Source organism: Geotrypetes seraphini, chromosome 10, assembly GCF_902459505.1.
Source record: "Geotrypetes seraphini chromosome 10, aGeoSer1.1, whole genome shotgun sequence".
In the NCBI taxonomy this organism is placed as follows: domain Eukaryota; kingdom Metazoa; phylum Chordata; class Amphibia; order Gymnophiona; family Dermophiidae; genus Geotrypetes; species Geotrypetes seraphini.
This window is the reverse complement of record NC_047093.1, coordinates 137,293,365-137,365,453: the sequence shown is the minus strand read 5'-3', so window position 1 is coordinate 137,365,453 and position 72,089 is coordinate 137,293,365. Positions and strand designations below refer to the sequence as shown.

The following is a 72,089-nucleotide window of genomic DNA, read 5'->3' as shown; positions in this document are numbered from 1 at the left end:
CAGGCATAAGGGCTATTGGTGTGGTGTATAGTTGAATCCGGTAGGTTTTTGGTGGTGTTTTGAGGGTTCATCATCCAATGTAAGGAGGTTATGGCGAGATGTGTATTGGCACCTTTTATGTGAAGTTCACTGCAGCGCCCCCTAGGGTGCCCCACTACTCTACTGGGATGTCTATGTGGCCAGTCTACTAAAAATACTGGCCCCTCCTGCATTCCAGTGGCTTCTTTTATGAAGTTTTCTTTTGGATTATTTTTCCTAAGATGGTTCAGACAGATTGACGTATTGGCCTATTTTTGAAACAGAAAGATAGTTTTCCTGGTTTAAAAATGATCATGTTCAGTACTGGATTTTTGGATGTGTACCACAAATAGTCTAAAATCAGATTTACAAGTCATATTGGAAATGCCCCTCCCTGTTATAGTCTTGTTCTGCTATTTGAATGATTTTTTACTTTTGGCATTAATTTTAGCTGATGTCTAGGCTTTTCTTGCTGTAGGCTGCCATGGATAAATTCTCCAAAAAGACAAAATTAATAAAAAAAAATATACTGAATACTAGTATAACCAGGTTTATACTGTACATAAATAGTATTTAAGTGTCTTAATTTTTTTACATTTTGGTGGAAGCCACTATGCTTAGTTTCCTTGATATCAGTGTACCTCTGTCCTTGGTCTAGAGGCTGAAGGTTCTCTAATGATATTTTCAATGTAAAGAGAAAGAGGGAAGTTCCTGAGCCATCATCATTGTGGGGGGCCAGTTGACTGGTAATAGGGAGCGTTCATTGATTTTTTTTTTCATTTTGGACAAGAAATGCCATCAACCTGTGGAATAATCAATCACACTTCCTGGGGATTTGATTCCCTGCATAATTTCACAGAAATGACTGGATAAACAACCACGGCTTCTGGCAAAACTATACAACAGTGAAAAAACAAAGCCAGGAAATGAGTATATAAACCAACAAGTGGGTAACTCTGTGGGGGAAAAGACTTCAGAAACCCAAATCGTAGACAAAATATGAAGTCTAATGGTTATTTTGGTTCATTAGTCCTGAAAATCACTTCAATGGCTGAGACAGATTAGCCATGTAATCACATAGACTTCAGAAGAGCATATGGGAAGGTTTTGTTGGAAATTTGGAATCTATGTACACTTATACCAGCCCTGATGAAGCCCATCTTGTATGATGAATAGGGTCCCATTGGCTACACTTTAAGCTAAATGCATTTTCGATATGAACATTCAAATCAATTGAGGTTTAGAGACCAGTACCTGGAAGATTGAGCTTCGCTCAGGGAAGTATTATTAATTATGTCTTCAAATCATGCTTTTATAAGTGTAACTGCCCTCCTGTATGTTTGTGAAGCACCCAGGTTGTGTCTTGAAGTCATGCTTTGATCAGCCAAACTTCCCTCCTGTGTGTTTCTGAACTGTGTGTTTTGTGTGAAGAGCTCAACCTCATGGTTTTATCGTCTAAACTTCCCTCCTGTATTTTCCCTCATGTTGTGTGATGAAATCTTTCTCAGTGTCCCAATATGGTGCTCTAATAGTCTTGTGCATTCCAAGCCTCATTCTGGTGTTCCAATAGCCTTTCTCAGTATACAACAAGCCTAATTCTGGTGCTGTTCCAAATGTTTTTTCAAACACCATAAAGACCCCCCAATGAATTTTCCCAAACTTGACACTTAGCTAAATCACCTTCTGGTATCCTAAAATGTAACCTCTTCACATTTCATCAAAATCCTTAGAGCCATTTTCGATATAAAAATTCCAAGTGGAGGGGCATAATCGAAAGGAACGTCTAAGTCCGTTTTCGTCTAAGTCGCAAGTCATCCAAAGTAAAAAACAGCTTAGGACACATTTTTGAAAAATACATCCCATTTTTTTTTCGTTTCGAAAATTGTCTAAATATACGTCCTGCAGATCTGATCGTCCAAGTCGCTAAATCGTCCATCTTTATACCACATTTTCATCCAATTTTTTGTCCAAGTCAAAAATGCCTAGAACAAGCCCTGTTGGATGTGGGAGGGGTCTGCAAAGTGATGGACTGAACACCCAGACATGGAACCTAAATAGTGGGGTACCTTACAGAGAACTGCTGTGAACTTCACAAAAAGGTGCATTGTCTTCATCTCACCACAGCCCCACCAAACCACCTCCAGCATCCCCTAGACCCACTTATCTACCACCCCAATAGCCCTTATGGCTGCAGGAGCCACTTACATGCCAGTAAAAAAGGGTTTTGGGGGTATATAGGGGAGTGTATTTGCTTCAATATCAATGCAGTGATTACAGGGTCTTATGGGCATGGGTCCTCCTCTCCATGGGTCCCTAACCCGCCCCCAAGATGGCTTAAGACGCCTCTGTGCAGTACAACTAGGCTTTCCTATGCCAGGCTGCCAGGTGATGATGTTCTGGAGGCACAATTTTCAAGTTGTGATTAATATTTTTATGGGGGTGGGGAGGGTCGGTGATCACTGGGATAGTGTGTGTGGGTCTGTATTATGTGTTTGCAGTGCTTATTTGGTCACTTTAGGTGGGTTTTTGTGACTTAGCCCATGTTTTAAATGGTCTAAGTCACAACGTCCAAGTTCTGTCGATCCTGTGCTGTATAACTTTCGGTTATATATGCAGTACGACTAAGTCTAAGTCTGCCCACGTCCCGCCCAAATCCCGCCCTTGACACTCCTCCTGACACACCCCGTTTAGCTATGGTCATTCAGCGGCACTATGAAGGCCTAGGTCGTTTAGAAATACGTCCAAAACCCGGTTTTATTATCGGCACTTGGACGTTTTTGACTGATGATGGTCCAAGTGCCGACTTAGGCCGATTTTTGGACATTTTTCTTTTTCGATTATGAGCCCCTTATTGTTCTTTTCATAGTATAGGATTTTGATTTAAAAAATTGTTTTTGACGTTTCAAAGATTTGAACCAACTTAAAAGATAAAAATTTTCACAAAATGCAGAAAAAAAATAATATAATACCAAAATGGGTTTTCAGGACTAATGAATGACAGCTAAACCAATATACAATCAAACCCTGGATAGCGAGTAACGTGGTTTACGAGTGTTTTGCAAGATGAGCAAAACGTTTTCTTAAATTTTAACTCGATAAACAAGCGTCTTGCAGTACGAGCACATATACGTGCGTCACGTCAAATACTCACAATATATGCGTGTTCAAGCGCGTATAACATATACACATCTCGCGCTGAGCGTGGCTGAACGTAATTAAAGCATCACACCCAATTCACCCGCAGTGTAGTGACTGTTCGAAACAAGTGAGATCTTGCAATACATAATTGTATTTTCTATTAAAGCTTTTGGGATGTGGAACGAATCGTCTGACAACATAAGAACATAAGAAGTTGCCCCCGCTGAGTCAGACCAGAGGTCCATCTTGCTCAGCGATCCGCTCCCGCGGCGGCCCATCAGGCCTAGTGCCTGAACAGTGGTCCATGATTAATTTTGTAACTTACCTCTAATCCCATCCCTATAATCTACCTTTACTCTTATCTGTACCCCTCAATCCCTTTTTCTTCCAAGTACCTATCCAAAGCTTCTTTGAACCCCTGTAGCGTGCTCCTGTTTATCACATCCTCTGGTAGCGCGTTCCATGTATCCACCACCCTCTGTGTGAAAAAGAACTTCCTGGCGTTTGTTCTAAACCTCTCCCCTTTCAATTTCTCTGAGTGCCCCCTTGTGCTTGTGGTTCCCCATAATTTGAAAAATATGTCCCTGTCTACTCTTTCTATGCCCTTCATGATCTTGAAGGTTTCTATCATGTCTCCTCTAAGTCTCCGCTTCTCCAGGGAGAAAAGCCCCAGCTTTTTCAGTCTGTCAGTATATGAGAGGTCCCCCATACCCTTTATTAGCTTAGTTGCTCTTCTCTGGACTCTCTCAAATACCGCCATGTCCTTCTTGAGGTACGGCGACCAGAATTGAACACAGTACTCCAGGTGCGGGCGCACCATAGCACGATACAGTGGCAGGATGACTTCCTTTGTCCTGGTCGTGATACCCTTCTTAATGATACCCAACATTCTGTTTGCTTTTCTTGAGGCCGTGGCACACTGCGCCAACGCCTTCAATGTTGTGTCTACCATCACTCCCAGATCTCTTTCAAGGTCGCTCACCCCTAGCGCTGATCCCCCCCATTTTGTAAGTGAACATCGTTTTTTTTTTCCCTATATGCATGACCTTGCATTTCCCTATGTTGAAACTCATTTGCCACTTTTTGGCCCATTTTTCCTATGGGGAAATTTGCTTTGATATACAAGCGCTTTGGATTGCAAGCATACTTCTGGAACGAACTATGCTTGCAAACCAAGGTGCCACTGTGACCACTCCACTTCAGACTTTGTCCTTTCCCCTACCGAGTTGTCCACTTGTTGGTTTATATACTCTTTTGCTGGCTTTTTTTTTTTCACCACAATGAATAACCCATATCTATGTTCACCCCATGATGTCACCTACCAGTTTGGTTGGAGACTTCTCCCTCTGCACATGGAATACATTCATAGCAGCAGACGGGCTTTCCTTCCCTGGGTAACTTCCTGTAACCAGGATGGCATCTTGGGCTGCATCTGGGCTGTGGTGGTGTCTGAGGATTAAGAAAACATGTAACGTCATTTGACACTAGATGCTTGTTTCTAAAATGTAATGCTCCTTTTTCTGATTACTATTTTCTTTGAGTGCCTCAACACTTAATTTTCAAGTTATCAGAAACCTGGCCAAGGTAGGCCAAGCTTAAACTTAGAATTTTATTTCTTGAGGGCTGGTTGGAGCCAGGCTAGGTTTTATACAACGCTGCAGGTAGGCTTTACACACATTTGACTTGGGCGTGTTAGAAACTGGTATGTATAAGTGGTATAGTGAGGGTGTGTGGCACACAGGGAAGCGTCACCCCGACCCCTGCCCTCTTCTCCACCTCCACCTCCCATTCCTTCCCCTCCCCCCCTGCTGTGCATGTGCCCCTCTTCCCTTCTCCTGTACTTCTTTAGCTTTCCTGGCATGAGCAGCATCACCAACTTGTTGCCTGCGTCAGCTCTCCCTCTGACATCACTTCCTGGGCACAGAATGCAGAAGTGACATCCGAAGGGGAGCCGACGCTGGCCTGAGCAGCAGGTTTGAGTTGCTGCTCACGCTGGCAAAGAGCAGGAGGCACCAGGGTATAAGTGAAGGTGTGAGTGCAATGGGAGAAGCGAGGGAAAGCGTGGAGGCCGAGAGGAGGAGTGATGCCGGTGCCCCCACCAAGATTTTAAGAGGGATTTACTTCTAAATGACTGAACCTGTGAAGTATTGAGCTTCAGCATATTTTGTGTTAATAAAGAGTCTTGCTCTGGATGGATCTGTGAAGGACCAGGATCAACCCTCATTCACACTATTACAATGTGATATACGTATACAAAGATATTTTTAAAAAGAGATTCAGTTACATAGGAATGAGCTACCTGGCCATGGTTTGATCAAACTGCCTGAAAATATTTCCTCATGCAACAGCTTTTAGAGTAGGAGTTTCTGGGACATGTTTATACTGTGGCAGAATAGATAGTAAACTTGAACTTTCAATTATTGTTTTTGGTAATATCATGTTTATTAAGGTTGAGTGCACTCAGATACACAATGCCATACAATACAAGCAATTCAAAATAATGACCACTATTCAGCAGAACAGAGAAGTTGGTCACATAACATGACTAGAGTACATCGCAAAAATAGGCAAGAGGCAAGATTGGGCAAAAGGCCAAGATCGCGTAACCAACCTTCTCTATCATTTTTATTGAAATAACACTTAAAATAGATGCCCAAACAATTTGAACTTCAATCGAACTCACATGCGTCTCAACACAAAACCCCAGACAAACCAGCACTCACTCCAGCTCACAACACACCCACACTTCTAGGGCTCAGAAGGAAGGCTCAGACAACAACAGGCAGCAAGAAAGATGTTGGCTCCAACAGCGGGAGGATACACTCCCCCAAGCACTCAATCGCAAACACAAGTAAATGCAGGACATTGCTAGACACATTACAAGTACATTGACAACCGGCAAGCTGTCACCCCTAAACATTCAAACATGAGTGGTCAAGAAGCTCTCCCTTAAACCACAATAAGTATTACACAAATCTTGAGAATGGGCCAAATAGGAGTCCAGTTCATAATGGGCTTGAGTTTTCATCTGGGTGATCCACAGAGAATAGGACGGGGCCTCCTTTGAGGCCCAGTATTGCAGTATAAGCTTTATCCCTAGAAGGATAGCATGCAGGACAAATTTCTGAGATGCCCTGTTGAGCCAAGTCCTGTACATCCCCCAGCAATAAAGCAGGGGCATTCCATGTCAGAGAGCACTGGAGTAACCCTTCCAAGCAGCGCTGCAAGGGGGCCCAAAGAGACAAAACAGGACACTCAAAAAATGAATGCAGAAAGGTTCTCCTCAGAGTCTTGCATTTAAGACACAGACCATGTTTATTCTTGGCAGAATAAATAGTAAACTTGAACTTTCAGTTCTATCCTACCCTACCATGTTTTTGGCCACTAGGCCAAAATACACAAAGCATACACAATTTACTTGCGAACATGTTGCTGATGGGGCCAAATCTGTAGCAGCCAATGAGTGACAACCATCCTTTTGACCTTTAATTTAAAAAAATTCATGATACCTATGTGGGATTAGAACCTCTCATCATGCCCTAATATCACTTAAATCTGACCTGGATGAATGAACTCTCCCACACAATCGCCTTCTCATCAATGATGAAATCCTGCCCTGGAGGAGTGAAAGGGTTATAACTTCCAACAATTTCATATTTCCATGTCTTATCAGGAAAAATGATCAAGTTCAGAATATCATATCCAATGGCAAGGTCTCCATTCTCATCCATGTACATCTCTTCCCCCAATCCATTCTTAAAGTGGAGATTCCTCAGATAATGATGGAGCTAAAGAGTGAGGTGTAAATTTTCATTAGTGCCAGGTTACAAAACAATTTATTTTCTTTACAATCATAAATAATAATAATAATAACTTTATTCTTCTATACCGCCACAATCAAATGATTTCTCGGTGGTTTACATTGAAGAGATCAAAGTACAAAATACAGATAGCAAAAGGATAATCAGAGTAGAATTATTGCAATTATTATAGAATTATTGCAATTAATGTAACTTCTATTTAGGAAATGAATCTATCAAATAGTACAGTTTAATTTCTTTCCAAAAAGCGCCGTAGGTCAACCTGGCTCCACTAATATAATTACCTAACCAGGACTGCTGTTTACTTGCTTGAAACATAAAAGTCCTTTCCAAAAATGACCTATATCTACAACCGGTAATCTTTGGCTAGGCAAATAAATTACAATTTCTGGTTCTCCTCGTGGGGTTGTATAGCACAAAATGAGACAAAAGATAGGCAGGGGCCAGTCCCCAAATCAACTTAAAAGAAATATAAGAGAATTTAAATATTACTCGTGCCTCCACCGGAAACCAATGCAGCAATCTATAGTAGGGACCAACATGATCTCTTTTCTTCAGCCCGAATATTAGACGGACAGCTGTGTTCTGTACTATTCTCAATTTTCTCATTGGTTTTTTTAGGTATACCCAAATAAACGATATTGCAATAATCCAATATAGATAGAACCAATGCCTGAACCAATAGTCTGGATAGGGGATCAAAATATTTTTTGATAGTTTTTAGTTTCCATAGTGCAAAAAAGCACTAATTCACCACGAAGTTTGCGTGTCCAACCATGGATAGATATGTGTCTAATGTAACTCCTAATATTTTTATAGATTTAGAAATTGGGTAATCATGACCATTTAAGTGAAGTGATGTTCTAGTTATTTTATCCTTTGGGCTTGCTAAGAAAACTTTTGTCTTTTCTGTATTTAATTTCAATTTAAAATTAATTGTCCATTGTTCTATTTCAGTCATAATATAAGAAATGTGTTCAAAAATTTCATTTGTTATGCTGTTTAAGGGAATTAAAATCGAAATATCATCTACATATATATAGAAATTTAAATTCAACTTTTGCAGTAAATGTCCTAAGGACGAGATGTAAATATTAAATAAGGTGGGTGATAACAGGGAACCCTGAGGTACCCCCGATGAGTTATTCAAAGAACCAGAGAATTTCCCCTCGCAAACCACTCAGTATGATCTTTTTGTGAGAAAACCCTGAAACCAGTTCCAGACTCTTCCCGAAAGCCCTATTGCATCTAGGCAGTGCAACATTATTTCATGATCGACCAGATCAAAAGCGCTGCTGAAATCTAGTTGTAAAATCGAAGAAAACCACCAGAAGACTAAAACTGATTCAAAAGGACGTGCTGAGGATCGAGTCGGTTCAGCGAACGGCCACCAGGATGGTCTTGGGGCTCAAGGATCTCAAGTATGAAGAAAGATTAAAAAAATTGCGGCTGTACTCACTTGAGGAAAGAAGAGAACGGGGAGATATGATTGAAACATATAAGTACATCACGGGACGCATCGAGTCAGAAGATGATATCTTCTGGCTCATGGGACCCTCGACCACCAGAGGGCATCCGCTGAAAATCAGGGGAGGGAAGTTTCATGGCGACTCCAGGAAGTACTTCTTCACCGAAAGAGTAGTGGATCATTGGAACAGACTCCCATTCCAGGTGATAAAGGCCAGCAGCGTGACGGATTTTAAAAGAAAATGGGATACTCACGTGGGATCTTTAAGGGAGTAAATTCAGGGGCGGGGATACTTGGAATGGGCAGACTTGGTGGACTATAGCCCTTTTCTGCTGCTTTTTTCTATGTTTCTATGTTTCTAAAACACAGCCGTCCGCCTCATTTTCGGCCTGAACAAATGGGAACACATCACTTCTTTCTACCGCCAACTACATTGGCTACCTTTCGAATCCAGAGTCCTTTTCAAGTTCGCCTGCATCTGCTACAAAACAGTATTTGGTCTATCACCAAAATACCTCTCCCCCCACTTCACTATGTACTGCACCAATAAGAAATCCTGCAGAATCCAGCTGTTCGCCTTCCCTTCCGTAAAATTATGCCAGCTCAAAAGATTCCTCGACAAAACCTTCACCTTCCAGGCGGCTAAGTTGAACCCTTGGCTAGCCCAAATGATGCTCGAGGCCCCGACCTACCTCGACTTCAGAAAACTTCTCAAAACATATCTATTCCGCGAACAGGACCCTTGACCCTCATCCCCCCGCAATAAACCAACACCCTCCCCACCCCACCCTTTCTCTCCCCCTCCCCGCCTTTGGTTCTCTTCTCCCTCCCCCCTTTCCTTCCAATCCAACTCTGATAAATTCCTGCTAAAACTCAAATATTTCCTTCCTCGTTGCTTGTAATTCCGACAAAATGTTGTAAATCCGTGTTTAGATCGGATCCTAATTTAATTGATGTGAACTACCTAGAACTCTTTGGGTATGGCGGTATATAAGAACATAATAATAATAATAAAATCAGAGCACTAGTACCTTTACTAAAAAGATGTAAAGGTGATTAAGAATTGAAGCCAAAACTGTCTCAGTACTAAAACCTTTTCTAAATCCTGATTGATATTCATTAAGGATATTAAATTTATCTAGATCAAGGGTGTCCAACCTTTTGGCTTCCCTGGGCCGAAAATTTTTTTTCTGGAGCCGCACAAACACGTAAACGCTGCAGCAAGACAGAGGAGGGAGCCAGCAAGACGGTAAACACCCGGGGGCAGCAGAGGAAAACACTGCATCGCCCTTGACCGGGGCTGCACAAAATACTTCACGGGGTTCGCATGTGGCCCTTGGGCCGCAGGTTGGACACCCCTGATCTAGATAGTTCACTAATTTCAAGTTAACCAATCCTTCAAAGAGCTTGGTAAATAAGGGGATACTCGCTATGGGCCTGTAGTTGGATTTCAGGGCAATTGAAGTTTTTTGGTCTTTAGGGATCAGTGTAATCAAAATGTGTCCCATTTCCTTATAAAATAACCCTCTGGTAAGAGTAGTAGTTACCCAATTAAATAAATCCCTTTTAAAATCAAGTGTTGCATCTTTCATAATCTCAGAAGGACATTCATCCAGCAAACAGTTTGATTTAGTATATTTGTTAAACAAAATTAAAAATTGATGCCAATTTGGAAATTCAAAATGGTCGCCGAGCATGTCCACACTGGGCTCCTTTTCATGAAGTTCCGATTGGAATTCAAATTCAGCTGTAGACAGAGGTATAGTTGCTCTCAAGTCTAGGATTTTGTTATTGAAGAATTTGGCAAGTGTTTCCGCCGATGGAGTACATTCATGATCCTTTTTCAGGACCCGAGTTGTGTCTGTTAACTTGCTTACCAGCTTAAACAATTCTCTGCTATTTATTTTAGATGTGTCTATTTTCTGTGCGCAATGTTTTGAACGTTTTTCTTTAATCAGAGTTTTATAATTTTTCATTTTATGTTTCCAATTTATTTTATCTTCCTCTTTATTTGATTTATACCAAATTCTTTCCAATTTTCTCAATTCCTGCTTAAAAGTTAGTAATTTGAGTCAAAACACTCGTTTAACACCCTCTCTTTAGAACATAAGAAGTTGCCTCCACCGGGTCAGACCAGAGGTCCATCGCGCCCAGCGGTCCGCACCCGCGGCGGCCCATCAGGTCCATGACCTGTCAAGTGGTTCCTGACTCATCCTAAAAAGCCTATCACTACTTCTATCCGTATCCCTCAATCCCCTTATCCTTCAGGAATTTATCCAAACCTTCTTTGAATCCCTGTAGTGTCTTCTGCCCTATCACTACCTCCGGTAGTGCATTCCATGTGTCCACCACTCTCTGGGTGAAGAAGAACTTCCTGGCATTGATTCTAAACCTGTCCTCTTTCAGTTTCTCCGAATGCCCCCTTGTACTTGTTGTTCCCCACAGTCTGAAGAATCTGTCCCTGTCTACCTTATCTATGCCTTTCAGGATCTTGAAAGTTTGTATCATGTCTCCTCTAAGTCTCCTCTTTTCCAGGGAGAACAGCCCAGCTGTTCTAGCCTGTCGGCATACGAAAGGTTTTCCATACCTCTTATCATTTTCGTCGCTCTTCTCTGGACCCCCTCAAGCATTGCCATGTCCTTCTTGAGGTACGGCCACCAATACTGGACACAGTACTCCAGATGCGGGCACACCATTGTACGATAAGATTTAAGTGGTGCTATTTGATCTGGCACTTCCTTACTAAACTTTCCCCATCTTGTAGGGAAATACTGATCTTCCTCAATTTTAGGACATGATGGAAATTAAAAAGTTGTTACTGTGAGTTTTGGCTTCTGTGGCAAGTTTTTCTTCGTATTATCTTTTAGCCTTCTTTAAGAATGCTTTGTATCTAATTTACTAATGCTTGCTTTGCTTCTTTTTTTTCTTCATTTGGATCCTTTTTCTATTGAAATTCTATTTTATAAATATTTGTATTTTTTTTTACTGTATTATTGTATTTCGCTGATTGTCCAGCTCTTTTTAGTGTAAACCGCCTAGAACTTTTGGTTATGGCGGTATAAAAGAATAAAGTTATTATTATTATTATTATGAACCCAAAATTCAATTGGATTTATAATTCCTCTACCAGTAATTATTTTTGTCTTTGTGTTTTTACTTCTGTATTTTGGAAGAGATTGTTTTTTTTGCCAACGTAAATCAAAGTTACAAATGTAATGGTCTGACCAGATACATTTCTCCCATGCCTCTATACAGTATTGAATCTTTGGATCAAGTATTTCTTTTGTGAGAAAGTAACTAAGGGGTCCTTTTATCAAGCCGCGCTAGCGGGGTTAGCGCATCGGCCATTTCATCACGCGCTAACCCCCACTGCCGGCTAAAAACTAACACCTGCTCAATGCTCAATGCTCAAGGCAGGTGGTTTAACGCACGGTATTACACGCGTTAAACCCCTACCGCAGCTTGATAAAAGTCAAATTATGTCCCTTATCATGTGTTTCCTCTGTATCTGGTATTAAAAATCCAAGAGTTCTGGTTTTCCCACTTGTTCCAAATGTTTATATCACCCAATAAAAGATTATATTATCCCCTCAAGGCGTTAGTAGTGAGAAACTGAAAAAATTCTTCTTTAGCATTTATCCATCTTTTAGGAGGGATATAACATAATGTCACGAGCAATGACTTCCAATTGGATATTAAAATCCTTGCAAGTTTTAAAATCTATCATATTAAAATCAAAAGATTTTTTAAAAATGATCGCTAAGCCACCCCCTTTTTTTCTAGCTCCTGGACAGTGGAAGGATTTTATATCCCTGTGGTAAAAATTATTTCATAATAACATCCGTGTCCGAGACCATCCATGTTTCTGTCAGAAATAGGAAGTCAGGATTCATTTGTACTATCCAATCATTTAGAACCTGAGCCTTGTTTCTCACAGAACGAGTGTTCAGATAATATCCCTTAAAATTACCAAAACTGGTTGGAGTAGGAGTTTCAATAAGTTCTAACTTTTTTAAAGTTCTGCTCTTAATCTTATTTCTATGAAATTTGGTAGGTTTGCGAGTAATATTTACTAGAAGAATTTGAAAGGGGCCTAGTTCCGAGCTATCATGTCAAAATTAGTTTGTTCATCGTAGTTGGCCTATGCCAAGAAAGGTGACCAGGTATTGGTTCAAGGCGCCTTTCATCACTGCAAATGACCTCATTACCAATTGGAATTTGTTAAAAGCTACCATTTTGACTAAGTTATGAATAAACAGTTCGGATGGTGTTTAGATACTAATCTAGTGCATTCAAGCCGCTAACTATTCTACAAATTTGCCAACAAATGACTATGCTTTAAATATGATTGATTATACTTATCAAGAGTCCTCAGTCTTTTCGCTCAGTCGGGGCGCACGCTAAGGCATGCGCCTTTGCCGTGTGCCTTAGCTGGCATTCCGAATGGCAGCGCGCTGTTCCCGCTGCTGAAATTTAAAGTTCTCCCAGCTGGTGAGGAGGGGCAGAGCAGACTCGCACGCCTAGCAGGAGCGAGGCTCTGAACAGAGCCGGTGGGTTTCAGGTCGCGGTGCGGGTGGTGTTCCCGCTGCTGAAATTTAAAGTTCTCCCATCTGGTGGCGAGGGGTGGAGCACGCTTGCATGCCCGGCAGGAGCGAGGATCTGAACAGAGCCGGTGGGTTTCAGGTTGCAGTGCAGGTGGTGTTCCCACTGCTGAAATTTAAAGTTAAAGTTTAAAGTTCTCCCAGCTGGTGAGGAGGGGCAGAGCACGCCCGCATGCCCGGCAGGAGCGAGGCTCTGAACATTTCTGTAGGTCCAATAAGGCCTTTTTCCACCCCATCTAGAGGAATGGAAAGATGGTTAACTTTCTAGAATCCAAAGGGTTGCAGGGTCCAAGGCAATATGGCTTTACCAATGAAAAATCCTGCCAAATGAATCTGATTGATTTCTTTAACAGGGTGACCAAAGAACGAGATAAAGGCCATACGCCAGATGTAATCTACTTTGGATTTCAACAAAGCTGAAATTACCTGAGAGGGCTAAGTTTGGACAAAAAGTGGTGAACTGGATTCAAAACTAGTTGACTGAAAGTAGATAGAGGTTATTAGCAAATAGAATTTATTCAGATGAAGGGAAGGAGAGTAGTGGAGTGCCTCAGAGATCAGCATTGGGGCTGATTCTGTTTAATGTATTTGTGAGAGACATTGCTGAACAGTTAGTAGGAAACATATGTCTTTTTGTGGATGAAGATAGTCAGCAGAGTGGATACCCCAGAAGGAGTAGAAACCATGAGAAGAGACCTCTGAAAATTAACAGTCTGCCCATCCATACCATCTACTATCCCCTTTCTGTGAAGAAGTATTTCCTCAAGCTATTCCAGAGTCTGTCCCCATTCACCTTCATCTTATGCTCTCTCATTCTAGTTGGCATGGAGGTATTGAAGTTTCTATCCTATCTCCTGCCTCACACTAGAGAGTTGCGCGGGGACAGAAATCCTACCCATCCCCGCCAAAATCCCACCTGTCCCCACCCATCCCCGTGAGGAATCCCTCCGTCCCCACCCATCCCTGTGAGGAATCCCTCCGTCCCCACCCATCCCTGTGAGGAATCCCTCCGTCCCCGTCCGTCCCCGCGAGGAATCCCCTCCGTCCCCGCCCATCCCTATAAACTTCACAAATAGTTATTTCATTTAATTATGCTACTGAATTAAAGGCTCTGGTAGACACCCATTTACAAAAAAGCAAAGACACTATTAATTTGGAAATATTAATTGGGAAAAATACATACTTTGTAAACAGGTTTCTACCAGAGCCTCTAATGTAAATTAAAAATATAAATACTCAGCAGATGAGTCCCCTGACACAACTTTTTTTTTTTTATTTGGGCACAGATGATGTGCATGTATAATTAATACATGCGAAACATCTATGCCTATTTTTAAAAAAACAAACTCTTCCTGCCCAAATAGATGAGCGGTAGGAGGCTGCTTGGGGCTTCCCCTACTGCGTAGCTGTTTGAGGTTTCCCCTGTCGGCTCTGCAGTTACTTTTTCCAACGCCTAATTGGATAGGATTATGACAGCCCTTTACAAAACTCATTTGCAAGCAAAATTGTTTCAACATTGATAGCCGTTTTCAAATCAACCAATTTACAAGCACTACAGCGACCCACAGAATTTTAAGGGCGGTTTTAGAGCATCTGGCCCTCAAAGTTCTCGAGAATCATTTAATGGGGAGCTGTGAGTTAAGCCCTTGCATTATATTAGTTGAATGCTCCCTAACATCTAGCAGCTCTTTTGATCATCTCCTCAGGCTGCTGTCCAAGTAGAAAAGTTTTAGGATCCAAGCTTACATCAATTTCTTTCCAGTATCAATAAATTGTAGGACATGCCCACCATATATGATAAACATTCTCCAACACACCCTTGCTAAATGCCAGTAGATTCTCCAAGGAACGTCTTATGAAGGCTAGTATAGCAGATTTTGCAGAAGGCAATGCTTTTATGGCCAGTAAAAGTTCTTAAAGTTGAATCGGTTGAGACAAGAATTCCAAGTATTGTGGGTCAACGTGAGGTAGATCTTTCAAAAAAAACAACTATTTATAACCATAGCAGAAACAGTACACTCGTCTTCTTTTCCTAACTGCCTTGCAGAAGCACACGTACTCGACCGGAAGTCTTCCCCCGTGGCAAGAGCTGATGTCGGATGGAAGGCTTTGCGTCAGTCATGTTCAGTGTGCAGGGCTCGCAAAGCCCTCCCTCCGATGTCAGCGCAGACATCAGGGAAGACTTCCAGTCGGCTACGTGCGCTGCTGCAGGGCAGGTAGGAAAAGAAGACGAGCCTCGCGGCTCGAGTTGCATCCAACCTCGCGGGATCCCCTGCGACCCGAGGGGGGCATCCCTACGGGATTCCCATAACCCAAAAGGGGAACCCATGGGATCTCCGCGGGTCCTGCGGGATTCCCGTCGTCCTCGTTCCCGTACAGCTCTCTAAGTTTGTGCTTTATGATGAAGATCACTGACTATTTTAGTAGCTACGCTTTGAACTAACTCCATCTTGTCAATATCTTTTTGAAATCATGGTCTCTGGAACTGGATATAGTACTCTAAATGAGTTCTCACCATAGACTTATACTAAGGCATTATCATCGCCTTTATCTGCTGGCCATTCCTCTCTATACCCAAACATCTTTCTGGTTTTTGCTGTCACATATCTTATCTGTTTGAGAGTAAATTACAGGTATTTGAAGTGCTGTCCCACTACAATACAAGAGGGTTATATAGCACAGCTCTCTACAAAGAATCAATGAGGTTTACAATAAGAGTTAGATCAATTTATAAGTTTAAGCCCAGTCTTGTAGTTGTTAGGGTGAAGAGGAGAAGTATAGGAGAATGTCTATAGAGAGAAGAGATATGTTTTAAGTTTTTTCCAGAAATCTAGGTAAGAGGTGGGTTGTATTAAGCATGTTGGCAGTTTGTTCCAGATAAGAGAGGTCTTTGGAATTCGAAGGTGGCCTCAAACATCTTCATCCATTGAACTTGTTGTAGTGATGGGAAGGATAATTCAAAGCATCGTGATACTCGTGAATTGAAGAAGTGAGGGACTTTAATGTCAGATGTTAGTTCATCTGAGTTTTCTCCATAGATCTCTTTATGAACCATGCCGGCTATCTTGAATTGAATTCGGTTTTTCACCGGTAGCCAGTGCAATTGTTCTAGTAGCAGACATACCCTCTCATACCAATTTTTTTCTGAAGATTAGTCTGTAGAAGTTGTAGTCTTTATGTTCTTTTTCTGTTATGCCACAATGTAATGAGTTACAATAGTCTAGGTATGGTATTAGAACAGATTGGGCTACTGTCCTGATTTAGGCCTGGTCTTATTGTCCTTAGTTGTCTCATCCTAAAGGAGAATTTTTTTTTCACTAGTGTAACTCCCATTACTTTGGAGGAATTTTCTATCTTTAATCTCTCCTCCATGGACAGTTTAGTTCTGTGGTAAGGTAGAGGGTTATAGTCTCCAAACCATAATATTCTTGTCTTTGATTTGTCTTCATTCGTTGGCTCTAGTTTTTCAGTCATTTCCATCCAAGTTCCTCGGTGGGGATATTACCACATTTTTCAGTGTATTTTGTTTCTTTTATTTTCTCTATCATTGTATTTTTGGAAAAAGTTCAGGAGATGATGATCTTTCCAGATAACTGGCTCCCATTCTATGTGATCAATCAGCTTGTAATTTGGTCTAATTAGATAGCCTTGATAGGCAGCATATAAATACCTAAATAAGTAATTGTTGAGTATGAGATGAAATCTAGGAACCTGTGGGGATGTGGTGAATTCTAGTTGTTCCATCAAGCTTTGGAAGGTGCGTAATTTTGGATCATCTTGTACATCCAGATGTAGGTTTAAGTCACCTGTGACTATTAAATGAGGGTTAAATGACATAGTGAGAGATCAGGTAAGTGATTTTACCCTCTACTACATTCCAGTTACCTGGTGGTCTATATATTAATAGCAATTTTATGTCTTTCCCGCCTTCTTGGTTTATTTAACGATCATATATTTCAGCCCCTGGTCATTACAGCTGTCTAGATTTTGTAGAGAGAAGAATGATTTGTACATTATGAGGAGTCTCCCCTCCTCTTCTGTTTTTCCTGGGTGAATGGATTAGTTTGTACCTGGGTGGACAAAGATCAGTTAGTACTGGTGAGTCATTGTCCTGTATCCACGTCTCTACTATACATATTATTTCCACTTGGCTATTTGTTATTAGGTCCTTCATTATTAAGGCCTTGCTGCAGACTAAGTTACATTCATGTTCATATACTCTACTGGTACATAGTCTTCTTTTGCTAATGGTTCTATAGTATATACAATTTGCATTAGGTTCTTACAGTCTCTGCTCTTCTATTGGTAGGATATTTTTGAATTTCATCTTCCTATTTCCTTCTATCACACCTGAGATCGCTGGTATATTATCCACTGTTCACTTTCTGCAGGTTTGAAGCACAATGCGTACTGCTGGAGCCTAACCGCTATTTTCTTATAGACTGAATGTTTCATTATTTGCAATTTCACAGTTCATGATCATTTACAGGTACCATACTATTTGAATAATGGTAATGGACTTTAGTACAAGCCTGGTGTCCATATCCATGCATGCATATATTTGTATTGTAGGTTTTTATTACCCCATTCCTCAAAACACATTCAGCCACTCGGATTTACAGGATATCCACAATAAATATGAATGAGAGAGATTTGTATACAATGGAGGTACTGTATGCAAATTTATCTCTTACATATTTATTGGGTATCCTGAAAACCTGACCGGCTAGGTGTGTTCTAAGGATTGTGTTGCAAATCACTGATGTATTGTGTTAATTCAAGGTAGATTTCTAGACTTATCTGCCTAATGTTGCCTAATGGTTGGGATAACCCTGAGGTCAAATGTACCAAAGAGCATATTCTCTTATCTGCAGGGAGAGCAGGCGCCCCCATATACACACAAAACAAATGTAATTGTAAGAGTCTGAATGGTTTTTGAGGGTTAAACCTGTGCATATCCAGTCAGATACACTTTAAAGGTACAACTCCTTATTGATTCACAAACCTGAGCTTGTTACTTCACAGGCTCAAGGAAGGCAATGTAGTCTCTTATTTCAAGTTACCAGTCTAGTTCCATTTCATAAATCTATAAATATCATGTGGGTTACAGAGCCCAATATACTCTTTATGGTTAATGATTGCCAGCTCCAAACACCGGTTGCAACAGTTTATTTAGCTTACCTTAGCCAAGTAGATAGCAATTGTCTTGCCTTGACAGTTTTCCTCCTAACTTCACTTCTTCCCAGGGCTTCTTCTCAGCCTACAGCTAAGGAAGGTTTCTCCCTCTGGAGAACTTTCATCTCATGACTCTTTCAGGGAAGTCTTTTGCTCTGGGATCTCCCTGACTGACTCTACCCTAGTACATATGAACTTCTCCTTGCCTCAGTCTGGCCCCCCATACCTCAGCAGAGTTTCCCCACCTGCCCTAAATTGGCTTACTCTTGATCTAGCACCCCCTACTGTTCAGTTGCATAATTATAGTTCCAGTGATGGATTGCCCCTCACTCTCTCACAGTAATATTTTAAAATATGATCTGCAGTTGTGGAGTTCTACAGTATTGTTATAAGGGGTGATGTTCAGAAGATCATGAATGTTGAGTTTAATTATCAACACCTTGGGAGGCAAGGGGTGTGTAGGATGCCCAATGTCATGCACTAGCCCTGCTCTGAATAACTGTGTGGTCATACAGTCTCTACAACACCCCTCTCTTTCTCCAGTGAAAGCTTCCCCTTCACACTGTGCCAAAGAATACCACTCTTTTTTTGAATAAAGAATTTGTCTAATAAATACTAAAGTTACCTTCCAAGGCAAATAATTCAAAAACTCCAAATTTTCTCTAGTCCGTATGGTGTCATTTCCTGAGCCAGACATGATCATGTTATGCAGTGTGTGTGCCACAGCATACACCGCATTGTATACACTATAGCTGCTTGCAAAGTGGGTGGTGTGACAGTGAGAGCTGAATACATCTTTTTCCTCAGGGGTGAAAACCTTTGTAAAGTTGCATTGTCTTTTGATATTCTTTGGGCATTGGTCATCACACAGGGCCAACCACCAAATCATACTATAGTTGTAATCTGTAAGCCAGATAGGCTTCATCTCCCGGATAAATTTGATAAAGTTTGGCATATCCTTCCGTTCTGTTGTGAAGATCAAGGAGTTGTTCTTCATAGAAAAGCGAAAAAAAAATTTCTTTATTTACCTCTATCTTATCTGTGGCAATGAAAACTTTGCTCGGTATCCTCAGAGCATTCCATCTGAATTTCTCATGTAATTTAAAGGCAAAGTTTTCATTAAAGTACAGTATGATCACAGCAGATGATTCTTTAGTTAATGCCAGTATTTTTCTTTCTTGCTCTAATGGGATTATACCGTCTTGAGGGAAGGTTTCATGGAATGCAATGCAGCCACCGCTCCGTTCAATCCCTTCTCTCAGGATCTGAACAGCACTCATACTGCGGTCATCATCGGATGAAATGATAGCGACCCAGTTCCAGCCAAAATGCTTCAGTAGCTTGCCTATCCCATCACAGAGGTGCAATTCATTGGGGACAGTCCGGTAGGAATAAGGAAACCTCTTGGTGTCACTCATATAAAGACTCTGTGAGGTATAGCTGATCTGTTGTGAAAATATAATGAGGTAAATATAAATCTTAAAAAACTATAAGATGTTCAATTTTTATTTATTTATTTAACACATCTATATATCACCTAAAATCTAGGCGATTTCCAATATCAAGGACATTCATAGAATTACATAAAATCATCAACTGCTTTCAGCTCTGCCTGTTCTATATTTCCTCCTGATGAAGCTAATGGAGAAACACATTTGTGTTGCAGAAGATCATGAATGGAGCTTTACATGATTTGATTTTGGGAGTGTTTTGAATATTTTTCATGTTGCACTATGAGGGATTTAGCCACTGGCAAGCCCTGACCTACAAACTCAGGTTTATTAAACTGAGTCAAAGACAAGTGGCCTTTCGTATTCTATCATTTTAAGAACTTAGTAGGAGGCAGGCAGGGTGTGCTATGATGTGTTTTGCACCAACATTACCAGTGGTGTGGTGTTAATTCACATGAGCACAATTCACTCATGTTTTAGAGAATTATTTGAATATTTATTTATGGTTATTAAGATCTTTTTTGTCAATAGTGTGGGAGAAGAGTTTAAATCACACAGGCCATAGACTTTGATAATGTATAGTATGCAGGTAGATGTGCAAATGGGTGGAGTCTGGATGGAGTGTGGGTGGGTTTGCACACTTATACACATAACATTATACATTACAAAATTGAGTGCGTATGTCCAGGATGTCCACATGAGCATTTCCACCAGCTCTATGACTGACTGAAGCACTTGGGTCTAAGCCCTACCCATGTACCTATCTGCTGACATTAGTAGCCTATAAAGGAAAGGGGAATAAGCTCCCATTAAGCTTCCTTTTACAGAATTACCCTCAATAAAAGGAATTTTATAAGGCGATGAACCCACTTTGGGTTATTTTAGCCATTTTTGTGTAAATCTATATATATAAAATCGGAGGTATGTATGTGTGTATGTATGTGTGTGTGTATGTGCCGCGATCACGCAAAAACGGCTTGACCGATTTGAACGAAACTTGGTATGCAGATCCCTCACTACCTGGGATGATATGTTCTGGGGGTCTCGCGGCCCACCTGCACACGTGGGCGGAGCTACAAACATAAAATCAGATTTCACCCATTCATGTCAATGGAAAAAATGTAAAAAGCTGCCATTCTCACTGTGACCAATTTGGACGAAACTTGGTATGCAGATCCCTCACTACCTGGGGTGATATGTTCTGGGGGTCTCACGGCCCACAACTCTATTTTGCTTGCTCAAGAATTTATATGTTCTTGCTCCAGGAGGTGAAACTAAAATTGTTGTTTATAATCACGTTTTGCGTTAGTTGTATTGTATTCATTTTGTCAAATATTTCACTTTATAATTTGAATATTGTACTTTTTATTAAGCTGTAAAAAAATACTTTCATTCACCACTATAAAGTATCTTTATTTGAATCCATTTACAGTGTTATTGCTATAATTAAATACCCGTGCAACGCCGGGGCATCAGCTAGTGGTTTATAAAATATCGAGAGATGCCAGACCATGGGAGAGGGGAGAGATTCTAGGCTATGGGAAGGAAAGGAGAAATATGCTAGACCATGTGAGGGGGAAGGGGGAAAGGGGAAGGGGAAGACAGAGTTGTCTGACCATGGGAGAGGGATGAGTTGGTGCATAGGGATGGAGGGGAAGGCGAGACAGAAGTAGGAGATGGTGCACAGAAATGGGTGAGCAAGGAAAAGATAGAAGAAATGCTTCTTATGGATAAATGGGAATAGGGGAGAAGAAAGAGGGAAGAAATGGTACATATGGATAGATGGGAAGGGAAGAGATGGAAAAGTAGTTAGATTTTGAGAATAAATCAGAAAAAGTTGAATTTTAAAAGAAAAAGTTAATGCTAAAGATGGCTATATCAAAAAAAGGGGATATACGTATGAAAAGACTGTTACTCGGAGGAAGGGGCGAAAATCAATACAGAACAAGTGCAAAACCCCTTATCCACAAACTAATAAACTCTTTTTAGAACTTGCTGCAAATTGTCAACTTAGCAATAGCTCTTGAACTTTAAATGTGGATACGAGGTCGCTGACACACTGCGTAAGTTTTTAATCACATCACTTTTAATTGAGCACTACAGCTTTCATAAGAATATAAGCCATGCCTCTGCTGGGTCAGACCTGAGGCCCATCATGCCCAGCAGTCCATTCACGCGGTGACCCATCAGGTCAGGACCTGCATACTAGCCCTCTATCTATACCCTTCTATCCCCTTTTCCTTCAGAAAATTGTCCAATCCCTTCTTGAACTCCAATACCGTACCCTGTCCTATCACTCCCTCTGGAAGCGCGTTCCAGATGTCCACCACCCGTTGGGTGAAGAAGAACTGTCGCCTTTTAATTTTTCAGAATGCCTTCTCATTCTTGTAGTTGTCGAAAGTTTGAAGAATCTGTCCCTCACCACATTCTCTATGCCCTTCGTGATCTTATAAGTCTCTATCATATCCCCTCTAAGTCTCCGCTTCTCCAGCGAAAAAAGCCCCAGTCTCTCTAATCTTTCAGCGTATAAAATGTTTTCCATACCTTTTATCAAACATGTCGCTCTCTTCTGAACCCTCTCGAGTAGTTTGGACACCTTTTGGGCCCTTATTTGTTATTAAAACAGGTCTTGCTCCAGACATCTAAATTGTGCCCTGGACATTTTCTAAAATGTTCAATTATGACAGAAAAATGTCTAAATCATAAGCTCACCCTAGTTCTGCCTAGACTACACTTCTAATACGATCCCTCAATCAGTAGGTATAGTGAAGGTAGAAGGTGCACAGGGCAGGATGCCCCCCTGAACCCTCTTCTCAACTCCTCATGCCACCACGCAATAGCCCCTGCTCCTATCATGCCCCCCCCAAAACAATCACACCCTCACTTCCCAGCCCCTTTCCTCTTTAAATCTTCACCAGCACAAGCGGATTTTCCGGCCTGCTGCTCACATGAGCACTGGCTTTCCCTCTGATGTCACTTCCTGATCCTACTCCCTGGAAGTGATTTCAGAGGGAGCCAGCCCGTCATGACCAGCAGGCCAGAGTAGTTGTTTGTGCTAGTGCCTCACCCTTACTAGGCCACTTCCCTCAAGATTTAGATGTATTGCAGACCAACAGTATAGAAATCAATATAGAAAAGAGGCTTCAAAAGCAACAAATTGGAAGGGTTTGGCTAGAAAAAGTCCATCTGCCCCATTATATCAATTTTTTGATGCTTTTCTCTTTTAAAAATGAGCCCCAAAGTAAGATTAAGAATCTCTCTGACCTGTGGGTAGTGGAATATCTGGAACATGTCATAGAATCGATAGGATAGCTCAGCTGGAAAGTTTTCAATGATGGCAGCCACTGGGCTAACTGAATTGCACTTAAAATTTACGACTGAGGATTCACCTATCAAAATATTTATGGCAGAAAAGATATTGTTTAGAATCCTGAAATGCTCTGTAAGATGGAGCCCCAGTGTGATGTTGGGTAAGAGCTCTGAGCTGTTATTAATTTCCTCCACTGCAAACACGAAGGACAAGAAGTTATAGTTATTTTCTGGAAAATTCCTGTAATAAGATGAAGAGGATAATTTTATTACAACAGCTCTGGAATGAGAGGGCATTGGATGAAGTTAAGAGGTAATAGTCTCAGGAGTAATCTAAGAAAATACTTTTGTACTGAAAGGGTGGTAGATGCGTGGAACAGTCTCCCGGAAGAGATGGTGGAAACAGAGACTGTGTCTGAATTCAAGAATGCGTGGGATAGGCACGTGGAATCTCTTCGAGAGAGGAAGAGATAATGGTTACTGTGGATGGGCAGACTGGATGGGCCATTTGGTCTTTATCTGCCATCTTGTTTCTATGTAACAGACAGCTAGAAACATTTGCAAAAATGCACCTATTTTAAATCTATTTTATAAATGCAATGTAGATGCACCTAAAATCTGCCAAAATTATTCACTTGTTTCAGAGACGGCATAGATGTGAATGTATACTGTACCTGCAATTGCACCCCAGCCCCACCCAAAAGACACAGGTGACATTCCTCCTTTCTGGAAAGAACAGGATATTATGAGACCACTAACACTCTTCCTAGTAATTACTGATGTAATTTGGTAGAAAAATGAATGATATAAAAACAAAACTTTAATGGCTGCATGGATGTTTGATGTGTTGAGTGGTGCTTAGGTGGTGTGATTTTGACTGTTAAGACTTATGGGGCTCATAATTTAAAAAAAAAACATGTCGGGGAAGGAACCGGGGGGTTGGGAGGGGTTCTTTTAGGCTCTAGGGGGGGGGGGGGCGTGCAGTTTATGTGGCCAGGGGATTATCAGAGTCCAAATTCCCTGGCATTTTTCTAGTTGTTGGATGTGCTTGCCCTACGGGCCCTTTTTCCTTCCTTTTGTTTTTTGTGGATTGTTGTGGGGGGGGGGTAGTTGTGGGGGGGGGGGTTGGGGTTAGGGAGGATTGTTCTGGTTTTAGCTTTATTGTTGTGTATGGCGCTTTTACATTGCAAATAAATAAAAATTGTTTTGACACTAAAAAAAAACATGTCTAAAAAGTAGCCTAAATCGGTACTTGGACGATCAAAAAGCCAGATCGTCCAAGTACCGATAATCAAACCAGTGGTCTCAAACTCAAACCCTTTGCAGGGCCACATTTTGGATTTGTAGGTACTTGGAGAGCCTCAGAAAAAATAGTTAATGTCTTTTTAAAGAAATAACAATTTTGCATGAGGTAAAACTCTTTATAGTTTATAAATCTTTCCTTTTGGCTAAGTCTTAATAATAATATTGTCATTTATAGCTAAAGAGACTTATGATCAAAGAAACTGTTTTATTTTACTTTTGTGATTATGATAAACATACTGAGGGCCTCAAAATAGTACCTGGCAAGTCGCAAGTTTGAGACCACTGTTTTAGACGTATTTAAAACCAGCTTAGGCCTTTCCCCTGCCTCTAAACGCCTAGAGCAAAAAGAGGTGTTTTTAGAGGAGGGGAAAGAGTGGGAGGTGGGTGGGAGGTAGTTTTAACAGGTTGTCTAGTCGACACTTATAAGTTTTGACTTAGACCAAGTCAAAACAGGTATAAGTGCCGAAAAGAGGCCACTGAGCTTAATGCGGCTGCCGCAATCAGCTGAGCGGCCCCGGCAACCTATCCACCCCCCACCGCAACGATCGCGGCAGGAGAGATGCCTCATCTCCCCTGCCGTGATCCTCCCCCCGATTCAGACGGGTGGGGGATCGAAATTGCGGCAGGAGAGATAGCCAATTTCTCCTGCTTAGACATGACCCTTCACCCCCCGATCCGATACATGCAGGAGGGAGCCCAACCCCTCCTGCCCCGGTGGATGGAGGGATGGGGAAGAGGAAGGAAGAGAGGGAAGGGATGGTACACATGGATTGGTGAGGAAGGGAAGAGAAGAAAGGGATGGTGCACATGGACAGAGGAGAAGGAAGAGATGGTGTACATGGATGAAAGTAGAAGAGAGGAAAGGGATGGGGTGCATGAAATGATAGATGGGGAAGACAAGAGTAAGAAGAGTTGGTGCACATGAACTTGATGGACTTCCTGAAGTACTTAGGTAGCTGATCTGCACAGCCTTTCCCACAACAACTGATCTCTAGAACTGTTAGTCACTAACTTCTAACTTTGTTCGTTCTACTCAATTTGTAGCATCTTTAATCATTGTAACTCTGTTAGATCCACTCAATTTGTAGCATTTTTAATCATTGTAAACCGCATAGAACTTCACGGTCCTGCGGTATATACACTGTTATTATTATTATTATTATTATTGATGGACCTGCGGTCTGTCCCAGTATGGCAGCTCTTATGTTCTATTTGGAAGGGATAACGTTGCCCCGTATCACAAAGAGGGACAGGGAGCGCTTGAATGAGTTTCAAACATAAGAACATAAGAAATGCCTCTGCTGGGTCAGACCCGAGGTCCATCGTGCCCAGCAGTCCGCTCACGCGGCGGCCCAACAGGTCCAGGACCTGTGCAGTAATCTTCTATCTGTACCCCTCTATTCCCATTTCCAGTAGGAATTTGTCCAATCCTTTCTTGAACCCCAGTACCGTACTCTGCCTTATAACGTCCTCTGGAAGCGCATTCCAGGTGTCCACCACACGTTGGGTAAAGAAGAACTTCCTAGCATTTATTTTGAATCTGTCCCCTTTCAACTTTCCTTGCTGTAATGGCTGTGCTCAAATGAGAAACTTATGCAAGCATAGTCCTCAGATAAGGCTTTAATCACAGAAGATATAATGGCGATATTGTCCGCATATGAGTCTATGCAAAGTTTAAGGTGGATGAAATGAAGAAGCAAGTTAGCACTGGAAATGTCTCCCTCACTTTCACAGCATGAAATCCTTCCTTTAAAATACTTCATGCTTAAGGCATCAGCCCCTCAGCTGTCTTGCACCTGACATTCAGATAAATCTGGCAGTGTGTGTGTGTGTGTGTGTTTGGTGTCCCAAAGAGGTAGCTTCCTTATCTCACTCTCCTATGTGTCAATATCAGTCCCCCTTCTTCAGTGCTCACACATATTCCCTGATAAATAATCTTTTTTCTATAGTAAAAGAAAGCCTCCTGAATTCCTTGTTACCCCTTCCTAATCAAGGACCCCCTTCTAAGTGGGTTTTACTTTCCACTGACTCCAAAGTAAGTGTTTTAAATATGACTGCATTTGGAAGGGTGAAAAATGTCAAGTAACTTCTCTGCTTTTCATGCCAAGTCACAAAATCCCCCTGGAGATACCTCATCACTAGCAGAAACTTTTAACTGGGCAGAGGACATTTTTGGAGAGGACAATCAAGGCACGTTCATTTGTTTAAAATTAGGTAAAGTTCAAAAACATGAATCTATAAATAAAAATCCAATATATGATAAAGCATTAGCAATGTATAGAAGCTTATTATATGACTGGTAAGAATTCATCTGCTACAGTTTCTCATCTGTTTAGGTATTAAACAATGGGCAAAAATATTCACCAACTTTGAGCGGAGACATTGAACCCTGAAATGTAATTTTAAACTCTAATATCTCATAGAATAGAGACAGGAAAGTGTAACCTCTCGAGAAAATATGAACACAAAAGATTCCTCATACACAGTGGTGTAGTGAGGATGAGAGGGACCTGGGGTGGTGACACCATACCCCCACCCTCTTCTCTGCCCCTACCCCATCCACTCCTTAACCACTCCCTCCTGCCACACATGTGCACCCCTTCCCTGTACCTCTTTAACATTCCTGGAGTGAGTAGCAACCCCAACCCCCTGCTCATATCAGTGTTGGTTCTTCCTCTGATGTCATTTTTTAGGCGTGGTCCAGGAAGTGATGTCATAGTACAGAGAATGGAATGGACACATGCACGTGGTAATGGGAGAGCGGAGAGGAGGACGGGTGGTCGCACCCCTACCACGATAGGGCTCAGGTTGAATCACCTCTCTTACCTATGCCACTGCTCATAGAGGTTCAAGGTACATCAGTCACAATTAAACTCAAAAGTTTGTCTCAGAAATGAGGAAACGCACAATGATACTTACTCGGTTATATCAACATTTGTGTTCATCAGGTAAAAGGGTTTAGTTAGCTGAGCACTAAACTCTTGAATGAATCCCCCAATTATAATGTCCCCGTGGCCATAGTAGTAGCCTTGTTGTACGAGAAACTGAGCTAGTGGTAAACATTGGCACTCGATGGTCTTCCAGATATCAGTGTAAAGTATTAATAGAATTGGAAGAGGATGAGCGCCCATCGTTCAAGGTGAGAAACAGCTGCTCTTCCTGCTCTATGACCTTGGTTAGTTTCTTGGCGCACTGGAGGATATTTTCAAGGTCTTGGTCACTGCCACCCTTTTGAATCTTTGTATAATGAGCATAAAAGTTTCACATGCTAAACAAGCAATTTCAGACTGGACACAAGAAGACCCTTCGATGGACACAAATCACATTACAGATGACCACAGAAGTTTTCTGCCGATGCTGATGTAGAGTATCCAGCAGCTATGTGGACGCCACGTGATCTTTATAGGATTCTACTCTCGAAAGTTTCAGACTCAAGAGATATCATCCTTCCTCTGTGCTGCTAATATTAATTATAGGTTGTTTTTATAAATATGACTTTACAGAAACTTTGCCTTAAATTCAAGACAAACATTAATTTGAAAGGAGTGTTTACTGAGCAGTGTAATCATATCAGTTAGAGGAATAGAAAATAAAGTTAAAAATAAAAAAGGCCACTGTATACAGAATAATATTTTCTATGTTAGATTTATCAAAGTCATTTCCACAACTAAAGGAATAGATGATTGCTGACCCAAGACAAGTGACCCTGAGACAAGTGAATAGGGAATTCATACCATATTGAAAGGAAATTGTGCTTCTTTTCTTTGGGATTTGATTTAATTAAAATAATACTAAATTTGACAAAGATCTTTCAGTACCCTGTACTCATATTCCTCGATTATACTGAAATAACATCAGAAACCTCCACACCTACTTTTCCGTTTATCATGTTCTCCTGTAAAGCAACCTGGAGAACTTAAGTGCAATTTGTAGTTTTCATGTGAATTCGTCTCCACAGATAGAGGGGCATAATCAATAGGTCATATAAAAGCTCTATGTGTCGGCGGCGTAAGACGTCCAGGGAAATGTGTCGATAATGGAAAGATGTCCAAGTCAATCGATTATTGGCACGAACGACGTCCAACATAAAAACGTCCACAAGCGCTATACCGAAGCGTCCAAGTTTACCTACTAAAATGGCAATCGTCCAAACATGACGTACAACTCTTTTCGCCGCGTTCCGCTGGACGACTTGCTAGTCGTATAGTGCTCTTTATCTATCAGTTGTCCTGACACATGTCCTACTGATGTCACACTGTCCCCAATAATGGCCTGCATGCCCATATATAAACCTTGTGGGTGTAGTAGGCGTTGTGTGAGGACCCTTGTGGGTGTAGTAGGCATTGTATGAGGAGTTAAGAGGGTTGTAGGAGTTAGTTGGTGGAAAGGTTAGTTATATCGATATCTGAGTGGGATTGAGTGATTGGAGAGTATTTCTGTGAGTGGGTGTGTGAGAGCAAGTGAGAGAGAGTGTAATGGTGACAGACAGGAGAGACAGTGTGAGCGATTGTTCTATGACAGTCTGTTGTGATCAGATGTTCTACCATTCATCTCTACCTCAGCAAAGGTGTATGCATTTATATTTGAATCTTGACTACAAAAAAAGAACAAAATAAATACCAGATATCGATCTCTAAACTGGGTGTCATGCGTGATCCCTTTTTTTTTTAAGTTCAGTAAGTTTTTATTAAGGTTTTTACATAACACAAAAGTGAAAAAGAAAATACATGAGAATGACCCCTTGATATCATGTCACTGGTCTGCACCTAACAAAAGGGCAGGCAGGCAGTCAACTGAAAGTGGGAATGTGGCCATCTTGTAAGATCTGGATGAGACCAGGACCATATCACATGCAGGACCTGAGACAGAGGTTGTTTTAGTAACAGTTCAAGAAAAAGGGGAGAGATGTAGACTTGTGAGTTCCATGCTTTGCAATGGATGTAAAACCTGACTGTCTGAATAGTTCCCCTCTTTCTAGAGGCGTCTGCTAACCCTCGACTGAAGGGACATATTATGATTGAGGACTCATGTAAAAGAGAGCTGGTGACTGCTGTACAATGCTGCTGTTCATATGCAGTTAGATCCCATAAGATGGGATGCTGAATTCAGTTCATAAGTTCAGTTAGATCCCATAAGAGCTACACATGTGCGAGGTGAGGTACTAGGAAGCAGACCAGTGTCAACTGAGAGGATATTCCACCCCCCCCCCCCCAATGACACCAAAAAGCTGTAACAACTGAGCCACCAACAAGGCCACACACACCTGTAGCCAGGATCAAGGGTGTGTAAGGAATAAATCCCAGGGGAGGGGGAGGGGGATAAGGTGAAGCAATCATTGGAAGAAGGAGGCTGACCAGTGGCTGGCCTAGGCAGGGATGGAGGATGGGGAGAGTGAAGAGGTGTGTTGCTGGAAGCTCACCCAGTCTTTACCCTTACCCTGTTATGGCCCCTATACAGATTGCTCCCTCCCCCTGTTCTTCTAAACACTGTTTCAAAAAGGCTTTCCAGAGGGTAACCATCAACGTGAGGCCCAGATGCTGACATGGCAGACCTCAGCCCCATGGACCAGGTGGTGCTCACCTTTGTGTCAGCAACCTCCACCTATGGTGTGGGCACACACTACACATCATCAGCCGCACCTGCACAGCATTCTGGTATGTACGTGTCTTAATCTCCAGTCTCACAGCTATGTCCCATATTCTGAGCGACCTCTCTTTCATCCTCCTTCTTCTACTCCTCTAATGGGGCAGTGAGTACACCTGCTCTTCAAACCTTTACATAACTCCTGTTTGGTACTGCTCCATGTGCTGATGGCAGAGCATGGAATTAGATTCCTACACCTTTATACTGACAATTTGGAACATTTGCTATGATCAGCAGGTGTGCTCACATAAGGTGTCTGCACATACACTGCTTTCATCCCCTTCATGATGTCACCAACACACCGCCCTATGGTAGCTGGGTATGTAGTCACATACCTTTGGGATGCATGTTACTGCCAACTCATCTCACATAGACACAGGTAGTGCACCTGTGATATGCTGTGACATCTATATGTGCTTTTCCCCTATGTAGATGCCAGCTCTGACGAGGATGAGCCCGGATGTAGTGGCATCGACACATTGACTGTGCAGGGACAGCAGGATGAGGCAGCTGCAACACTCAGCTAGCAGAAGTCTGATGAGTCACAGGACACCCAAACACAGGAGCCTGCCAATAGGGATGAGGACCTGCCAGTTCCCCCATCGCCTGAGCGGTTTGCCAATGTGGCTGCGGATACTGAGGAGGGCAGTGAGGGACCACAGCCTGGCCGCTGGAGGGCACCCAGTCGCCAGCGTCGCCACCTACTTAGACTGGCCCAGAAGCTACTGGGGCACAATCTGACCCTGGAGGGATATCGGCAGCAGAAGCTCCAGCTGCTGAGAGAGGGTGTGGAGGCAAAACAGCAGTCACTGGAGGCCCAACGGGAGACCAATGAACTTCTGAGGCAGCTTTTGCGTGCCAACACTGGCATCGTTGCAAAGCTGGAAGGCCTCCACAGTGAGCTCAGAGCTAAAAACCGTACTCCCTCCACAAGCCAGCACATTGATCAGGTGCCTGCACCATCCTCCAGCACTGGCTCAGTGGAAACAGGACGCAATGCCACAGAGAAAAGAAAGCGCCCCCAGATGTTGGGGCCTGCTCCACGCCTGCCTTCCTCCACTCAAGTAACATGGCCAGCTTTTGGACAGCAGAACACTAACTCCAGCAGTGATAGTGTCAGCTCAGACACTGATGTGGCCCCAGTTTGTCCAGAAGCTTCATCTGTACCTAGAGGTGAAGCTGGGAGGGTTGTCAGGGGCCGTGGGAGACCATGTGGGTGAGGGAAGGGGAAGGGGAGGTAGGTAAGGGGCTGGTGTTGTTCGTGTATGTGGGTGGGGGTGGGTTTGGGGAGGATGTGTGTATGTAAGGGTGGTGTTTTCCACAAAATGTGGGAAAATAAGGGTGTTTCTTTAAAAGAACCTATTGTCCGTGCTGTTTACAAGCTTCAGCTTATGTACACTGAAGCTGACATTAGCCTGGGCTGGTTGTGCAGTCCAGTTAAATGGCACTGGACTGATATACTGTCAGGTGGCTAGGGTACAGCGTCTATTTCACAGGAAGTGGGTCTGTATTAGATGGTGCCTGGCATTGACCTCTTCCTGGACGGCACTCTGCTCGGCTCTGTGCTGTGGGGGTGGGGGAGGCTCCTCATCATCGCCATCAGGTGGCTACTGAAGTTGTTGCTGTGGGGGATCTGGCAGTGGCTGGTGTTTGTGTACTGCAAGGTTAAGCAACATGCAGCATGCCACGAAGATCTGAGGCACCTTTTCAGGCCTGTACAGCAGCTGGCCCCCCGATCGATCCAGGCATCTAAAGCGGCTTTTTAACTGGCCAAATGTTCGCTCGATGATGCTTCTGGTGGCTCTGTGACGGCGATTGTATTCCTCCTCAGCTGCAGTGTGAGGGTGGACAATTGGAGTCATCAGCCAAACTCGCTGAGGATACCCCCTGTCACCTATGAGACATAAAGAAACAGAAAGAGAAAGAGAGAGAGAGAACAATGATGAGTGGTAGTGATTTGCAGGTGCAGGAAGAGAGTGTTGGAATGGGGGGGAACAGGGTAGCTATATCCCTGAGGTGCTTACCAAGAAGCCAAGCGCCATTGAATTGCCCCTGGGTTGCTCTCCTGTGGAGGCCACAATGCTGCACTATATAGGCGTCGTGTGTGGAGCCAGGGTATCTGGCACACACATCCAGGATCTCTCCCTGTGCATTCCGCACCACCTGCATATTCATTGAGTGGAACGCTTTCCTATTCCGGTAACTGGCCTCATCTGCCCAAGAGGGTCTGAGGGCAATATGTGTGCAGTCGACCACTCCGATGACGGAGGGGAATTGTGCCACATTGTAGAACTGCCTCATGCTGCCCAGTAGGGCCTGGGGAGTGGTGGGGAGGGAGATGTAGTCATGGGTGTGGGTTAGGAAGGCATTAAGAAATTGGGTGAGGCAGTTGGAAATGGCAGGCTGAGTGAGTCCAGTGTTGGCTGCCAGAACAGACTGGAAGCTCCCAGTTGCCAGGAAAGTGAGGGCTTCTGTTACTTTTAAATGCACTGGAATTGGGTAATTACGCCGAGTGCGGGCCTGTAGCAGGGGCTGCAATTGGAGGCAGAGATCCTGGATGGTGGCTTTGTCGAAGCAGTATCGCTCCAGGCACTGCTGGTCACTAAGCTCAAGGAAGCAGGAGCGAGGTCTAAACAGCCTCCTGCGGTGGACTCGGTGATGGGGCCTCTCATTCTCCAGCTCCTCCTCCTGCAGAAGGATCTCTACTGCAACCAGCACATTGACCCCTTCCATCGCCCACAAAGAAAGCATCTGGCAGAGAAAGCAGAGTTCATTACAGTCTAAACAGGCCCCAGCCAAGCAGTGACCCAACACCCCCTCTCCCCCCCAGGGATTGAGCCAGGTGGTGAAACAGAACACTCACTCGTGTGCAGCTCATGCCACACGATAGAGACCAAAGTGAATGAGTAAGCTGAAATAGATGTAAGAGAAAGAGCTGGTGATGGTGATAGGAGATAAGTGGGATGAGAGAGGGGTTTTTGCAGAGGTCAATGAAATGTGGGGAGACACACAGCAGTGAGAAAATAGGTTGGGAGGTTGAGATAGAGATGGTCAGCGTGAGAGGGTACACACACACAAAATTACACACCCTTCCATTACCTGTACACAGGACGGCACACACTCAGGAACAGCTTAGACGTTGTGAAAGCAGGTCTAAGTTGAAACGGTACTTTGAACGCACAGAGCAAACTGATTTAGCTTTGGTTATCATATTTGTACGTTTGGGGCCTAACCCTCGGAACGCCCCCAGAACGCCCCCATGTTGTACCTCTTACGTTAGATGTTTTGTGGCGTAGGACGTGCAGCTGAACGACTTTTGATTATGGTCGCTTGTACGTTTTGCCAGGTAAAATGTCCAGACTCCGATTTATGCAGTTTTTTAAGACGTTCTTGAGTTTTGATTATGAACCCTATACTGCCCAGCTCAGTCACTGTTACTGCTCTGTTAAGACAGCACACTTTAATTTGAGGGTAAAGTCCAAGCTGTGTTTGGGGGAAGGAACTGGGTGAGTGGTGGGAAGAGAATGGGGTTGGACTGGGTACACTACTGTTAATGCACATTACTTCCTAAAGGCGGAGGAACATGTTGCGGAAAATGTCCAAATTTCCACTAAGGAAAGTGACCTCAAAACAGAAAACCATCTTTTTGTTTCAAAAATAGCCACTTCCTGGATGTGTTTTGTTCTGTGTGTCTTTTATGAAACATATTTGGAAAAATAATGTCCAAATGAAAAAGGCACAAAAAACAGCTATTGGGACATAGGAAAGGCCAGTATTCCTAGTAGACTGGCCACACAGACATTCCAGCAGACTAGTGGAGTACCCTAGGGGCATTACAGTGAACTTCAAATATAGGGTCCCAGGTACACATTTCACAATAACCCCCTTACATTGTATGATGAGCACTCCAAAACTCACCCAACATCTATCATAACCAACTGAATACCACCCTAATAGCCCTTATACCTGTAGGTGTCAAAAATATGTTAGCACATTACATTTTGGTGGGTTTTGGAGGGCTCATACTTTCCATCACAAGTGTATTAGAGTGGGAGATGGGCCGGGTCCTCTTCTCTGCAATCCACTGCTCTGACCACTAGGCTACTCCAGGAACCTTTTTGCTGCTCTACCAGGACTGACAATAGCATCTGAAGCTAACAGGTTGGTATGCACTGTTTCATTTACATATTTTGGGGATGGGAGGGGAGTCAGTGGTCATCTAGTCAGTTTGGCCACCTTTTTTGGCACTTATTCATTATAGAAACAGGTCTAGCCTCAGACGTCCAAGTTTTGCCCTCAAAAACTCCATAGTCTCTTTGTGCAGTTAACATGGGGGGGGGGGGGGGGGCGCACTTAGGGGAGAATTCTATAAATGGTGCCCAAAGGTAAGCACCAGGAACCTTGGGAGAAGGACTTATGCTTGCTGAAATTACATTACATTACATTAGGGATTTCTATTCCGCCATTACCTTGCAGTTCAAGGCGGATTACAAAAGAATTATCCAAGATGTATTACAAAACTTCCAAGAACTTACAAAAAAAAAAAAAAAAAATTGGTCATTTTCAAAAAGAGTAAGAAATGGGTAAGGTTATTTGTTTGGGGTAGTTGGCTTTAGTGAGAGGTGGAGTTTGAGATTTGCGGTATTATTTCTTTTTTTAGAGTTTTCTTGAAGAGTATGGTCTTTATTTCTTTTCTAAAAGTCTTGTAGTCGAGGGATGCCGTCAGTAGATTGGCGATTTGGTTGTCTAGTTTGGCTGCTTGAGTGGCCAGGAGGCCATCAGATAGTTTTTTCCGTTTGACCTGATGTAAAGGCTGGCACATACCTCAAATCTGAGTCAAGTTGAATGAAACCAATCACACTAATTTTTACTTAAACTACGTACTACCATCAACGAATTCTAGCCTATCAAGCAGCTTCTTGGGATAAAGATTTCAATTCCCTGATCTCTAATTCTGGGTTGTGCCAACCAAGTTTAGAAAATACTTAAAAACCTAATTGTTTACTAAATTTCTAGGTCATTGAATATATCTATCCTGAATGTTTCCTTACTTTTGTAAACCACGTGGATATTTACTGTAATGCAATATAGAAGAAGGCTTTTATGTTGTTATGTTATGTGCTTGATTGTGTACAAAGCACTTAAATCTGTGTCGTCTACAAAAACCATACGGAAGCCACATGTCGATCACATTTAGGCACTGTTAACAGAATCATGGCTAATGACACCGAAGAAAAATCTTAGATACCTGCAATGTTGTCCATGTTGTCTAACATTTTACTGGCCTACATTGTAGGCATCTAAGTTCTTTGATGAATTGTGCCTAAAGGCACTGAAGTCCCATTTCGCCCCTAACCATGCTCACTTAGACAGCTTATATATAAGGCACCATTAGGCATCCTGCCACAAATGCATTACCAGCACCTGTAGTGTAGATGCCTCATGGCGCCTACTTTTTTTTTAAACAAGTTATCAGTCGGTTTTAAACCACAAGGTCAGTTGCCGCACTGATTGAAATCCATTAAAACTATTAGGGCACCTACCTCCGCTTAACTTACAAAGCCATTTATAAATTATTGCGCTATTTTAGGAGGTGGAATCTGGGTGAATTATGGGAGGAGAATGGGTACTCCACAGTTAGTGGAGTAGCAAGAGGGCGGGGTGCAACCCTCTCCCTGCCCTCTTATCCGCCCTGATCCCCATCTTCTCCTTCCTTGTCCCCTCCTACTCCATGTGCATGAACCCCTTCCCTTCCGCCAAACCTCATTCAAAATACTGCTGTAAGGTTGATCTTTGGATTGAAATGAACAGACCATGTTACGAAGTATTATAATAAACTAGTGTTTAAGCCCGTTACAATAACGGGTGCTAGAGTAGATGTCTGTATGTCTGTTTTTTATTTGTCTCTCTCTCTCTCTCCCTGGACGCTGTCTGTCTGCCATTCTTTGTGTCTGTGTCTCTCCCTGGTCCCCTGTCTGTGCTGTCTGTCTCCCTGGCCCCCCTGCTTGCCAAAGCAGCCTCCTTTCCCTCTCCCCCTGTTGTGCAATGCCTGCCTGCTTCTTGGCCCCCTTCTGTTCCCCCCATGATAGCCCCCTTTCGCTATCCCTCTGGCCCCCTGTTGTGCCATGCCTGCCTGCTTCGTGGTCCCCCTTCTGTTCCTCCCCCTCCCTGATTGCTGTCTACCCTCAGCACACCCCTCCCCCCAAAGCAGCCCCCTTTCGCTATCCCTCTGGCCCCCTGTTGTGCCATGCCTGCCTGCTCTGTGGCCCCCTTATGTCCCCCCCATGATTGCTTTCTGCCCCCAGAACAACCATCCCCCCAAAGCAGCTCCCTTTCCCTCTCCCCCTGTTGTGCCATGCCTGCCTGCTCCGTGGCCCTCTTCTGTTCCCCACATGATTGCTGTTGGCCCCCAGCACAACCATCCCCCCAAAGCAGCCTCCTTTGCCTCTCCCCCTGTTGTGCAATGCCTGCCTGCCTGCTTCGTGCACACAGCACAACCCTCCCACCAAAACAGCTCCCTTTTCTGGCTGCTCCAGGGCCCTTCTTTTTTGGCTTTCCCTCCCATTCTTACCTTCCTCCATGCATCCATATTTCCTACCGCCGCTGCCGCTCCTGTTCCAGTTCAAAGCGGCCTGCTTAGGTTCATGGGCGGCTGTATTGAACCTCGCAGGCCGCTCTCCATATGATAGCATGTTCCTTGTGACGCGATCGCGTCAGAGGGAACGTGCTTCATGTGGAGAGCGGCCTTCGAGGTTTGCTACAGCCAGCCGTGAACCTCATCAGGCCGCTTCAAACAGGAGCGGCAGCGGTTGGTGCAGGAGGGGGGAGTCGTCGACTTGTTCCCTACTGCTGCGGCGCGAAAGTTGCTGGGCTCCTCGGTGGGGGCGCTGAGTGGCCGCGATCCCTCTCCTCCCAGACCCCCCCCCCCAGAGGAACGGAGATCGGCGGTGTCTTCTATCCACTGCTGAGTTACCGAAGAGCAGGGAGTACCGCAATGGCGGCCAGTGCTGCGAGTGTAGGTAGGAGCTGGGGACTCGCGCATGCGCACTCCTGCTTGGCCACGGACCTACAGAACATGGAACAGGGATTACAGATCACGAAAGTTGGAGTGCGCATGCGCGGCTAACGTTTTATTATATAGGATTGCATTGGTTGACAGTTGAGGCAAGAGTGATTTTCAAATTGGGCTGTTTATGTTTTAAGGCTTTGAATGGATTGCTGCCTAGCTATCTTCCATCAGTAAAGAGATGTGTCTATAAACGTTTCCTTGGTAATATGTTAGCATTTCAGGCAGCTTTATGGGAAAAAGAAATTGGTATTCATATATCATTTCTTACATCTTATTCAGCTTTTTAAAAAAATGTTGATAACATATCTTTTTGACAAATCTCATGACTAATTTCACTGTGATCTATTATATTTCAATTTTTAGATAATTGTTATAAATATATTCTCTGGCAAACCTTATGCTCTATAGTGATCTATTACAATGTTAGTAATTCTTGACCGTGAGGTCGTTGCGGTATAAGAATGTATGTAATGTAATGTAATATTCCAGGTGTGAGCAGCAACCCCAACCTGCTGCTTACACCAGGGTCAGTTCTTCCTCTGACATCACTTCCTAGGTGTGGGTCCAGAAAATGACATCAGAGGAAGAGCTGATGCTGGAACAAGCAGCAAGTTGGGGTTGCAGCTTATGCCTGGAATGTTAAAAAGGTATGGGAGTAGGGAAGGGGGTGCATGAACGCAGTAGTGGGGGGAGGCAGAGAAGGAGAGGTGGATGGGTACCGGTGCCCTCACCAAGATGATGCCCATGGTAGACTGCCCCCATTGCACCCCTTATTATGCCACTGCCTGCAGTGTCCAAGCCAGGCTGGAAGACTTAAACATCGAGGCCATAAGAATTGCCAGAATGGATTCTCTCTCCCACATGTCTGAGCTAGAGACTCCGTTCTGTGAATTCAAATAACAGACATGAGGAAAAGCCATGTAATAAGCAAATAAGTTTATTAATGCTTCACATGCCTGGGGAGAGCCAATACAGACCATCATAATTTCAGTGCTCTCCAAAGAGAGAAAGCAAGGACAAACAGATTTATACCCTATGTGACATCATTTGAAGTAATTATAATAATAATAATAATTTTATTTCTTATATACTGCTGTACCGTGAAGTTCTAAGCGGTTTACAGTAGAAACAGAAGAAATGCAATAAGTAAGATTAATTAAGATGAAGAGAGAGTACTTAGAGTTCCCTGACTGTCCATGTTAATTATCATGCTATAGAATAAAAGGGCACAGTTGATAACATGACTTCCTTTCCGAGAATGCCTTACATCAGTGTTACATTTAAATCCTTAATTTTAATGTTAAGTCCATTCTAATGTTAAGTTTTTAAACACAGCAGGTGGCAGGTTTCACTTTTTCTCCATATAAATTCTAAATCACTTTTGATCTCTGACCTTTTCAGACACCAATCATGTCAGTAAAAGGCCTGCATCCTGTAGACAAATCCTCACTTCTGTATGACCTCCCAATTAGCATTGTATGTTCTAATCTATAAGGAACAGATTCTCTCTGTAAAAATCCCAAGTTTCTTGCTCCTCTGAGAACCTTATGAACAATGGTACATAAATTTGCCTATGTCTTAAGAGTCACAAAATCAAACTTCTGAACTTCCTTAGCTTAGCTAGAGTGCAGATCCAGCAATTTAAACATCAGTCTTTAATTACAATGCCTCAGACTTTTTCACTAGAGCTCATTTTCATTCCCTAAACTTTAATATATTCACTTAATTTTGATTCATTCACAATCTCAGTTTTCATATCATCTGTGACACCTATCACACCTGTAAATTTCAGGAAATCTTCAACAGCAGTTAGCTTACTTAATGTACACTGTCACTTAGGGCAGATAGAGGGGGAGGGTGGCACTTACCCCTTAATTTCATCAACTTGGAAAGAATGGAAAGGTAAGATGATCTTTATCTGGTTCTGTGTTTATATTTCAACATTTTATAGGTCTGTTGAACAGATAAAATGCCAAATTGTTCATATTTTCCAACCCTTCCTTTAATTCATAAAAAGTATCATTTAATCATGTGAATTTATACATATATTCTGTACATGTTCAAAAGTTTTCTATTTTGTTTGCAATCAAATATAACAGTAACACAGTACTCCAATTCTCCTTATTATAGGATTTTTTGTTCTCCCTTTAAAAGAAAATATTACTGCTATCATTTCTAGGCCTTTAAGTCATTATGTTTTTGTTAGGTACTTTTTGCTGTTCCTTTCAGGCCTCAGCAGAATAATATAGCATTTAGGGAAAAAGATACAACCCAACAGTCCAACGCTGGAGGCCAGGATAGCAAATATCTCCACCGCCACCATGTACTTTCCTCTGGTGCTCAAATATGTTGGGATAAAGGAGATCCAAACGCTGCAGAAGACCAGCATGCTGAAGGTGATGTACTTGGCCTCATTGAAACTGTCGGGTAGATTTCTTGCTAGGAAAGCTATGATGAAGCTGACACCAGCCAGAAATCCCAGATAACCCAGAACACAATAAAATGCAATTACTGACCCTTCATTACATTCAATTAGTATTGTTCCAATTTCTGATCTCATATTGAGATATGGGAATGGGGGAGCAGTGAACAACCAGGCAAGACACAGAACTGTTTGAATAATGGAACAGGAAAGGACGATAGAGTTAGAGACTCTGGAACCCATCCATTTCCGGAGCTTGCTTCCAGGCTTGGTGGCATGAAAGGCCATGACCACAGTGATCGTTTTTGCTAGTATGGAGGAAAGAGTGATAGAGAAAATAATCCCAAAAGTAGTCTGCCTGAGAATGCAGGTAACATCGTCAGGATACCCCATGAATAACAATGAGCAGAGAAAGCAGAGCATGAGGGAAATGAGGAACATGTAACTGAGGCCTCGGTTGTTGGCTCTCACTATAGGAGTGTCTCGGTAATAAATAAAGATTCCCAGGATGACAGCAGTGACCAGGAAGAAGAAAAGGCTGATTGAAGTCAAAGCTATCCCTAGAGGCTCTTCATAAGACAGGAATGTTTTCAGTTTTGGGATACAAGCATCTCTCTTCTGATTGGGCCATTGGTCCTTTGGACATGTTGTACAGGTGTCTATATCTGAGAAGGAAGATTATTGTCTGATTATCTCACCAATACCATCTGATTACTAAAGTGCACTGAAATAGCACAAGCCCTGTAATGTCATCACTCAGCCAAGAACGAACACTCTAATTGTCAAGCTACCAGAATGGGTAGAGAGTTTACACTTGGTATTTTACCGTACTCTAACTCTCATGGCTGCAAATAAAGTGGCTGTATTTAAGAACAAACTAGTGTTCGATAATAGATGGATTTCTTAAATAGTTTAATTAGAGATAATACAGTAATACCAGTACAGTTGATTCTCCAAATACTGCTGCAGTGCTGTTGATTTATAGAGTATTTGGAAATTCAACTCTATTTAAGAACAGACATTATGATTGCTCACACTACCAGCAAATACTTATCACAAGCCACTGAAAAAGTACAATCACTTTCCCCCAATCAGAATCCTATCCCCTTCCATTCCACAGATGTGATTTCCATCTCTTTTCTCATTACCTGATGAAATTCCAGACTTCCTTCTATCCCTGATGAGACCTTAAACCATCTTCTCATTCATCCTGGTCCCCAAGCACTTACTAGAGTGTCTCTGATGGGTCAGTGGTAAGACAGCAATGATCACCAGACTGTTTTGCCCATTGCAGACCAAGATTCAAAATGGACCCACAGCTGTAGTCTCACAGGACTACCACTAGGTGTTAGCTTGCCATATAAAGACAATACGCCTCTTTTGGCAACTTCACCCCTAGGGGTATTAATGCTAGAACCTGGGCTTGCAAAATCAGAATCCTTTGGGGGTAATTTTTCCCAACATTAGCTTATGAGGGACACCCTCAAGTGTAGGATAATACTATAACAGGGCAAATTTTAGGTGCTTATTCAATAAGTGTATCTAGATTTACAGAAAGCTTTTGATAAAGTTCCTCATGAGAGGTTCCTGAGAAAATCAAAGAGTCATGGGATAGGTGGCAAAGTTCATTTGTGGATTAGGAATTGGTTATCAGATAGAAAACAGAGGGGAGGGTTAAATGGCCATTTTTCTCAATGGAGGAGAGTTAACAGTGGAGTACTGCAGGGGTTTATACTGGGACCATTCTATTTAACTTATTTATACATGATCTGGAAATTGGAATGATGAGTGAGATGATTAAATTTGCAGATGACATTAAACTGTTCAAAGTTATTAAGCGCGCGCGGATTGTGAAAAATTGCAGGAATACCTTAGGAAATTTGAAAATTGGCCATCCAAGTGGTAGATGAAATTTAATGTGGACAAATGCAAAGTGATGCACATTGGGAGGAATAACCCAAATCACAGTTAACGGATGCTAGGGTCCACTTGGGGATTAATGTCCAAGAAAAGGATCTGGGTATCATCATAGACAATACGATGAAACCTTCCACCCAATTTGCAGCGGCGGCCAAAAAAGCAATCAGGATGCTAGGAATTATTTAAAAAGGAATGGTTAACAAGACTAAGAATGTTATAATATCCCTGTATTGCTTCATGGTGTGACCTCATCTGGAGTATTTCGTTCAATTCTGGTCTCCTTATCTCAAGAAAGATATAGCGGCGCTAGAAAAGGTTCAAAGAAGAGCGACCAAGATGGTAAAGAGGATGGAACTCCTCTCATATGAAGAAAGACTAAAACAGTTAGGGCTCTTCAGCTTGGAAAAGAGACGGCTGAGGGGAGATATCATTGAAGTCTACAAAATCCTGAGTGGAGTAGAACGGGTACAAGTGGATCAATTTTTCACTTCACCAAAAATTACAGATTAGGGGACACTCAATGAAATACTCAGGGAAATACTTTTAAAACCAATAGGAGTATATTTTTTTCACTCAGAGAATAGTAAAGCTCTGGAACACATTGTCAGAGCTTGTGGTAAGAGTGGATAGTGTAGCTGGTTTTAAGACATGTCTGGACTATTTCCTGGAGGAAAAGTCCTTAGTCTATTATTGAGAGAGACATGGGGGAAGTCACTGCTTGCCCTGGATCAGTAGCATGGAATGTTGCTACTTCTTGGGTTTTGGCCAGATACTAGTGACCTGGATTGGCCACCGTTAGAATGGACTACTGGGCTTGATGGACCAGTAAGGCTATTATGTTTTTATGATCCTGAGCACATGAAGATCAGTATTCCTCTCTTCGTACCTCCAGGGATGCTAAAGTCCTCCCAAGGAGTAGCCCAACACACCAAAGGAAATCACATGGTGAGACACCCACCAATGAGCCTTCCCTGAAGTAGCCTTGAAACATTGGAACATACTCCCAGAAAGACTTCACTTAACGTAAGACTATTTCTACTTCAGGAAGCAGGTGAAACCTTGGCTCTTCAACCAGGTCTTTAATGGAAAAAGTAACTCACTTGCCAGTCATATAAACATAAAGATTAAATTTGTCTTTATTTAGTGAAATGGGATTTGTTGACTTACTATCTGGGGAAAAAAACTGTGGGGGTGGGAAGGGGGTGACATGTAAAAATGATCAAAAATGACAGATTTTAGTGTCTACCCCTTAGTTTTCGGTCTCACTGAGATGAATACTTAGCATAACTTTGAAACGCATGGACTGATTTCAACTAAACTTAGTACACATATGACTTACTATCTGGGGAAAAATAGTGTGGGGGTGGGAAGGGGTGATATTAGATATTAGTGTCTAAGCCATACTTTTTGTCATCACAGAGATGAATACTGGCACTACCAATGCCGTTTAAGTCCAAGTTCCAGGCGTAATCACTGAATACAAGTCTATCGATACCGGAAGATTGGAATTAATACATACCCGGGCAATGCCGGGTGATCAGCTAGTAAACAATAAAGATGGATGTTTTCTTGCCAAACCATTCAATTCACTATTTTAAAAACACATTTTGTAGATGTTCATTTGCAGTAAATCTAAATCTGAAGTGGGTATCTTAGAGGCTAGGGTGAACTTGTTTGTGCATTTTTCTTTTGGATTTCCACACCCCCCCCCCAAAAAAAAAAAAAAAAAAATGGTTCAGAAAGGTTTACAAACTGTATACAAACACGTCTAAGAAATGATTTTAGAAATATAGTTTTCTAAAGTGTTTTTACATTCAGGTACAACCTTATGAGCATGCATCAGTCATTTTAAAGCACAATAGCATAGAAAAATTCCTGCCCGGCCGCTATTCGGTTATGATGAAGGAACAAAATCAGTTACCTCCAATATAAGATAAGTGCTATCTTTTCCATTTTCAAAAGTAGCCATTGTAATAACTTGTTTGTGTTGGGACGGAAGAGTGTTATGATGGCCCCCAAACTTGTTCTCTTAGCACAGGGGTAGGGAACTCCGGTCCTCGAGAGCCGTATTCCAGTCGGGTTTTCAGGATTTCCCCAATGAATATGCATGAGATCTATTTGCACGCACTGCTTTCAATGCATATTCATTGGGGAAATCCTGAAAACCCGACTGGAATACAGCTCTCGAGGACCGGAGTTCCCTACCCCTGTCTTAGCGGCACCGTTTGTGCAGGATACACTGAGCACTTGTCACATTATATACAGTAAAACCTTGGTCTGCGAGCATAATTCGTTCCAGAAGCATGCTTGTAATCCAAAGCGCCAATCAAAGCAAATTTCCCCATAAGAAATAATGGAAACTCAGACGATTTGTTCCACAAACCCAAAACTTTAATACAAAATACTACACGTACTTGTATTGCAAGACCTCGCTCGTTTAGAGCAGTCACTAGACTCCCGTAGTGTCAGAGAGAGAACCATCGGCTCAGTTGTGATGTGACGTGTGTATTCTGTATGTACTCGTATTGCAAGACTTTGCTTATTTAGAACTGTCACTACACTACCGCAGCATCAGAGAGAGAAGAACCGTCGGCTCAGTTGTGATGTGACGTGTGTATACTGTATGTACTCGTATTGCAAGATGTCACTCGTTTAGAACAATCACTATACTCTTGCAGCATCAGAGAGAGAACCATTGGCTCAGTTGTGTTATGTGTATACTTTATGTACTTGTAAGACATTTCTTGTATATCAAGTTAAAATTTAATCAAATGTTTTGCTTGTCTTGCAAAACACTTGCCAATCAAGTTACTTGCAATCCAAGGTTTTACTGTATTTTTTAATTTTTTTAAATGTTACATGTATGGACACTATTGAATATTTGAAGATATATGCTGGTATTTTGATTATAAAATAAACCCACAAGGATGTTTGAAAAACAACAAGACCCAATTGGACAGGCACATCGAATCAAATTGAAAAATCAATTCAATAGGCTGAATCGAATCAAAATTTTTTCCCCTGAATCGGGCAGCACTATTGCCCAGGGTCAAAAGGAGCAGTGCTGGGCTTGAACCCATAACCTCAGGGTGCTGAGACTGTAGCTCTAACCTCTAGGTCTCTCCTCTCTATAGTGGTTATACTTTAGGACGTTTTACCCATTGGGTCCACATAACACCAGCCTTTTGAAATTATATTTGATCGTTCTGTGGAATAATCAATCACACTTCCAGGGGATTGGATTCCTTGCATTATTTCACAGAAAAGGGACCATAACGAATAACCCATTTCTATGTTCACCTCACGTGTTCCATGATATCACCCACCAGTTTGGTTGGAGACTTCTCCCTCTGCACATGGAATGCAATCATAGCAGCAGACGGGCTCTCCTTCCTTGGTTAATTTCCTGTAACCAGGATGACATCTTGGGCTGCATCTGGGCTGTGGTGGTGTCTGAAGAGAAAACAAGTTATGAAATGTCATTTAACCCTGGATGGTTGTATCTAAAATGCAATGCTCCTTTTCTGATTGCAATTTTCTTTGAATACCATACCTGAAACTGATATTTGGGGATAATGTTTTAAATGGCTTGACCATATGGAACAGAATTTTCCATGCTTAGAAAGGCTCTTATAAAATTCCCCTAGTGTTTTCATGAATAAAAGAAGATGCTTGACAAACCTTTTTGACAATAGACTCAAAGGGCCGGATTCTGTATAGGATACCTGGTCTCAGAAGCTGTCTAAGCATCATCAGCAGTAGGGATGCCCAATCCCTCCTGCTAGAATCCCCCAAAAGACATGCCTCCTGATCCCCTCAAGCCCACCCAGAACCCACCAATACCTTTTTTAGTTGGGGGGGGTTGAGGGGAACCCTCCCCACTACACTGAAAACTCCTGATCAGCAAAAATGGAAAGGAGAATGGGAGTTTTCATTGTAGTTGGGGGGGGGATCCCCCCACTCACCCCCACCCACCCCCAATGGGAGTGCGAGGTCTTGTAAATGTTGTGGGGGATTCCCCCACCCCCCCTCACAGCGCTAACGGAAAGGCTTCAAAGCGACGGAAGCAACGGCACACATATGTCCTACGTGCAAATGTCGCCACTGGATTAACGGCGCACAAAAGTCCAGCGTGCTTTTGACGGGTCACCCTAAATTCTAGTGCCTTGTTGACTGCGTGCTGAAGCCCTATGGCAGTTACACAATCACATACCTGTATGATATTGCCATCTTTAGGAAGACTGGTAGACCCATTTGTTCAAGGTAGAATCAATTTTGTTCACTCTGAGTGCAACTCGGTGGATAAAAAAACCTAAAAAATGTTTAATGGGAGAGCAGGAGATCTAGTACTTGGAGTCATAGGTATTGGAATGGGTGCCATGGGGAACATAGCCCCCCTAATAATTGTGGATAAGAACATAAGAATAGCCTTACTGAGTCAGACCAAAGGTCCATCAAGCCCAGTAGCCCGTTCTCACGGTGGCCAATCCAGGTCACTAGTACCTGGCCAAAAACCAAGAAGTATCAACATTCCATACTACCGATCCAGGGCAAGCAGAGGCTTTCCCCATATCCTAGCTTTTTACCACCCCACGGAAATGGCAAAAGCCTTGCTTCTGTAGAGAAAAAAAACTTGCTCCCCGAGTCTCTTTTGCTCCCACTCTGCTGTTACTCATACCTTCCAGAGCTAGCCAATGCCAAACAGGCCAGCTTGTGACCTTCCCTCCATTCTTATGACACAACTTCCTGTTTTTGCCTTTTCTTTAAGTCTGCCCCTATATGTCATATACTGCTTTCCAGACATTGCCTCCTTTTCCCATCTGTGTAGTTTAAAGCCCTCTTCAGTAGATTAGCCAGCCTGCTGCCAAGACACTTCTTTTTTTCTTTGATAGATGCACACCATCCCTGTTCACCAGCCCTTGGAAAATCATCCCTTGGTCCAGGTAGCCAAAACACTGTCGATGACACTATCCATATAGCCACGCATTCATCTCCAGGATGCGAGCTTCTCTGCCCTGGCCTTTACCCTCAACAGGAGGATGGACGAGAATACCACCTGTGCACCTGACTGCTTCACCTTCTCTCCCATAGCCACAAAGTTGCTTTTGATATGTTCTTAGGTTCCAACTACTGAAGTCTCCATCAAAGCTCACTCCAGTCCATCTACACCCTCCCATCCATTGAAGCCCTCCCCAGCCCATCCTCCATCAAATGGCCATATATAGACATAGACTATGTAAGTCTGCCCAGTACTAGCCTTAGTCCTTCAATATTTACTATTATTTTCTGATTCTAGATCCTCTGTGTTCATCCCATGCTTTTTTGAACTCCGTCACCGTTTTCATCTCCACCACCTCTCTCGGGAGCGCATTCCAACAGCATTGGATAATAGTCATCAGGCTTGCTGAGTCTCAGCAATCTCTCCGTTACATCTTGGATTTTGGCACCAGGCAGACATCATACCTCTTGTGACATCATGTCTGGTCTGCAGATGGATGCTTCTGTACCTCTCAGAAGGGAATTGCTAACTAAATGACCTTCTGCCTCCTATTGGTCATGTATCCAGTAATTTGGGGGGATTTCAAGCTTTGTTCTTCCTCTCCTTGGGATGCTCTCATTTCCTCCACTTCTAGGACAGCATACCGGTTCTTCTGTTCAAGGGCGGGGGAGTCAAAGTACCAATCTTGCAGTGTTCTGTAATCTGAGTCCAGCTGTCTTCCCTCAGCACAGCCTCTTCTTCCCCACTGCTGGAAATCTTTACACCTCATGAACCATTTCATCGATGTACCTCTCATTCTCATTGATGCTTCTCAGTCTTGCCACCTCTCTCAGTTTCTTTACTTCCTTCATGAGAGATTCAAGCTGAAGACAGCTTGCACATGGAACCACTCCTTCTGTCTGGGTAACATTTTCAGTATCCACTTGTACCCGTTCTACTCCACTTAGGATTTTGTAGACTTCAATCATATCTCCCCTCAGCCATCTCTTTTCCAAGCTGAAGAGCCCTAACCATTTTAGGCTTTCCTCATACGAGAGGAGTTCCATCCCCTTTATCATCTTGGTCACTCTTTAAATCTTTTCTAGCATCGCTATATCTTTCTTGAGATAAGGAGACCAGAAATGAACACAATACTCCAGATGAGGTTGCACCATGGAGTGAAACAGGAGTATTATAACATTCTTAGTTTTGTTAACCATCCCTTTTTTAATTCCTAGCATCCTGTTTGCTTTTTTGGCTGCCGCCACATCCTAGCATCTGGTAACTGTGATTCAGGTTATTCATCTCAATGTGCATCACTTTGCATTTGTCCACATTAAATTTCATCTGCCACTTGGACACCCAGTCTTCCAACTTCCTAAGATCTGCCTACGATTTTTCACAATCTGTATGCATTTTAACAACTTTGAACATTTTAGTGTCATCTGCAAATTTAATCACCTCACTTGTCGTTCCAATTTCCAGATCATTTATAAATAAGTTAAATAGCACTAGTCCCAGTACAGACCCCTGCAGCACTCCACTGTTTACTCTCTGTCAAGAATACCTCACACTGAACCATCCGCTCCTGGGTGACTGTCGGCTTTCCCCCACATCTCAGTTTAAAAGTTGTTCTGTCTTAAGAGACTTTACCTCTAAGTGACTACACTTGTGAAATATCGAGCTTTGGCATATTTTGTGTGAATAAAGAATCTTGCTCCGGATGTACTGTTTATGTGAAGGACCAGGTTCAACCCTCATTCACACTATTACAATGTAATATACGTATACAAAGATATTTTTAAAAAGAGATTCAGTTACATAGGAATGAGTTACCTGACCATTGTTTGATCAACCTGCCTGAAAAATATTTCCTCATGCTACAGTCTAGTTTTGCTTTTAGAGTAGGAGTTTCTGGGACATGTTTATACTGTGGCAGAATAGATAGTAAACTTGAACTTTCAACTTTATCCTACCCTACCATGTTTTTGGCCACTAGGCCAGAATATACAAATCATACACAATTTACTTGAGAACATGTTGCTTATGGGGCCAAATCTGTAGCAGCTAATGACTGACAACCATCCTTTTGGCCTTTTATTTTTAAAAAATTCATGATACCTATGTGGATTAGCACCTCTCATCATGCCCTAAAATCTGACCTGGATGAATGAACTCTCCCACACAATCGCCTTCTCATCAATGGTGAAATCCTGCCCTAGAAGAGCGTAAGGGTTATAACTTCCAACAATTTCATATTTCCATGTGTTATCAGGCATAATGATCAAGTTCTTAATATCATATCCAGTGGAAAGGTCTCCATTCTCATCCAAGTACATCTCTTCCCCCAGTCCATTCTTAAAGTGGAGATTCCTCAGATAACGATGGAGCTAAAGAGTGAAGTGTATAATTTCATTAGTGCCAGGTTACAAAACAATTTCTATGGCAGCATACAGTGGAGATGTTTTAAGAAAGCTCAGACACATATTTGCAGCTAAAGTTCGGTGTTTTGTTTCTCTGCTCACATATGTATTTTTTTTTTTTTTTTTTTTATAATTCTTTATTCATTTTCAAATTAAACAACAAGTGCACAAAAGAGTATATTACAAACAAATTATTCCAGAATAGCACTTTGATATCTGCCACATAGACTTCTAGTAAAATCAATAACCCCCCACCCACCACCCTCCCTTCATCATATTTTCAATAAAAATATACACATATTATATATCATAGTATAACATATTAAGTAACATTAAAAACGAAAAGGAGAAGAGAAGAAGTGCTGACTATTCACTACAATATTTTGCCAATGGCCCCCATATTTTTATAAATTTAGTATATGTCCCTCTTTGTACTGCTATTGCTCGTTCCATTTTAAATATATGGCATAATGTATTCCACCAAAATGTATAACTAAGGTTTCTGTGATTTTTCCAATTGTTGGTTATGCTCACAAATCGATTGAGACTTTGTGGATGTGCAGCTTTTTACCCTAACCCTAATGAACAAATTTTCTTTGGCGTGCTGTTCTTCTTTGCATGAAGGTGGTTTGCCTCAGGGCTGATGTTCTATTTGAAAGTGACTCTATCATTTTCTTCTCTGTTAAGCGTTATCAATGAAGCCAAACTGAGGTTTTTTTCTCTACTGCTTTGTGAGTTGTGGATGACAGTGGATGCGAGTGTGTGGATTGTTGGCCTTGCAGCATTAAAGGGGACCCACTGTGTTTTTCCTATAGGACACAGTTTTGGTTTACAGTGATTTCAATTACCCCAACATTGACTGGTTAAATATTACATCGGGGAGTGCTAGGGATGTAAAATTCCAATATGCTTCTTAGAGCAACTGGTCCAGGAACAGACAAGAGAGGGAATTATTTTAGATTTGGTCCTTAGTGGAATGCAAGGCATAGTACAGGAGTTAACTGTGTTGGGTCCACTGGGAAACAGCGATCATAACGTGATCAAATTTGAGATGATACCGGGAGTGACGTCGCAAAAGAAATCTAATGTAGAAGCATTTAATTTTCAAAAGGGTGACTATGATAAAATGAGGAAAATGGTTAAAAAAACTAAAAGGAACAGTTGCAAAGGTTAGGACTATAAACCAGGTATGGGTGTTATTTAAAAATGCCATTGTGGAAGCCCAGACCAGATGTATTCCACGTACAGTCAAACCTTGGATAGCAAGTGATGGGGTTTGCGAGAGTTTTGCAAGATGAGCAAAACATTTTATTAATTTTTAACTCACTAAATAAGCATGTACGCGTGCGTCATGCACGAGTACGCACAATGTGGATGAGCATGACACAGACACGCACAACATGAGCGCACATTTTACGCAGGTTTTTGTAGCGGTGGCAAGCGCCATATGGCGTCAGGTGGGTCCCCAGTGTAGGCTTTGGTGGACAAAGTACCGGCGATTTCCTTTCAGGCCAGCGACTCTTTTGATGAAGATGGTGCATTGGATTAGGTGGATCCACGTCCGGGGGTGGCTCTGTCATTACTGCCATGCAGATTGAAGTCTGCTGCTCTTTCTGCACTGGTGATTGGGTGAGTGGACGTTGGAGGGAGAAGGAACAGGAAGGGTGCTACTGTGCATTGTGGAAAGGGCAAGGTAGTGGAGCAGCAATTGCGTTCCAGGGTGGTTCCCACAGCTGAGTTGGGTGGCAGTATCATCAGAATTACCCTGTCGCACCAATCTTAATGTGGGAGATTAACATATTACCTTCCAAACATAATTTCATACTGTTTTCTGATCTCAGACTTCTTTTAGGCTGATAGATTTCAAAAAGCTCTTAAAAAAAGGTAGGAGAAACTTGGTACAAAGTTTGATGACTTATGGAGAGAATTGTGAATTGGACTCTTTGTTGTATTGGTAACCAGTACAACTGCTTCAATAGTGGTGTTATACGAGTCATTCTAGAGCAGTGGTCTCAAACTCGTGGCCCGGGGGCCACATGTGGCCCGCCAGGTACTGTTTTGAGGCCCTCGGTATGTTTATCATAATCACAAAAGTAAAATAAAAGTTTCTTGATCATATGTCTCTTTAGCTATAAATGACAATATTATTATTAAGACTTAGCCAAAAGGAAAGATTTATAAATTATAAAGAGTGTTACCTCATGCAAAATTGTCATTTCTTTAATAAGACATTAACTATTTTTTTCTGCGGCCCTTCAAGTACCTACAAATCCAAAATGTGGCTCTGCAAAGGGTTTGAGTTCGAGACCTCTGTTCTAGAGGTACCTGTAACCAATCTGGCTGCAGAGTTATCAACATCTGTAATGCCCTCATTTTCACTTTTGCAGCTCCCAAGTATAATGAATGACAATAATCTACTCTGCTCAAGATCATTGCTTGCACCACACTTCAAAAATCAACCCCTAAACTGTACCATTCCCTTGGGTTTTTGCAGCTGAAATGCATGGCCTTGCATTTCTTAGCATTCAATTTCAGACCATTCTTCAAGCTTCAACAGGTCTTTCTTCATGTTATTATACCGGCGTGTCTACTCTATTGCAGATTTTAGTATCATCTGAAAAGAGGCAAATCTTACCTGACAACCCTTCTACAGCGGTTCGTTTGATTTTTGGCCTGAGAAAACATGACCAACAGTTACATTGGTTGCCTCTTGAGGCAAGAATACTGTTTAAGTTTGATTGTATTTGTTTTAAGGCCTTATTTGGTTTGGCTCCTACTTACCTGTTTTCATGTTTTGAACGATATAAACCAAATGGGATCACTTGAGGAAATTATCTGTTTGTTTATCCAACCATAAAATATTGTCGATATAAGAGATTTCTTCACAAACTATTTGCATTTCAGGCAGGCAAAATGAATTAATGGTTATGTACCATTATTTCTCAGGCTTATTCTTATGTGTCTTTTAGGAAGCTGTTGAAAACTGATCTGTTTGGTAAATTTGTAAATTGATGTTTTAATCTTGACTGGTAAAATTGCAAATTGATATTTTAATATGTATATTTTAATGTCAATTGTATTTTTTCACTGATTGTACAGTTCTTTTTGATGTGAACCGCCTAGAACTATGGGGTGTGGCAGCATATAAAAATAAATTATTATTATTATTCAATATCATTTATAAACATGTTAAAAAGAAGAGGCCCAAGAACAGAACCTTGAGGCGCACCACCCATTTCTCAGAGCGATCTCCATTGATCACTACCCTCTGTCGCCTTCCACTCAATCAGTTCTTCATCCAGCCTGTCACTCTGGGACCCATCCCGAGAGCACTCAATTTATTTATTAGATGTCTGTGTGGAACACTGTCGAAGGCTTTGCTAAAATCTAAATACACCACATCTAGAGCACTTCCTCTATCAATTCTCTGGTCACCCAGTCAAAGAAATTGATCAGATTTGTCTGATAAGACCTACCTCTAATGAATCCATGTTGCCTCCTGTAATCCACAGGATTCCTTAAACTTCACCATTCTCTGTTTTAAAAGCATTTCCATTAATTTGCTTACCACAGAAGTCAGACTTACCTGACTTACCTGTAATTCCCTACTTCTTCCTTACTTCCACTTTTGTGAAGCGGGACCACATCCGCCCTTCTCCACTCTTCCGGTACCACTCCCGACTCTAGAGACTTATTGAAAAGGTCAGTCAGCGGAGCCACCAGAACATCAATAAGTACCTTCAGCACGCTCAGTTGTACACCATCCAGCCCCATCATATTGTCTACTTTTATTTTAGCTAGCTCCTTACGAATACAACCCTCTGAAAATTGATCAGGGTCTATTACTTCTCCATCCCTATTCACGTTTGTCTTCTGGAAATTGGAATGATGAGTGAGGTGATTAAATTTGCAGATGACGAGGCAGAGCTTACTCAAGATGATGGTTTGAGGTCTTCACAGAGACACTGTCTAATTTGGATGTTTTTTCCTTTTACCCGAATGGTAAAGAGAGTCAAAGACCCGGGTGTTCCCGGAGGAGCCTGTTGTGGTTCAGACCGGGCCGATGAATGTCTTTGTGGAGCTTGGCTCTAGAACACTGCAACTGGAGGATTTAACCTTGGCTGGAGAGGTCGCACAAGCTGAGGCGCACAAATTCTCCTTTGAGGGAGCCACTCTTTCCCTGGAGGAGCGAAACCCACCTACTCACATTGGAAGATGCATTGGAAGAGCTGTTGGTGGCTAGACCAGCTCGGGATGTGCTCTTGATGACCCAATGGGGCTGAAGTCTCGACCCTGAGCGGAGTCAGGAGCAGTTTTCTTTATCATCTTTGCAGTTGGCGGGGGGTCTGGAACAAGCTCATGCTTCTTCAGCGATTCCTAATGTGGCACCAGGTACTGTGAGATGTACTTCGGGTCCCAGAACTGAATTTGCTTCTTTACAGAGGCCTGTCTTTAATATGGAGTCCATTTGGGAGGCAATATCTCATTTATAAATCTCTCTGGGAAACCAAATGGAGCAACTTTCCTCAAAGTGTACTATGGTGCTTTCAGAAAATAAGCAGCTAAAGACTAGAGTATTAAGTTTGGAAAATAAATCAGAAGATGTGGAAGCCAGAGTAAACATTTTAGAAGTACAGGCTTTGACTTGGGTCAAGGATAGTGCAAATTTGCATTTTAAACAAGAAATGATGGAAAACTACATGAGGAGGTGTAATCTTCAGATTATTAACTTCCCAAAAATATTTCCAATAACGGCAATAGTTATGTTTAAAAGATATTTGAATGAAGTTCTGAAAGTACCGGAGTCTTTGTTTCCGCCTCTCTCCAAAGCATGTCATTTACCTAGAAGAATTAAATCTCAAAGTCCTAACCAGCAGAATTTATCTGCTGATAGTTTGGATTTAACTAATTTCCTGGAGAGGTCGGAGACTGAGACTCAGGTTTCTGCTTCATTATTGGTACAGTTTGCAGTTGATTCTGACAGGGAATGGATGCTTAAATAGTTTTTCAAATATAAAGATATTCCTTTTTTGTCCAATACAATAAGAATGTATCCAGATATGTCTTGTCCTACCCAGAAGAGTAGGAAACAGTTTCTTATTTTGAGACTTAAGGCACTTCAGTTAGGCACAATCTTTGCTCTGAGATACCATTGTAAGTGTGTCTTGGTATTTAAAGAAAACAGATATGCTTTCTATGAGCCAAAGCAGTTATCAAAATTTATTTCAGCTAAAGGGTAATGTATTTCTATTTTATAAGTTATGTTACAGCCAGTTAGCTCAGTGAGGTAAAGTTCGTGAGCCGCTCAACCTCATCTTTAGTTTTCCTTGTAATATTTTCTTGATGTTAAATTTCAGCTATATGTCAGCTCCGTCTCTATATATAGTGGACTAATTACAACTTGCTGTTTAGTTTAATTTTATTTTTTGCAATTGTTAAAAGGTAATGGAATTTCATTACTTATACATATTTCTGTTTGTAAGATGTTTTTTCCTTTCTTGACTTGTAAAATGTTCAAAATGTTAAAATTGATAAATTAAAAATTGAAAAAAAAATTTGTAGATGGAACTAAACTGTTCAAAGTTGTTAAAACACATGTAGATTGTGAAAAATTGCAGGCAGACCTTAGGAAATTGGAAAATTTGCTATCCAAGTGGCAGATGAAATTTAATCTAGACAAATGTACATTGGGAAGAATAACCCAAATCAGATGTTAGGGTCAACTTTGGGGGTTAGCACCCAAGAAATTTAGTTGGGTGTCATCATAGACAATACGATGAAACCTTCTGCCCAATGTGTGGCAGCGGCTAAAAAAGCAAACAGGACGCTAGGAATTATTAAAAAAGGGATGGTTAACAAGAGGGATGGTTAACAAGACTAAGGCCTCCTTTTAAGAAACTGCGATAGCAGTTTCTAGTGTGGGGAGCTGCGCTGCTCTCGACGCTCATTAAATTCCTATGAGTGTCGGGAGCAGCACGGGCCATTCAGCGCGGCTCCCCACACTAGAAACTGCTATCGCAGTTTCATAAAAGAGGGGGGGTAAGAATGTTATAATGACCCTGTATTGCTCCATGGTGCAACCTCATCTCAAGTATTGTGTTCAATTCTGGTCTCCTTATCTCAAGAAAGATATAGTGGTGCTAGAAAAGATTCAAAGAAGAGTGACCAAGATGATAAAGGGGATGGAACTCCTTTCATATGAGGAAAGACTAAAAAGGTTAGGGCTCTTTAGCTTGGAAAAGAGATGGCTGAGGGGAGATATAATTGAAGTCTACAAAATCCTGAGTGGAGTAGAATGGGTACAAGTGGATCAACTTTTCATGCCAACAAAAATTACAAACACTAGGGGACACTCAATGAAGTTACAAGGAAATACTTTTAAAACCAATAGGAAGACATATTTTTTCACTCAGAGAATAGTTAAACTGAAACAGATAGCATAGCTGGTTTTAAGAAAGGCATGAACTATTTCCTGGAGGAAAAATCCTTAGTCTGTTATTGAAAAAGGCATGGAGAAGCCACTGCTTGCTCTGGATTGGTAGCATGCACTGTTGCTACTCCTTGGGTTTTGGTCAGGTACTAGGGACCTGGATTGGCTACCATGAGAACGGGCTACTGGGCTTGATGGACCATTGGTCTGATCCAGTAAGGCTATTATATTCTTATGTTAATATTCTTGTCTTTAATTTGTTTAGTTTAAGGGTTTCTCATCGTCCATGCACTCAGTTCATCAATAGTATTTTTCATATAATTTAGGGTGTCATCAAAGGATTATTTGCCTCTTCATAGAATGAAGATTTCATCTGTATAAGAGAGGATGAGATCCTGGGTCAAGGGCATATTATTTCTCAGAGCTCTCAAATAGATGGAACACAACAGTTGGCTTTATATTGCTGAGATTTCTTATCATCTTTGCAGACTTCATATGTTCTGGGTTTTTTTAAGAATTGTATAAACCATTGCAGTACCATACCCTGTATTCCTAGCTCATTTAATTTGGGAAGTAAGAGTGAGTGGTCTACTGCTCCCATTCTATATGATCAATCAGCTTGCAATTTGGTCTAATTAGATAGCCTTGATAGGCGGTATATAAATACCTAAATAAATAATTGTTGAGTATGAGATGAAATCTAGAATGAGTCCACGTTTGTGAGTAGGAACCTGTGGGGATGTGGTGAATTCTAGTTGTTCCATCAAGCTTTGGAAGGTGTGTACTTTTGGGTCATCTTGTACATCCAGATGTAGGTTTAAGTCACCTATGACTATTAAATTAGGGTTATCAATGACATAGTGAGAGATCAGGTAAGTGATTTTACCCTCTACTACATTCCAGTTACTTGGTGGTCTATATATTAATAGCAATTTTATGTCTTTCCCGCCTTCTTGGTTTATTTACCGATCATATATTCCAGCCCCTGGTCATTACAGCTGTCTAGATTTTGTAGAGAGAAGAATGATTTGTACATTATGAGGAGTCTCCCCTCCTCTTCTGTTTTTCCTGGGTGAATGGATTAGTTTGTACCTGGGTGGACAAAGATCAGTTACTACTGGTGAGTCATTGTCATAAGAACATAAGAACATAAGAAATGCCTCCGCTGGGTCAGACCCGAGGTCCATCGCGCCCAGCAGTCCGCTCACGCGGCGGCCCAACAGGTTCAGGACCTGTGCAGTAAATTTCTATCTATACCCCTCTATCCCCTTTTCCAGCAGGAATTTGTCCAAACCTTTCTTAAACCCCAGTACTGTACTCTGCCCTATAACTTCCTCTGGAATTGTATTCCAGGTGTCCACCACCCGTTGTGTAAAGAAGAATTTCCTAGCATTAGTTTTGAATTTGCCTCCTTTCAACTTTTCCGAATGCCCTCTTGTTTTTTTATTCTCTGAAAGTTTGAAGAATCTGTCCCTCTCTACTCTCTCTATGCCCTTCATGATCTTGTAAGTCTCTATCATATCCCCTCTTAATCTTCTCTTTTCTAGGGAAAAGAGTCCCAGTTTTTCCAATCTCTCAGCATATGAAAGGCTTTCCATCCCCTTAATCAGTCGTGTTGCTCTCCTCTGAACTCTCTCGAGCAATGCCATATCCTTCTTAAGGTACGGTGACCAATACAGGACGCAGTACTCAAGATGTGGGCGCACCATTGCCCGATACAGCGGAAGGATAACTTCTTTCGTTCTTTGTCCTGAATCAACGTCTCTACTATACATATTATTTCCACTTGACTATTTGCTATCAGGTCCTTCATTATTAAGGCCTTGCTACAGACTAAGTTACATTCATGTTCATATACTCTACTGGTACATAGTCTTCTTCTGCTAATGGTTCTACAGTATAAACAATTTGCTTTAGACTCTTAGTCTCTGCTCTTCTATTGGTGGGATATTTTTGAACTTCATCTTCCTATTTCCTACTATCACACTTGAGATCGCTGGTATATCCCCTATTCACTTTCTGCAGTTTTGAAGCACAATGCGTACTGCTGGAGCCTAACCGCTATTTTCTCAGACTCAATGTTTCATTATTTGTAATTTCACAGTTTGTGAACATTTAAAGGTATCGTACTATTTGAATATTGAGAATGGACTTTAGTATAAGCCTGCTATCCATATCCATGCATGCACATATGTGTATTGTAGGTTTCTATTACCCCCAATCCTCAGAACATATATAGGAACTTGGGTTTTCAGGTTATCTACAATATATATGAATGAGAGAGATTTGTATACAATGGAGGTAGTGTATGCAAATTTCTCTCTTACATATTCAGTGGGTATCCTGAAAACCTGACCGGCTGGATGTGTTCCAAGGATTGGGTTGCAAACCACTAGTTCGTATCTGCCTAATCTTGCCTAATGGTTGGAGTCGCCCTGAGGGAAAGTATACCAAATTGAATATTCTCTTATCTGCAGGGAGAGCAGGCAGGGTATTAACGTAGAACAAAATCTTTTCCAGAGAAAGGAAAATGGTAAAACCAGAGGACATTATTTGAGGTTGAGGGGTGGTAGATTCAAGAGCAATGTTAGGAAATTCTACTTTACGGAAAGGGTGGTGGATGCCTGGAATGCGCTGGAGAGGAAATCGGTGACTGAGTTCAACAAAGCGTGGGATGAACACAGAGGATCTAGAATCAGGAAATAATATTAAATATTGAACTAAGGCCAGTACTGGGCAGACTTGCATAGTCTGTGTTTGAATATGGCCGTTTGGGGGAGGAAGGGCTAGAGAGGGCTTTAGCGGATGGGAGGGTGTAGATGGGCTGGAGTAGGTTTTGACGGAGATTTTGGCAGTTGGAACCCAAGCACAGTACCGGGTAGAGCTTTAGATTCTTGTCCAGAAATAGCTAAGAAGAAAAAATTTAAAAAAATTTAAATTGAATCAGGTTGGGTAGACTGGATGGACCATTCGGGTCTTTATCTGTCATCTACTATGTTACTATGTTATACACACAAACCAAAATGTAGTTGTAAGATCCTGAACAGTCTTTGAGGGTTAAACCTGTGCACATCCAGTCAGATATACTTTAAAGGTACAACACACTCTTTATTGATTCACAAACCTGAGCCTGTTACTTCACAGGCTCAAGGAAGGCAAAATAGTCTCTTATTTCATTACCAGTCTAGTTCCATTTCATAAATCTTTAAATATCATATGGGTTACAGAGCCCAATATAATTTTTATGGTTAATGATTGCCATCTCCAAACACTGGTTGCAACCGTTTATACAGCTTACCTTAGCCAAGTAGATAGCAACTATCTCGCTTTGACAGTTTTCCTCCTAACTTCACTTCTTCCCAGGGCTTCTCCTCAGCCTACAGCTAGGGAAAGTTTCTTCCTCTGGAGAACTCTCATCTCATGGCATATCTTGGGGAAGTCTCTTGCTCTGGGACATCCCTGACTGACTCTACTCTAGCACATATGAACTCCTCCTTGCATCAGTCCTGCCCCCATAACTCAGCAGGGTTGCCCCACCTGCCCTAAGATGGTTTACTGTTGAGCTAGTGCCCCCTGCTGTCCATTGGTATAATTGCAGTATCAGTGAAGGTACTCTTACTCCCTCACAGTAATATTTAAAAGTATGATGTTGAAGTGTGGAATTTTACAGGATTGTTATGGGAGGGGTGATGTTCAGAAGATCATGAATGTTGAGTTTAATTATCAAAACCGTGGAGGGCAAAGGGCGTCTTGGACTGACAATACTGTGCCTCATACTATACACTAGTATCTGTGTGGTCGTCCAATCTCTTCAACACCCCTCTCCTCCTTCAGTGGAAGTTTTGCTTTCACACAGTGCCAAAGAAAGAATTCATCTAACAAACATGAAAATTACCTTCCAAGGCAAATAATTCAAAAACTCCAAATTTTCTCTAGTCCATGTGGTGTCATTTCCTGAGCCAGACATGATCATGCGATGCAGTGCATGTGCCACGGCATACACAGCATTGTATACACTATAGCTGCTTGCAAAGTGGGTGGTGTGACAGTGAGAGCCAAATACAGATTTTTCTTCAAGGGTGAGAACCTTTCTAGAGTGGCATTGTCTTTTGATATTCTTTGGGCATTGGTCATCACATAGGCCCAGCCACCACCTCATACTATAGCCGTAATGTGAAAGCCAGATAGGCTTCATCTCCCGGATAAATTTTATAAAGTTTGGCATATCCTTACGATGTGTTATGAAGATCAAGGAGTTGTTCTTCATAGAGAATTGAAATATAATTTTACTTCTCTCTATCTTATCTGTGGTAATGAAAACTTTGCTAGGTATCAGCAGAACAACATATCTGAATGTATCATGCATTTTCAATGCATAGTTTTCATTAAAGTACAGAATGATCACAGTAGATGATTCAGATGATTCCTCAATAAATTTCAGTAGTTTGATTCCTTGCTCATCTGGGATTCTACCGTGGTGCGCGAAGGTTTCATGGAATGCGATGCAGCCACCGCTCTGCTCAATCCCTTCTCTCAGGATCTGAACAGCCCTCACACTGCGGTCATCATCGGGTGAAATGATGCCGACCCAGTCCCAGCCGAAATGTTTCAGAAGCTTGCCTATCCCAGCACAGAGGTGCATCTCGTTGGGGACAGTCCGGTAGAAATAAGGAAACCTCTCAGTGTCACTCATATGAAGACTCTGTGAGGTGTAGCTGATCTGTTGAAAAAATATAATGAAGTAAACATAAATTGGGAGACTCTTAAAAAAGTATAAGATAGTCAATATTTATTTATTTATTTAACACACGTATACATCACCTCGAATCTAGGCAGTTTCCAATATCAAGGACATTCATAGAATTACATAAAATCATCAACTAGACAGTATTCATTAACAAGACACATTCAGCTTTTAGCTCTGCCTTTTCTATATTTCCTCCTGATGAAGCTAATGGAGAAACACATTTGTGTTGCGGAAGACAAACTGATAGTTTGAAAATGGAGCTGGACATGATTTGATTTTGGTAGTGTTTTGAATATTTTTCATGTTGCACTATGAGGGATTTAGCCACCGGTAAGTCCTGACCTGCAAACTCAGGACTATTAAACTGAGTCAAAGACGACAAGACGAGTGGCCTTTCGTATTCTATCCTTTTGAGAACTTACTAGGAGGCAACCATTGCTCGTGGTTTGGGGTTAATACAACCGAGAACAATTCACTCACTTTAGAGCAGTGTTTTTCAACCTTTTTTGGGCAAAGGCACACTTGTTTCATGAAAAAAATCACGAGGCACACCACCATTAGAAAATGTTAAAAAATTTAACTCTCTGCCTATATTGACTATATATAAAGTAATTCTCTTGAATAGGAATCAAATAAACACAAAGAAAGTATTTTATAATTACTTTATTACGAAATAAAAATTATAAAATACTTTATTCAGTGCGAAACCTGGGCCTGTTTGGCTGAACACAAAGCTGATATTCTGGCTGGAATCGAAGAAAGACACACACGTAGCTCTTCGTCAACAGCTCTCAGTCTCTCTCTGTATTTGGATTTTATAGCATACAAAAATAGACAAATATACCCTCCATCCTTTTTATTAAACCACAATAGCAGTTTTTAGCGCAGGGAGCTGCGCTGAATGCCCAGCGCTGCTCTTGACGCTCATAGGCTCCCTGCGCTAAAAACCACTATTGCGGTTTAGTAAAAGGTGACCATATTGTAAAATATAGACAGCAGATATAAATTCAGAACTGTGCATAGTAAGTGAAGGGAAGTTTTCATCTCTGGGAATTTACCCAGTTAACTATTAAGTTATTTGGGCAAATTCCTTTGAAAACTGTGGTAATACTGCCTCCACTTTGCTAAATTTAAAATAAAATCATTTTTCCTACCTTGTCTGGTGATTTCTGGTTGCACTTTCTTCTTCTGACTGTGCATCCAATCTTTCTTCCCTTCTATCAGCCTGTATGCTTTCTCTCCTCCACACCTCATTCCCTCCCCCAACTTTTTCTTCCTCTCTCCCTGACCTTTCTTTCTGTTTCTCTTCTTTCCTTCTGTTTCCCTGCCTGCCCCCTTTCTTTCTTTCTTTCTCCCTGCCGTTCCCCAAGCCACTGCCGCTGCCATCGGGGAACAGGACCCACCAATGGATAACAGGCCCCAAAGCCGACGCCGACGCATGCTCTCCCTGACGTCAATTCTACAATCGGAAAGGAAGTTCCGCCCAGCCAGGCAGCGATTGGCTGGCCCGAACTTCCTCTCCGACTGTAGAATTGACATCGGGGAGAAGAAGACTAGATCGCCAAGACAAAGTGAGTCCTGGGTGATCGACTCACTTTGCCTTGGCGAGCTACTGGCGCCCCTGCCTCGGGCCCCCTGTCAGCTCCGGGCCCGGCGGCCCTGCGGCACACCAGGCAACATCTCGCGGCACACTAGTGTGCCGCGGAACAGCGGTTGAAAAACACTGCTTTAGAGAATGATTTGCATATTTATTTATGGTTATGAAGATCTTTTTTGTCAATAGTGTGAAAATATAGTGAACATGTCACCATCTTTGTCACTGTGGGAGAAGAGTTTAAATCCCACAGGCCATAGACTTTGATAATGTATAGTGTGCAGGTGGATGTGCAAATGGATGGATGGAGTGTGGGTGGGTTTGCACACTTACACATAACTTTATACATCACAAAATTGAGTGCGTATCTCCAGGATGTCCACATTAGCATTTCGACCAGCTCTATGACTGGCTGAAGTACTTGGGTTTAAGTTTCAAGTTTATTTAAAAATTTTTATACCGCTCAATCAGACTTCTGAGTGGTGTGCAATAAAATAGCATTACAAAGATAAAAGTAAGGTAAAATTTGCCAATAAACGAAGAGGGGGGGGAAAAAATAAAGAAATATTCTGATTAAAGACGAACAGAAACAGAGGGAAAAAGGGGAAGAACTACAATATTTTTGAAAAAAGAGAACAGTCAAGGGATTAGCAGTAGGGAGGGGATTTCATAAAAATGTCAATAAGTATTTAGCCCTTATAAGGGCAGTTAAGTTTCAAAAGCGTCTTGCAACAGGAATGTTTTCAGCTTTGTTTTGAAATGGGGCAGAGACGTTTCTTCGCGGATGTCATTGGGAATAAAATTCCAAAGAGATGGTGCAGTCACTGCGAAATTGTTCAGCCTTAACGTTCCCATTAAGCTCCCATTTACAGAATTATCCTCCGTAAGAGGGATTTTATAAGAAGATGAACCCACTTTGGGCTATTTTAGTCTTTTTTGTGTAAATGGTTTATAAAATATCGATTAATACAAAAATACACACTTGGAACTGTCGGTGCAAATTTTGCAAAAACATTTCAATTTTATTTAACGATTTTTCTTAATTTTCAGGGTTTTTTTGGGGGAGGAAGAGTCGGATCATTTCATATATTCATTCTAACCTAACAAAACTTATGATAATTACTAGCTGATTACCCAGCATTGCCTGGATATTTATTTATCCCAATTTTCCGGTATCGATAGACTTGTATTCAGTGATTGCGTCTAGTAATTTGATTGTTTATTGCATGGACATCTTCATTTTTAGCAGCAAGAATGGTTGGATTGATAGTGTCAGTATTAATCTCAGGGAGCTCAAAAACTATGGATTAAACACTATCTGTCATTTTTGATTATTTTTATGTCACCTCTTCCCACAAGAACGTCCCTCTCTATGGGGCTAAACTTGGACTTAAACGACATTGGGAGTGTGAGTATTCATCTCATCGAGCCCGAAAACTATGGGTTAGACATTAATATCTGTGTTTTTTAATAATTTTTACGTCACCTCCTTCCCACCCCATCTGTCGTTTTCAATAATTGTGACATATCACCTCCTTCCCACCCCCACAGTATTTTTCCCCCGATAGTAAGTCGTATGTATACCAAGTTTGGTTGAAATCTCTCCATGCGTTTTAGAGTTATGCTGATTATTCATCTCAGCGAGTCCGAAAATACTATGGGGTAGACTCTAAAATCTGTGTTTTTCGATAATTTTTACATGTCACCTCCTTCCCACCCCTATCTGTCGTTTTCGATAATTTTTACATGTCACCTCCTTCCCACCCCCACAGTATTTTTCCCCCGATAGTAAGTCGTATGTATACCAAGTTTGGTTGAAATCTCTCCATGCGTTTTAGAGTTATGCTGATTATTCATCTCAGTGAGCCCGAAAATACTATGGGGTAGACTCTAAAATCTGTTGTTTTTGATAATTTTTACATGTCACCCCCTTCCCACCCCACAGTATTTTTCCCCACATAGTAAGTGATATCTAAACCAAGTTTGGTAGAAACTTGTCCATGCATTTCAGAGGTATGCTGAGTATTCATCTCTGCGAGCCCAAAAACTATGAAAAACTATGGGGTAGACACTAAAATCTGTTGTTTTTGATCATTTTTACATGTCACCCCTCTTCCCACCCTCACAGTGTTTGTTCCCAGATAGTAAATGATATGTATATGTCAAGTTTAGTTGAAATCTGTCCATGTGTTTCAGTTATGCTAAAACATACATACATACATACACACATCTGATTTTATATATAGAAGATTCAAAAGGGGTGGTATGGACTGAAATTTGGCATGAAAGAATAAATGGTGAAAATATGCATTGAGATAACAAAATGGACCAGATCCAACCAGGGATTTCCAGAGAAACAGCCCGTCCTGCAAATGGCTTAGTGCTTTTCTATGGGACAAGCACTTCCAGCATTTTTAGCTCAGAAACTTATGTTCTTATAAGTTTCAAGTTTATAAAAAAAATTTTTAAACTGCTTAATCGGTTTCTAAGCGGTGTATAATATAAAATTTACATAAAAACAGATTAAAAATCAGGGATACTAGACAAAACCAAAGTGGCTTAGTAAAACACATAATAAAACATATGGACGTACTTCAAACAATAGGAAAGAAAGGGAAGAAATACAATCGTGAAAGAAAAAGCAAAACAAAAAAAGGAAAAAAACAATAGGTTAGGGTAAAAAGTGCTAAAATTTGTTTGTTTATGTCCTTAAAAGGACAGTTATTGTCCAAAGGCATCCTGGAACAAAAATGTTTTTAATTTTGATTTGTTTTATTTAAGATTCACTGTGCAAATGATTGGGCATTGAATTCCAGAGAGTAGGGGCAGTGACAGCAAAGTTATTGGAACGCAACATGTTGATTAATTTTAAAGAAGGTACGACGCGAAGATTTTTGTGACATTGAGCGAAGCGATTTTAAAGAATTATAAGGAATTAAAAGTCTGTTAATGAACTCCGGTCGATTATTTAATCTTATTGTAAAGGTTAAAAGTAAGATTGTATCTCTTTCCCCCTTTTTTTCCTTTTGTTTTATATGTTTTGTCAGGTTAGTCGTATTTATTTGGTTTGTCTCCCCCCAAATCTTGTAATTTTACTGTTTTTGTACATCGCTTAGAATTTTGAATAAGCGATTAATCAAATCCATAATAAACTTGAAACTTGAATTTTATAATGAATTCTATGTTCAACGGGTAACCAATATACCCTGAATAGGAGAGGTGAGACATGATCATATTTCTTAGTGCCACAAATGATCTTAATAACTTTGTTTTGTACAATCTGAAGCCGTCTAATTTCCTTTTTTGTAATGCCTTTATAAAGGGCCTTATAAAGGGCATTACAGTAGTCTATGCAAGAAATTACTAGACCATAAGAACAGCCATACCGAGTCAAACCAATGGTCCTTCTAGCCCAATTTCCTGTTTCCAAAGTGTTTAGTCCAGGTCACAAATACCTTGCAAGAACCCAAGTAGTACCAAGATTCCATGCTAGTGATCTCAGGGCAATCAGTGGCTTCCCCTATGTCTGTCTCAATAACAGACTAAGGACTTTTCATCCAGGAACTTGTCCAAACTTTCTTAACCACAGCTATGCTAACAACTGAAACAACATTTTCTGGCAGTGATTTTCTGGCAGTGATTTAAGAGTTTAACTATTCTTTGAGTAAATATATTTCTTCCTATTTGTTTTATAAGGATTTCCATGTAATTCCAGGGATTTCCATATAATTCCATTGAGTGTCCTCTGGTTTATGTACTTTTTGAAAGGGTAAAAACTCAATTACCCTTACCCATGGTACACTATTCAGGATTCTGTAGACCTTAATTAATATAAAAAAGGAAGGAGAGGGGAGATACAATAGAGCAAGCCTTGACAAAGTTTTGTAAGATTTAGGAGCTAGTTGCCGACATGTCCCTCTCCCCACTGTCTCCACCACAGAAAGAAGTGGTGGTGATGCTGAGGGGATGGGGGTGGGAGCTTGGATATGGGAGACTGTTGAATTCTAAATCAAGAGCAAACTGTTGCCTGTTGGCTTACTGGCACCTTACCAAAAACATCTGAACCCATTATGCTTCTGGGCAATAAAATTAGATCTGTTGAGACCTTCTGCTATTTAGGCATCCTTCTAGACTCACAGTGAACATTTCTACCTCAAATTTCTAATTTATGGAAATCAAGCTTCTTTATATTTAGGCAGCTATGCACTGTAAGCTTTGTTACTAGAATCAGGACCGAACTGCTTGAGTGCTGCTGAATATTTGTGGTTAGCCATAGATAAGTGATTGAAATGGCTGTGAGCCTCTCCAGGCCTTTTAAATTACTTTGAATATTGGATGGATAGCTCTTTGTTTCATCTGTACAATACTCCCTCTTCTGTCTCCAGCCTCATTCTCTCTTTCTCGCAATCTGTAGAGCTGCAAAATATTCCTTGCTGCTTACGAAGGGGTCTTTGGTCTCCCATCTGCTACACTGTTGCTCTTACGTAGGCCCCCATCTTTGGATAATTCAAATTGTATTGGCCACAGAGGCTAATATTCAGTTCATTTTAGTATAAAATATGAGGACTGACAATTAAGTTCAGAAACTCATCTCAGAAAAAGTGCTACATACCTCATTGATTAATATCACTACGGCCACCTTCGAAGTACTCCCCTTGGGAATCTATGATCCGACACCAGCACCTAGTCCACCCTTCAAAGAAATTTTGGAACTCTTATTCTGGAATGGCCATCAGAACTGTCGTTATATTAACCTCGATGTCCTGAATGTCATCAAAATGTATTCCTTTCAATATTTCCTTTATTTTGGGGTAAAGCAAAAAGTCATTGGAGACTAGGTCAAGTGAGTAGGGTATCTGTTCCAATACAGATATTTGTTTTCTGACTAAAACCTCTCTCACAGACAGTGCCGTGTGAGCTGGTCCATTGTCGTGATGCAAGTTGGTGAAAAGTTTAGGCCATTTTCAACTAACTTTTTCATACAGCCTTTTCTGCACTTCCAAATAGAAAACTTGGTTAACTGTTTACAAATATATAATGATATCAAAAAAGGTTAGCAACATTGTTTTGTCTCTTGATTTGAACTGGCAGTTGGGTTGTGGAGAATTAGCTGACTTCCATTGTGCACTTTGACACTTTGTTTCAGGGTCGTATTGGTACACCCATGTTTCATCACCACTGATAACATGGACCAAAACATCTTCTTGCTTCTCTAATAGGTCTTGACAAACTTCAACTGTCCTTTGCTTTTGTTCATCGGTTGGTTCCTTTGGGACCATTTTTGCACACACCTTTCTCATGCCAAGATTTCCGAGTTAAGATTTTCATACCTATATCTCCATTGATGTTTACTTGGTCTGCTATGCTTCTCAAAGTCAGCCAACAATTTTGACGCAGAATTCGACACATTTTTGCAATATCTTCATCATTTCTATTCATTACTGGCCACCTTAACCTTTCTTCATCAATGATACTTTCTCTCTCCTCAGAAAAATGTTTAATCCATTTGTACACTGCCAATTTCTTCATGGCATTATCCCCATAAACTTGGACTAACATGTCCCTGATTTCACTTCCACTCTTGCCAAGTTTAACAAGTAATTTAACGCTAGCTCGTTGCTCTACCTCATGCTTCTGACATTCTTGTGATTGCACCCAAAAACACGCAACAACAATAATGAACGCCACTCAGCAAGACACCGCCACACATTGACACAAACGCAGCTGTGAGACACTAATATACCAAGTCTATGAAACCTCACCAAGTTGTTTATACAGTGCTGCCAACGTAAGTACATGGAGGCAAGTTTGTAAACTTAATTGTCAGACCTCATACTACATTGTAATATAGAAGAGAATGGCAGATAAAGAACAATATGGTCCATTCAGTCTGCTCAACAATATTCTTCCCTTGAAAGCAACAGGGAAGAGCTGTAGATCAGGCTGACAAATCCTGTGCTCCTTCCTTTTCTTCACCCTCCTTCCTTAGGCACTAGAGAAGGGAGGTACTAGGACTGTCCATATGATCTGAAGCTATCATACAGGTAGGTATGTACTGTTTCATTCACATCTTTAGGGGTGGACAGGGGTCAATGACTACTGAAGAAAGGTGTGTGGAGGGTCATGCCTTCATCCCTCCAGTGGTTAGTTTGGACACTTTTTGGTCCCTTATTTGTTATTAAAACAGGTCTTGCTCCAGACATCTAAATTGTGCCCTAGACATTTTTTAAAATGTTCAATTATGACAGAAAAATGTCTAAATCATAAGCCCTGCTTAGTCCTGCCCAGACCACACTTCTAATATGATCCCTCAATCAATGGTATAGTGAAGGTAGGAGGTGCATAGGGCAGTGATGCCCCTCTGAACCCTCTTCTCAACCTCTCATGCCATCATGCAATAGCCCCTGCTCCTATCACGCTCCTCACAAAACACTCGCACCCTCACTTCCTAGCCCTTTTCCTCTTTAAATCTTCTCTAGCATGAGTGATTTCTCTAGCCTGCTGCTAGTGACAGCATTGGCTTTCCCTCTGACCTCACTTCCTGGCCCCACTCCCTGGAAGTGATTTCAGAGGAAGCCAGCAGGCCAGAGTAATTGTTTGTGCTAGTGAAGATTTAGTGACATACAGGATGGGGAAGGGAGGGCATTTGCAAGGCATGGGAGAGTGAAGAGGTGCCAGTGTTCCCAGAGCTGTCTGCCCCTGCCCCACCCTGACTATGACACTTCCCTTAACATTTAGATGTACCATAGACCAACAGCATAGAAATCCATCTAGAGAAGAGACTTCAAAAATAGTGAATTGGAAAGGTTTGGCTAGAAAAAGTTCATCTGCCCCTTTATGTCACTTTTTTATGCTTTTCTCTTTTAAAAATGAGCCCCAAAGTAAGGTTAAGAATCTCTCTGACCTGGGGGTAGTGGTACATCTGGAGCATATCATAGAATCGATAGGATAGCTCAGCTGGAAAGTTTTCAATGATGGCAGCCACTGGGAGAGCTGAATTGCACTTAAAATTTACGTACAAGTCCTGACCTATCAAAATATTTAATGCCTCAGTAAAGATAGTGTTCATAATCTTGAAATGCTCTGCAAGGTGGAGCCCCAGTGTGATGTTGGGTAAGAGCTCTGAGCTGTTGTTAATTTCCTCCACCGCAAACACGAAGGCCAAGAAGTTAAAGGTATTTTCTGGAAAATTCCTGTAATAACATGAAGCGGATAATTTTATTACAAAAGGGCACCTAGAAACATTTGCAAAAATGCACCTATTTTATATCTAGTTTATAAATGCAATACTGATAGATGTACCTAATATCTGACAAAATTATTCACTTGTTTCAGAGACAGCATAGATGTGAGTGTGTACTGTATCCATGTACCTGCAATTGTACCCCTGCCCCACCCAAAAGTCACAGGGGACATTCCTACTTTCTGGGAAGCACAGGATATTATGAGACCACATCCAACAGTCTTCCTAGTAATACAGTAGAAAAATGAATGATATAAAAACAAAACTTAAATGGTTGTATGTGTGTTTGATGTGTTGTATGGTGCTTAGGTGGTGACTCTGACTGTGAAGACCGAAGGCTGGGACTGGGCAGACTTTCTCCTATATGGAAATTCAGTGTAAGATGGGCTGAAGAAGGTTTTAATGGAAACTCCAGTAATTGGATCAAGAGGACAGTGCTGGGCAGACTTTTATGGCCTATATTCTGCGAATGACAAGATGGTTTGGATAGGCTGGAGGGAACTTCAGTAGAAACTTCAATAGTTGGAATGTAATGACAGTTCCTGGAGGAATTCTATAATCTATGTGATTGTTCTTCATTGCAAGACTCACAATCCAATGGTGGCCTATGAAAACCTCTTCTGTGATCTGCAGCTCCTATCCCATTTCCAAAGATGCTCTTATTCGAAAACTACAAGGATGGTCCATCATGGCAGTGATTCAGTACTGGTGGGGGAGGACAAATATCCTTCCCTCACCTGGTAGTGGGGAGGGATGGAGGAAGAAGGGAGAGATGCTGGATGGGAGGGGGCAGAAAGGAGAGGAACAGTGGCAAATGGAAGAAGGGGAGGGGGAAGGTGATGGATGGAAAGGAGGGAAAAGAGATGGTGTATATGGATAGAGGGTATTGGATGAGGAGGGAAGATATGGTGCACATGGATGGAGGTAATGGAAGAGGAGGGAATTGAGGAAAGAGATGGTGCATATGGATGGAGGATGGGGAAGAGAAGAGAAGGAAGAGTTGGTGCACATGGACTTGAGGGACCTGCGGTCTGTCCCAGGAATGGCAGCTCTTATGTTCTTATGACTTTCAAACTATTCATTTCCTTCATGTAATGAATATGCTCAAATGAAAAACTCATGCGGACATAGTCCTCAGATAAGGATTCAATGACAGAAGATATAATCTTGATATTGTCCGCATATGAGTGTATGCAAAGATTAATGTGGATGAAATGAAGAAGCCAGTTAGCACTGGAAATTTCTCCCTCGCTTCCACAACATGAAATCCTTCCTGTAAAATACTTCATTCTTAAGACATCAGCCCCTCAGCTGTCTTGCACCTGACGTTCAGATAAATCTGGCAGTGTGTGTGTTTGGTATCCCCAAAGAGGTGTGGACAAAGTAGCTTCCTTATCTCACTCTGCTATGCCAATACCACTGTCATCCTTCAGTGCTCACATATATTTCCTGATAAATAATCTTTTTCTATAGTGAAAGAAACCCTCATGAATCCCTTGTTACCCCCTCTTCGTCAAGGACCCTTCCAAAGTGGGCTTTATTCTCCACTGACGGCAAAGCATGTGTGTTAAATATAAATGCACCTCCCCATGTGCATTCTTGTGAAAAATGTAACTTCTCTGCTTTTCATGGCAAGTCACAAAATACCCCTGGAGATACCTCATCACTAGCAGAAACTTTTAACTGGGCAGAGGACATTTTTGGAGAGGACAATCAAGGCATGTTTCATGCGTTTAAAATTAGATAAACTTCAAAAATATGAATCTATAAATAAAAGATCCAATATATGATAAAACATTAGCAATGTACAGAAGCTTATTATATGGCTGGTAAGAATTCACCTGCTACAGTTTCTCATCTGTTTAGGTATTAAACAATGGGCAAAAATATTCACCAACTTTGAGTGGAGACATTGAACCCTGAAATGTAATTTCAAAGTCTGTAATATCTCATAGAATAGAGACAGGAAACTGTAACCTCTCAAGAAAGTACGAACACAAAAGATTCCTCATACACAGTGGTGTAGTGAGGGTGAGAGGTGCCTGGGGTGGTAGTGGCACTCCCCAGCCCTCTTCTCTGCCCCCACCCCCATCCACCCCTTCCCTTCCCTCTACCTCTTTAATGTTCCTGGAGTGAGCAGCAACCGCAACTTGCTGATCGCACCAGTGTTGGCTCTTCCGCTGATATCACTTCCTAAGCACGGGTCCAGGAAGTGATGTCATAGAAAGGGCCAATGCTGGTGTGAGCAGCAGGTTGTGGTTGCTGCTCGTGCCAGGAATGTTTAAAGAGTTACTGGAATGGAATGGGTACGTGCCTATGGTAGTGGGAGGGTGTAGAAGCGGATGGGTGGTGGCACCCCTGGTTAAATCACCCCTCCTTACTATGCCACTGCTCATACAGGCTCAAGCTACATCTGTCTAAATGAAACTCATAAGTTTGTCTCAGAAAGGAGGAAATACACAATGATACTTACTCATTTATAAGAATACGCTTGACATTGAGGTCAAGGGGTTTAGTTAGCTTGGCACCAAGCTGTTGAATGAATCCCCCAATTATAATGTCCCCATGGCTATAGTAGGAGTCACCATTAATAGCAAATGCACGCAGTGGTAAACATTGGCACTCGATGGTCTTCCACAAAACAGTGTAAAGTATTAGTAGAATCAGAAGAGGATGAGCTCCCATCTTTCAAGGTGAAAAAAAGCTGCTCTTCCTGCTCTATGACCTTGGTTAGTTTCTTGGTGCACTGGAGGATACTGTCAAAGTCTTAGTGACCTGCACCCTTTTGCATGAAAGATTCAGCTGCTAACCATGCAATTTGAGATTGGACACAAAAAGACCCTTTGAAGGACACAAATCACATTACAGATGACCACAGAAGTCTTCTGCCAATGCTGCTGATGTGAACTATTATCTGAGAGAGTATCCTGTGATCTTTATATAACTCTACTCCTGAAAGGATCATACTCAAGGGATATTGCCCCTGCTCTGTGCAGTTAATATTAAATATAAGTTGTTTTTATTAATATGACCTTACAGAATCTTTCCTTCATTAACTGCAAGATAAATGTTAATTTGAAAGGAGTGCATGGTGAGGAGTGTAATCATACCAGTAATAGGAATTTTGGATTTGGTTTATTATTAATAGAAAATAAAAATAGCATATGCCTTTTAATCAGAATCTGCCAGATATATGATTCCCTGGAGCACAGGGCAGAGGCCACTGTATACAGAATAATATCTTCAGTCCTGTACATCAGAGATCAGTATATAGGGAATTCATACCATACTGAAAGGAAATTGTGCTGTGCTTTGCTTCTTTTCTTTTGTATTT

General features: G+C 41.7%; 3 protein-coding genes across 3 annotated transcripts in view; all 3 read right to left on the bottom strand.

Moving 5' to 3' along the window:
• The window catches only part of LOC117368648 (vomeronasal type-2 receptor 26-like), a 29,509-nt gene extending 2,092 nt beyond the window's left edge, over positions 1-27,417 (bottom strand). The window contains exons 1-4 of the mRNA XM_033962374.1: positions 27,206-27,417; positions 22,937-23,222; positions 6,717-6,944; positions 4,479-4,605 (exon numbers count right to left, since the gene is read on the bottom strand). Coding sequence (XP_033818265.1) covers positions 4,479-4,605; positions 6,717-6,944; positions 22,937-23,222; positions 27,206-27,417 — 853 coding nt within the window. The remainder of the gene's footprint in view (positions 1-4,478; positions 4,606-6,716; positions 6,945-22,936; positions 23,223-27,205) is intronic.
• A 4,119-nt stretch (positions 27,418-31,536) lies between these two features.
• Positions 31,537-32,662, bottom strand: LOC117368647 (putative nuclease HARBI1). Its single transcript, XM_033962373.1, has 2 exons — positions 31,954-32,662; positions 31,537-31,823 (listed from the first exon to the last, which is right to left on the bottom strand). Exons 1-2 carry the CDS (start codon positions 32,660-32,662, stop codon positions 31,537-31,539), a joined length of 996 nt encoding a protein of 331 aa, XP_033818264.1.
• Positions 32,663-39,189: 6,527 nt separating this feature from the next.
• Positions 39,190-71,440, bottom strand: LOC117368645 (vomeronasal type-2 receptor 26-like). The gene is made up of 6 exons (XM_033962372.1): positions 71,229-71,440; positions 68,417-68,705; positions 59,067-59,891; positions 48,481-48,708; positions 44,667-44,793; positions 39,190-40,085 (listed from the first exon to the last, which is right to left on the bottom strand). The coding sequence occupies exons 1-6, from the start codon at positions 71,438-71,440 to the stop codon at positions 39,190-39,192; spliced, it is 2,577 nt and encodes an 858-aa protein (XP_033818263.1).
• Positions 71,441-72,089: the final 649 nt, after the last annotated feature.

What these genes read in the sequence shown, in the direction of transcription:
- LOC117368647 (XM_033962373.1), bottom strand. Translation starts at nt 32,662, where the DNA reads ATGGAAGGGGTCAATGTGCTGGTTGCAGTAGAGATCCTTCTGCAGGAG. An exon ending in CAATGGCGCTTGGCTTCTTG is followed by an intron (nt 31,824 to 31,953) that starts GTAAGCACCTCA and finishes TATGTCTCATAG; the next exon opens with GTGACAGGGGGTATCCTCAG.
- LOC117368645 (XM_033962372.1), bottom strand. Translation starts at nt 71,440, where the DNA reads ATGGGAGCTCATCCTCTTCTGATTCTACTAATACTTTACACTGTTTTG. An exon ending in AAGCGTATTCTTATAAATGA is followed by an intron (nt 68,706 to 71,228) that starts GTAAGTATCATT and finishes ATGTTATTACAG; the next exon opens with GAATTTTCCAGAAAATACCT. An exon ending in GGGAGAGTTCATTCATCCAG is followed by an intron (nt 44,794 to 48,480) that starts GTCAGATTTTAG and finishes TTTTCTCTTCAG; the next exon opens with ACACCACCACAGCCCAGATG.